This window comes from Pongo pygmaeus, chromosome 6 (genome assembly GCF_028885625.2).
Source record: "Pongo pygmaeus isolate AG05252 chromosome 6, NHGRI_mPonPyg2-v2.0_pri, whole genome shotgun sequence".
NCBI lineage: Eukaryota > Metazoa > Chordata > Mammalia > Primates > Hominidae > Pongo > Pongo pygmaeus.
The window spans coordinates 154668063-154739542 of NC_072379.2; the positions used below are offsets into that span (position 1 = coordinate 154668063).

A 71480-nucleotide genomic window follows, 5' to 3' on the forward strand; every position below is an offset into this window, starting at 1 on the left:
TGGGTGGTGGTTGGTCTTGGGCAGGGCAAACTGGTCACCAAGCTAATAATGGTCTCATTTTCCCTGAAAATTAACTTTTTGCCCAAGACAGACATCCTGGTGGTCCTTACCCAGGAGTCATCCCTCCAGGTGTGCAGGAAGGCGGCAGAGATCCTCTGGCCCACCCTCGACCATCACCCTTCTGTCCAGCACCCCGGCTGCATCCTTCAGCCCAGCGTGGGCCAGCTTCTCACCCCCTTAGTCCAGGCCCTCCCACCCTTGGTGCTCAGCTGCTGTTGACACCCATCCCTGCAGCCGGAGGGACACCCCACCCCAGGCCTGGACTCAGCTGAGCAATGCCGCATCCTCCCATTTTATTCTCTAAGCACTCTGAGGGTAAGCCCTTCATCTCATTCCTCCTGCAACCCTGAGAGGGACAAAAGGGCTGTCACCACCTCCCTGTGGGGGACACTGGCAGGGTGAGGGGACTGCCCAAGCCACGCCCTTTGGAAACGTCCTGCACAGCGAGCTCTTCTCTCTGCAGGGGTTCTGCCTTTGCTGCCTCCACAGCCATCTTCCAGCCCCAGTGCCGTCTGGGACCCTCTCACCACCCACAGATCCTTGCGTGTCACATTTGTTACTCGGCCCCTCCCTGCCACTTCCCATTTAGTCTCGTAAGAAACCTGGCTGCTTAAAATTTTACTCAGTCTATAAATACTCTTTGCTGAGCATTTTCTGTAACAATAGGAGCTGGAAACCCCCAAATCCGGCTGGCTCGTCTCATGTCTATTGCCTTGTCCACCCCTCTGCAACTTCTCAAGCAGCTCGCTTTGGGTGATAAGCTCCATGTGTGTCTTAGAACTGACACGGCTGCGTCCCATGTACCAGGTGTTGTGCTGTGTGCTTGAAGTTACAGCAACCCCTCACCACAGCTCTGCGAGACAGCTGTGACTTCCATCCTTCTTACGAGTGGAGACACTGAGGCTCCAGCCTCCATGGGGACTTCAGCGCTGAGTTTCCCTCGTGATAGGCAAGGCACTGCGCTGGGTGGGGCAGGTACAACTGACCTCCCAGAGTCAGGAGCACAGGGGTCTGGGAGCGAGACCCACCGCGCACACACTCGCCTGCTAGGAAGCTTTCAGGGAAACTGGGTGCCCGCCTCCCCGCTTCAGCCAGGTCTCCTCCCGGGGATGCTGTCGAGGCCGACCCTCGGGATGCCGCCCCGTCCTGCCCCTCCAGGGCAGGCCCCCATGAGCAGGGTCCTGGACTCCGTGGGTAGACAAGGCTTGTGTGGATTCGGACTGGGGCTGGTAAGGCCAGGAAGGGGCAACTGTAGGCACTGCCCGGGGAGGGGCAGAATCATGCTGTTGCCCAGTGATGCCAGGTACACAAAGGCAAAGCTGGAGGGACAGCGTGGAGGCCCAGACTCATTCGTGTGCATCGAGAGCCAGTGGAGGCGTGCAGGGCAATGTGATCGCAGGCCTGCTTCTAGAGACTTCTCTGGCAGCAGGTGGAAGGGCAGGTGGGAGGGAGGCCACCACTTTGAGGCTGGGACAGAAGGGTGAGGACCTGCACTGGGCATGAAGGAGACACAGGCAGAGCCATGGAAGCCAGAGCTGTGGAACAGATCTGTGCCCAGAGCCAGTGGGGCAGGCTGGCTCCTCCCGGGGTTCTGTGTCTGTTCTCTTTGGGCCCAGGCTGTGTGCAGCTTGCCAGGCAGTGGGAGAGAGGCAGCATCCAGGCACCCCATCCCATACCCCAGGGAGTGGCACCAGCTGGGACCACCAAGCTTCCCTGGCAGGACAGCAGAGCGTGGTCACTTTAACACCGCCGAGGGGAGGCTCCCTCAATCACAGCCTCCCATCACAGCAGGGAACCCGGGACGCAGAACTCGGGGGACAGGGGCCCAGCTCCCGGCCTCGCCCCGCCCAGGGAGGATTGTCCTGAGCACCGCTGCCCAGGCCTTCATGCTTCAGAAGCCACCAGAAGCAGAGGCTGAACGCGGCCGCCCCGGCCACTGCAGAGCCCGGGAAGGGCAGGGCGCTGAATGGCCCGCCCAGCTGCACGCATGGCTGCGTCTTCTGTGTGCCCTGCGTCTTTAAGAGTGGGAAGAGAAAAGGAGGGACCTCTCAGGAAGTGGCGGGGCATCTGCTCCCGCAGGAGAAACTCTTTTACATTTCTAATCAGGAGCCTGGGCTAGGGAGTGTCCTGCCCCCGTGCCTGCAGGGATGGGGGACAATGAGGCTCCTCAACTGTAGCCCTCTCAGGCAAATCCGAGAAGGCTACGGCTTCAGAAGGAAAAGGACCAGGGAAGAAGTTCTCACAGGAATAGACCGGGCCTCGGGCGAGGCTGAAATTCTTCCTCTACATCAGGACTGCTACAGGAGGTTGTTTGGTTTCTCTGCTGGTGCTGTCTTCACACACTTACAATTAATATTAGCAGCAAGTGTCACTAAGGAGCAAGGAGCGATTTCTCCAGGAACCGGAAACTCCCCTCTGCCCCCCTGCAGCACCCAGCAAGCTGGAGGTGCCTAAAGGCCTGCCACAGGGGCTGGGTTTCTGGAATGTTCTTTCATCCCCTGGGAGTCCTGGGCTGCTCCGTCCGGCCCTCCCTCCGTGAGAAGGGGAAGCCGAGGCTTGGATGAGCTGCCTTGGCCAGCTCCGGGCTCCACCCCCGCGCCCTTGCTGTTGCCATGGTTGGCCTCAGGCATCTGGCTCGGCCTACAGGAAACACGCTTGTAGGACTTGCTAGGGCAGGAGAGAACGGGGTAACGCGGAAGATGGATTTCTTTTTTTTGAAATGAGCAAACAGTTTAGAGAACCCCACAGAAACAAAAGTGAAAAAGGAGACGATCCAACAAAGGCCATTAGAGCGAAGAGCATCAGCGACAAGACACAGCTACCAGGCGACCAGGCGGAGGAAGGGTGCGGCCGCAGCAGCGGGTGTCGAGACTGCAGGAGGGCCAGGGCGGGGCGGCAGAGGGGCTCCTGGGACCAGGGTGCAGGAACCCGACAGGGAGGGAGACACGGGGTGGGAAACAGGTGGACAGACAGACCTCCAGGGCTGAGGCGGAGAAACAAGACCCAGGCTGGAGAGGGGAGGGGGAGACATGGCCACCGCCCCCGCACGTGGGAGTGGGTGCTGGGAGTTCATGGAATCGTGGAGTAATCAAAGGAACTCAGAAACCGCCCCATCAACCCTAGATTTTACCGGGTTTTTACAGAAACTGAAGCCAAGGGGTCCAGCACAAAGCCCAGGGCCATCCCTTCGGCCTGAAGCAGTGTCCTCACCACACCAGGTCTCCGTGGGCAGCTCCTTCCCTGGCCCCACCCGGCTTGCTTTGGGAGTACCCAGATGTACTTGAATACTGGGATAAAAAAAACCTGGAAGGAGAAAGGAAAATGCTGAGAGAGGGGGAAGAGTTAATCCAAGAGGGAAGAAACAAGCAGGGCAGGAAGCAGGAAGGAGGAGGAGGCTGGGGTCAGAGAGGAGAGGGACCTGGTGAAGTGGGGGGCTGAAGGCGTGGGGACCACCCTAGGCATTCTGGGTGCCATCTCTGTACGTGACAAATTTCCACACTCAAGCTCACACTGGCCTCTCTCAACCATCTCTGCGCAGCAGGGTTATCCATGGCTGAGACTCAGGGGGACAAGGGGGAGACAAAAAGAAACTTAGCCGAGATGAAAGTCAGGGGACGGAGAGAGGAAACCAGTCCGGAAATGGCAGAGAGGAAGAGTTTGCTTCCTCCTGGGAAGGTTCCCTGTGAATGGGTTAGGACGTCTTTATTATGGAAAGATGACTCCGTGGTATCATGCAATAAGCTTGGCAGTCATGGAAAAGAAATCTGTATGGGAAATTATACTTTTGATTTATGACAGAGTGAAGAGTCACATTGCCCATCCTTTCATTTAGATTATTAGTTAAATGAGGAAATAACCACAGACTGTTCCATTCTATTTGGTATACATTTCTAGAAGTCTATGAAATCAATCTGTATTTGGGAAGACCACTTCCTCCAGAGCACTTTATTTTGTGAACTATTTCAGCACCCGAGGATCCAACGGTCATGGTCTCCTTTGCCATCAAAATACAATAAGTGGAGCTTACAGCTAACTTATGTATAAATGTCCGTTTCTTTTAAGTGTGGATGTTGGTCTGAAGGATTTCTTCAAACAGTCTTGTCACTAATTTATCATGCGACCAAAAATGAGCACTGGACATTGGATTTTCAAGATTTTCCCTGATAAAAATGAATCTTCTAATCCTCCCCTAATTGAACAATTCTGCCTGTGATTTGGGTTTGAATTGTAAATTATAACCCTTTTCCTATTTTCTAAAATGCTCTTTTAAAAGTCTTGTAAATTCACCAGTAGTCTTCATCATTTGAGTAGTAAATGTAGTCAATTAATCTTTTTGGAAGCATTTCAGGATGAAACTTACAGATTAGTGTTCATTTTAAGACCAAGAGTTAATGAGGAAAAAAAGCCTTCCACCTCTGCAATTTTAGCTGATGGAAATGTTCTTGAATTTGCTAAATATTCACTTACAAAAAAGTTAATGAGGAAAAATGAGGACGGCACCGGCCAGGCAATGTATTCAACAGAAGCTCTAATTTGCTGTGTTGTCTTGGGCCAAACACTCAGCCTCTCTGTGCTTCGGGCTCCTCTAAACAGGATTACTTATTTCTGTTTACTTTAAAGCGGAGTTTTAAATCTGGATCCTGTGAACTTAGATGGGAAAAGTTCATCCTTGTTTTTGCTAGTCCATCTCTAACTGGAATCCACTTTTTCTTTTCATTATGAAGTAGACATCAAACCCTTGCACGGTTTAGCAGCGCCTGTGACATTGCGGCTGATTTAAACCACGGATATTTTCATGTCATGTTATACCTACAGATATCTCAGAATATCATTTCTGCTCGTCACTACTTTAAAATTTGCCAGTAGACCTGCTGCTAGATCTTGTTATTAAAGATATTTGTAAAGAAAGATGCATCACAATGAAAATACGTTTTGTAACTATTGAAATCGGACTGGTTCCCTTGAAATCCTGTGTATCTTATTGTATGCATTTAAATATATTCATCTCAGAAGGGTATGTCAATAGGCATCCCACGGCTGCCAAAAAGATCCGTGGCATTAAGAAAGGTGAAGAAGCTCTGGTTTACAGGAATATGGAAAGGCAAAATGAATATTTGCTAAAAGGATGTCAGCTCTCTAGAGAAAAAAAAAAAAAAAAAAAAAAAAAAGACAGAGGAAAGGTAAGGTCAACAAATCACTGCTACCATACTGAAGAATCCATACAATCAATAGCTGTGCCAGGTCAAGGGCTTGACCCTGTGGCCACACCCCAAAATTATTTGTATTCAAAGGAGTCAGTCCCCACAAGAAGGATTTCTGACGCACTTGGCCCTACGTTCCTCTCTGGGTCAGTGGTAACATGTGGGCGCCGTTTCTGTTCCCCACCACCAGGCCATGTGGGGCCTTGGGGACCCCAAATGCCTTGTGCTGCTGCGGAGGCCTTGGAGTGAGTGCTGGTTCCATGGTCTGCTCTGCCGCAGCCACGACGCTGGGCCCCCAGCACACCCGTGCGGTATGTGTTCCTCAGGGTGCTCTCCTGCCTCTTGTTGACATACATGTTCACACCATGATATTTAAGAGAGTTGTCACCACGGACAAGCCCATGTCCAGCCTGTCCTAATAAGCAGCCGCCGGGCTGCCCAGAAAGTCATGGTCTTCTCAAAGGAAATGCTTCAGTGCTGATGTGTGACCCCACCACATCCGAGTGCAGAGCCCTGCAGCCTGGATCTCCTGACACCCTGCTCCTGCGTCAGAGCCCAAGGCCGCAGGCACTGTGTGGTCCAACCACTGCATTTACAGGGTCTGGCCCACGAGAGCAGGGAGGGCAGGAAGTCCAGGTCTGGGGTCTTTCTCCGCCTGAGCAGTCCCTCAAGGGAGGCACGCGCGTGCTGCAGAGCCGGGAATCTGGCCTTTGACCTGTGCCACTTGTAAGTCTCCAGACCCTAGTCTGTTCTTCCCAAGGTGGAGATGAACATGGCATTTCTCCACAAAATTGTTGCAAGGATGAAATAAAATAGTGCCCTCGGGAGAGACATATAAACTGTAAAGGGCAGTGCTGAGCTCACCACCGTCGCCATGCTAGCAGGAGCCGTGGCGTCCTGGGCTCACCCGGCCGAGGCTCAGCAAACAGCCCTGCTGCGGAGTCTGGACGGGCGGGTTCGGGGCGGGGTTCGGGTCCGTCCAGGTTCCCTGTCCTGGAACTGAAGATGGGAATCCTGCTGCGGAGCCTGGGTGGGCTGGGTTTGGGTCTGGGCTCACCCGGCCGGCCGAGGCTCAGCAAACAGCCCTGCTGCCGAGCCTGGGCAGCAGGTTCGGGGCGGGTTTTGGGTCGGTGCCGGTTCCCTGTCCTGGAACTGAAGATGGGACTTTCCCGTGGGCAGGACTCTTCTCCTTCCTCACCTGCCCGGTGCCAGGTCTCCCTGGAGGACTCAGCGTCACTGGAAATGTGGCTCCAAGTCTCCCTAGACCTTCCTAGAGCAGCAAGAAACCTGGCACCACGGGTGGAAGCCTGGCCTGCCCTGAGCCAGCCTCTCCCACCGTCACCAGCTTCTCCCACCGTCACCAGCTTCCCAGCACTGACTTCCCCTGAGAGCCTTCCACCTCTGCAATTTTAGCTGACGGAAATGTTCTTGAATTTGCTAAATATTCACTTACAAAAATTAATCTCTGCATTGTTCTCAATAATAAACATGTGAAAATAATCGAAACGACCTAATACAGGAGATTTGTTAAATAAACGTGGTTTGCACGTGAAATAAACACTTTGCAGCCATTAAATGTTATGCTGTAGAAGAATCTGAGTGACATGAAGATTCACAATACATCAAGTGAAAAGGCCAGGTCATAATACGGTAGATAAGATATAATCTAATTTATAGATGTATGTATATACACACGTGTATTAACAGATATGCATGTGTATATATATGATGTAAACAATTCTCTGGGTGATGAAATTTGGAGACTTTTTATTTTCATATTTTTAAAATCTGTGTTTTCTAAATATTTGTATTTCTCTTATAAGAAAAAATATATATTTTTTCCAATTTTCATTTTGTTTTATCTGGTTTTAATTAAGAAACCCAAGCTAAAGAGGTTGGCAGCCCTTTTCTTCTGTAGTTTTCCTGCCTGAGCAGCCTGAATTGGTAGAGGCCGCCTGCCCCATCCAGGCTGGGCCTGCTCTGGTCTCAATATCCCTCCAGAGGAGCAGAGTCCCAAGGCTCCCCAGAGCAAGGCCCGCACAGGCCCACCCTGCTCCTCTGAAGGGTTGGGGAGGGCAACTGGGACAGTCCAGGTGCCTCTGCAGCAGGGGAGGAGGCTCAGATGACCAAGAGTTGGTCTCTGAAATGGATGCAGTAGAAAGAATCAGAAACGTCCCCTCGGTGGGCACAAGGCAGGAGACTGAGCCCGCTGATGAAGCAGGCCTCAGTGAGGAGCTCTACGCAGTGGCAGTGACATCTTGAAAGGAGAGAATCCCCTGATCCAGGACCGTCAGGTACCAGCCTGTGTTGGAGACACACTCCCTAGGCCTGGCTTTCAAAAGGAAGCTATCAGGATGCAAACTGGCTTCAGGCCCACCACCAAGTCCATGCGCACCGAGGCAGGTGCAGGGACCTTACAGTCAGAGTCTGTGTTTAGCTTGAAATTTCGCAGGACCTGTCCTCCAAGGCCTCCGGGTTATCAGACGGCACTTCCTGTGGACATCCTGTTCCAGGCACAGCCCCTGGGGTCTATGCAGTGGCGTGGGCAGGGGGCGGTGCCTGGAGATTCCCAACACTCTTAGTCCTCCTGCAAAACCAAGACCCCACCTGAGATCAGGAAAAGTTCTCTATCACACAGCCTGGGAACACTTGCCTTGGGTTTTGGCCTAGGACAAAGCCTGGCTGGGTGAGGCACTCTGGGCCGCATGGGGTGGGGGGAGGGGAGGAAGTCCCCTTCTGGATCTTCCCAGCTGGGTGAGGCATTGGCCGCCATCGAGGGTGTGGGGGAAGTCCCCTTCTGGGTCCTCCCAGCAGGTACTGAGTCATCCTGATCTTACTCCTTGGTTCTCAGGCGGGACACTCCAAGAGGCTCCCTTATCCCCGACATCACTGGAGCTCTTGGCCTGGCCTCCTTCCCTCATCGCTACCACAGGCCACCCAACCAAAGAACACATTTTTTGCCTTAAAGTTCTCCCATTTTGGTGTTTTGTGTCAGCGCTTCCAGACAGCCAGTGGCCTGGTCTTTCGTGGTCCCTGCTCTCCTCGCAGCTCAGGGTGGAGGCCCTGTCCAACTAAGCACAGCACCACCCTCCACACTAAATGTCCTCACCAGGCCGCACCACAGGCCGCCCTCCCGCCATGCTGGTCTGACCTCGGGGGCTCCTCTCCCCACGAGGACCTCTGTGCCCCGCCTGCACCACTCCTGTATCCTTCTCGGCGCCCAGCACGGGGCCTGAGGCGCACTAGCGCTTCCTATTTGCTTATTTGAGCACAAACCCAAAAAGGCCAAGGGCAAGGGTGCGTGTGTTCAGAACACTGAGCACGGCAGGTCTTAGGGGGCCGGGCGCTCAGAAGGGCTCGCCGGGCATCTGAGTTCTGCGCGGAAGATTAAACCAAGAGGAATCTCAAAGAGCAGCGGTGGTTACTTGGAAACCATCATCGGCTACCAAGCTCAGCTGCAAGACCCCACCCAACTGTTCCACAGTCCTGGAGGGGCTGAGGTGCACTGCCCCCAAGCCAGGGGTGCGGGATTGGATCACCGGGAGGCTCCCCCAGCCCTTTCTCAGGATTCTGCACCACAGGTTCCATTCCATTGCCCAGGGGGAAGCGCTTCTCCAGTGCGGACAGTGGTAACTCATAACTAACAGGAAGCGCGGACTCATTCTGCCAGCCGCAAGGAGGGACCTGAGCTGTGCTGGGGCCTTTCCCAGGTACAAATCAATGTGGGAATGAATGGGAAGGAAGCAGTGGGCTCACCCTCCTCCCTGATATAAAGCTTTGTTTGAGCCTGTGCTGTGGCGTCTGTTCCTTTGGGATCCACCTTGGCGGGGTGAGGATAGCCTACGCTCAAGGGCATGGGCTGCCCGGAGCAGGGATGCAGGACTGCCAGGGGCCCCGAGGCACAGATGCCGCAGCCGCCAGCCTGGGGTTTCTGCCCTCACTGCCTGTGCCCAGGGGCTCCGCCTGGGCCAGCCAGCCCTGGGCTAGGTCACCCGGTCGGCCTATGCAGGGCCCAGGCTGGGGCCTCTGCGCCTGCTGCCGCCTGGGCTGAGGTATGAGGCTAAAGGTACCTTACTTAACACTGTCAGTGCACAGGAGAAAACACCCCTGGTCTGTTAATAAATCACTAGTTACTAGAAGGGAAGCACAAGAACTAGAGATGCTATCGTTTTCCTGGACTTGAGACTCAGTTATCAGACACAAAGGAAAGCATTTCTTAACAACAACAAAAAACTCAAACGTGTTTCTTTCTGAAGCCCCCGTGCGTCCACCCATTAGTGAGGGGAACAGCATCTTTTTACTGGGCTTTGTTTCAGAAGGGGATTTGTTGCAATCAGCCCTCTCTTCTAACCTCGACACAGCCGTCTTTCTACAGTGGGATCTTGCCATAGGGCCAGTGCATGCTCACAAAAACGGTTGGGATTTTTGCGGTTTGGAAAGAGAGAGCCACACCACACCCACGGGCACACACGAGCTCCACCAGGCACAGGTGACCCAGATCCCTGGAACTGAGTGAGGATTTCCAGTGGGGTTTCCACTCTCGAAACTGGTCAAGGTGTCAGCATCCACAGCATATGCAAAAGTGAGCTAACCTGCAACATTTCCTGTTTATCATTTAGGGGCACTGCTTCAAAACACGCATGCACCCAAGACCCTTTAACCTTAGGGCATTAATATTTCATCATGGCTTTGATTGCATATAAAAGCAATTCAAGGGTGTATTTTTACCTAAAGGTCTAATAATTTAATAACACTTGTTGAAGCCACATTTGTATTAGATTTCACTCTGTTTTAATACCACATCGCTTTACATACGGTCCATTTTTAATAGGGACCAAATAGTCTATTTTTTGGTTCTCCACTTTCTTCTGTAAACCACAGGGCATGCAGGTGCTTCATCAGCGCCCTTTAATGAAGAACAACAGAACCATGAAGATTACTTCTATCAGACAATGAAAATCGCCTGATTGAAATCTTCTCTGTCTCTGTTGACAATGGTGTCACCTCGTGGATTACAGTCACCTTTTACTGGCCAATATCAGAGAATACACTGTAGAGAAATTCCCACTTGTTTAGAAAGCTGCTATGAGGCAAACCCTTAATATCAAACATCAGGAGTACGGTCTAACTTCTCAGGTGCCAACCTTGCTATTCATAAAGTTTGAGATAGCTATTCATATTTTTACTTACAGTATATCGGATCTTTCTGAGCCCTGGCCATGCTTAATCAGGGGACACTGGGCATCCGATGCTTCAGTACATAACTTGCCTTCCCTAGATGCTGGTGTGTGAACAATCCCGAAAGGAGAAGAAAGTTACTGGAGCCCTTATCAGCTCCACAGGAAGGCCATGCCCGTCTGGGTCACATCTTGGATTCACTAAGCTCGTGATTCGTGAATTTCCCCCTGCCCTGTGGCTTTGAGGGAACAGGACTATCTATCAATCTGCTCATCTTACTGTACTGGGCTTTTACTCTGTGCTATTATGCTTTAGAGGGAAATTACTTAATCCGTGGTTTACTGAAATCCATGTTCCATATAGTGACACATACTATAAGATTCTAAGCTAGTTCCAGTGCAGCCTCATGGCATTTTTGCTTCCCAGCAACTTCATAAGAGATTAAATATGTTTTACGAATTTCTTACCGTGGCCGGGTAGAATCTTTTTTATGTCCACTGTAATTTTTTATCTTTCATAAAAATCTTGAGATAATTCTCCAAGATAAGGAGCATAGGAATGTTTCTTTAATTAAGGAATTAAAAATAAAGACCCTATTTTTTCCCTGAGATCTCCACACTGGAAATTCAAAGCTCTAGCTGATCTCCCTGTGTCCTGTTATGTATGTCCGTGTCTGTGTATTTGTATGCATGTATCTACATTTCCATGTTTCTGTTTATCTATTTATCCATCCATCTATTTTTGGACTTCCCTGAAGAACCCAGAAGGGTAGAAAGCTGTACGTGACATCTAAGACTCCTCTTCCACAAACTGTCCTTCTGAAGCAAAGCCCCATGTTTCTGGTGATGACCCCACAAGTGAATGAGCCAATATTATATTAAATATCATCAGCACCTCCTGCCATTGGGGCAGATCGTGAAAAGTGGACTGCAAAAAGCAGAGCCTCTCTCCTCAGCAAACACACATTTAGGGGAAAGGGCAAGAAGTTAAACTTCGTGTGAGAGCAGTATCATTTACTGTTATCTTTCCCTAGGTCATTTAAGGGCAGTACATTTTTACAACTTCCATAATTCTATTTCATTTATTGTATTTGATCTTTTTATCCACTTGGTTTCTTGCTCTAAAAGCAACTAATCTGAGGAATTTAAGAAACGTATAAAGGGGAATTAAATTATAGCTAGGGAATCACAGTAAAAACATATCTCACAGGTGCATTCACATTGTGATGGTTTAGTATCATTGTTAATTGCATCTTGGTATCAAACTATACGATATCCTATTGTGTGAGCTTCAGCACATTTAACATCACCTCACAAATTTGTACCAAGCTTTAAAACAGACCACAAAATCACATCAAAGAATGACTTTTCTCATATTCCATGACAATCTGAATTTTAAGCTTGATATATAGTTTATCATCTTTTATTTAGATATAGTGATTACGTATGTGAATAAATATCAACCTAAGCTGAGAAACAGATATAAAAGCACAGCCAACTATTGACTCTATTTTTTTAGGGTTGTCTTAGTAAACAAAGTATTGATCTTTCCCGTTTGGGACTTAGCACAATCCCACTCTCCACTCCTCAGTAAAATGGATTCATTGTCCTTGGCTTGTTCTTAGCAAATAGTAATCCACATCACAAAAAATAAACTGGGCATCTCAGCCAATTTGGTCTTTTTTTTTTTTTTTTTTATGAGAACAGGTTCACATGTCTTCATGGAGACCCAAACCAACCATCTCATAAAAGAACAATTTGAAACCATGCAGCCTCAAACGAGTCTTCTCTCCTCATTATTTTAATAAGCATTACACACCCTACCCCGTGTTTTTCCAGGGATGTTTTTTGGACATAGAATTAGGTAGCTTTTCATCAACTCTGAGAAACTTTCCTCACACTATAATGTTGCCTTGTTTCTTTTATTTTGTTTTTGTTTTTGTTTCTTCCCCATGACTTGTTTTATTTTGGTTTTGGTCAACAAATGTGACTTACAAGGCACCAAGGTGGCTAGGAGGATGCTAAAGTGAGTAGCTACTCTATCTCATTGTTCATTAGCAAAAGCAGCGCAACCTAACAGTGACCCATAGGGAAACCTAAGACTTCCTGAAGCCAGAAGAAATCCAGTGGTTTGTGCGTTATCACTCAAATACGGGTTGAATCAGCAACTTCATAAGCTACAAATATTTACATGAGTTTAGCAAGTTTGATCTGGAAAAAATTCTGGAAAGAAAAATATACAAGTCATGACATATTAAAAATTTGCAAGATACAAGACTATTTTTAATGGGAAATCCAAGAAAAAAACTGAAATGCCATATTTAGCAAAACCTTAGATAGTCACTGTAAGTCAAGGTTCCTCGTCCTCTCCATTCAAAGCAAAGCATCACTGTCAATGAAAGGCACTCCTCAGTGACAGGAGGTGCACCTCCCCACGTCCATTTAGTTACAAACAGGAGCCCACATTTTCTTAATTTCTATAATTAGTGTTAGCATTGCCTACATTTGAGAATTTTTAATGATGATCAATGAGAGTATGAAAACAAATTTGGCAACACTTCTACAATTACAACTGTTAACATTTTTCACTGAAGCTTACTTAATGTCACAGGTCCCACCATGTTCCTGTGAAGGTCACTAGGTTTTCAGGAATAATTTTCCTGTTTAGTGCATTTCCCAAGAAAATCCAAGTTAGGAGAATGTTCCTGATTTACTACTTTAAATGCCAAATTAACCTTAACTAGATACGTTTAAATAAAGCTATATGGACTATGTTTTAAATAACAATTGTCCTACCCTACCGGAAAATAGTGTTAATTATTATTCAGTTCTATTTCCATCCTGTGTCAGCTCGAATGCGAGTTCGTTGGGTTATGTAGGAGCCATCAGACTTAAGCAGCCACAGACAAGACCAAAAAAAAGCACCCAAGTAATTAAGTGACATTAACTCACTAACTTTTAATCAGAGTTTAGGTGGGGAGGGGGCATGGAAAGCCCTTCCCCTTAGCTTTGGTAAATTTTCCTAAATTTAAGAATTGTTTCCTGCTGAAGAGTCAGGAGAATGATTTAAACACATAATGTGCTTTTTAAGCAACTAAGTAACAATATGGCAAAGAGTTTTGGGTCTTCCAGAGGGAATTGGTAGCATCCTACCCACTTGATTGTCACCAAAGACAATGAGAGTCTCTTTTTAGAAACTGGTGTAGACTATACCCTGACATTTTTAATCATTGAAGTCAGATTCCATTGAATGCAAATGTAACAGAGATAAAGAAATTTCCAGGAGTGATTGTTACTAGACTTTGTATATTAAGTGTGGCCAAAAGATAATTTCCCACCAGGTCCCAACTCTCTTTCCATTCCTGTAGAAGAATGGTAGATTATTTAGTAGTAAACTCAACACACTAAATGTGAGTCAAAAAAACCTTTAGAAGAAAAACAAACAAACCAGAAGAGTTTGGAGCAAAACAAAATGCAATTACTAGTGTCATCTTTTAACACATGATGCAATGATAAATCAACTTTCTAAACCACTTAAACTCAGAATGGTGTTTGAGGGGCCAATATAATTATTGTTTACTATAAATTAAAGCATTCATTAGTTTTTACACATTCCACTAAATTTTACAGATGGGTTTTTAAACTTGTGGTTTCTAAAAATTTAAATTTCATTTCTGATAAAAAGTGGGTTTGTTTCTTTTACCAATAGCCATATCTCACCCAGAAGACCACATTTTGAATTTGTTGCCATGTATTTCCTTAAATTTATAGGCAATCAAGTATTTGAGAATTCAAATCCAGTTCTTATCAGATAGCTACTGCATTTGTATATGTGCACATACACTGTTATAAAATAAACAGCATACATTATGAAATCCCTATTTTGTTTATGAAATGTCTTCACTTTTTTCCTCAATAAAGAATTAAATCCTTTATTGTCAAGCTTGATTTATCAAAATCTGCAAAGGTTAATTTAAGTTTCATGTACTCCTCAGCTTCACCTATAAAAAAATGCAGGGTTTGTCATGATGTCAAACAACAGATTTTCAAAATAAATCATAAACGGAGACAAACACGGTATAAACAAGAGACAAAATTTTTCTTATCATGAAAGACAACATGCAAACATAAAATGCAGACGTTGACCTTTGGGTGTGACTTTACTCCTCTCTACAACCAGCAGCACGGCACTCCTAGAGCTCAGTATGATTAGCAGAAGTTTCACACAAATCTGGAAAAAAAAATTAGATAGCATCATTATCATTTTAGACACCAGCCCATTAAGTCATTTACATTATGCAAAAACTATGTTCTGGTGGAAGCATATTTTAAAAACTTTTATTATGGAAATTTTCCCAAAATGTTATTATAGAAAATACCCAAAAGCAGAAAGAAGGGTGTAATCTATTCCCCTGCACCCCAAACCCAACTTCAACAAAGATCAACACTGCTGTTCTTGCCTCATATTCCAGTCTTTTTTGGCTTTAAGATTTAAAGTCAGGCCAAGGTATTGTGTCATTTCACCCATGGCTCCACTCAGAGATATTTCACAGCCTGTAATGGGCACAGGACATCTGGCATTTAACCCAAGGACCACAGAAGCAACTAGATACTTTGATAATACTACTTTTCCAGTCGGAAGCAATTAATGCAAACTCTATCGAAAAAGGCTATGGATTACTTTAGCTACATAACTTTTAAAAAATATGCTAGCCTTTGAAAGCAATTATTTTACATTTTAGAATTTAACATTCCCATTAGTGTTGAGAAGTCTACATAAAAAGGGAAAAATCTTTTACTTTAAATGTAGGCTAAACATTTCTAGATACTTGATCTCATCTTCATATGCTGTGTTCAAAATTGTTATGTGGCAAATTCATCAGTGATGATGCTTTTAAATGTTAAGGTTTGATGTGGAAGCAGAAGAGATACATACAGAATATACTTGTATATTTATTTATGCCTTCACATATTCTATTTAACAAATACTTCCATGAGTATTAGAAGATCCATTCATTTCTAAGTTACAGTGCTCTGTTCCATACCTTGAGTGGCACAGAGCTGCACTTTTCATCACGGCCCTATAGCACATTAAGATTTTAATCATTTTGCCTCCAAGACATCAAAATGACATTCTGGAGAAGTCTGGACTATATGCCCCAAGATATTCCACCAGGAACATCTAATGAACTTGCCTTTATTTCTTGCCTAGGAAAAACAGAGATTATCTGAGGAATAACCCCGTTACTCTGTCTCACACTCCAAAAACAGAGTACATTTGATGACTTTTATTCTATCCAGTATATAAACTGCAGCGGCAGCCACAGATTCATTTGTAATCCTATAACCTTTCATGGATTTTTTTTTACTCATCAAAAAAATGACATATAATGTTTATGAAAATCTCAGTGATGTGTTATATTTTCATCCAAACACAATCATCTTAAATCTGACATATATATTTTCTCCATTCTTCCCCACTTATTTTTGTGTATGGGTGAATGTTAGAACTTCAATATTTTGAAGAGTCTGTGAATGTGCCCTTACTTGCCAGCATGTGATTATTGTAAATAAAGTGAAATAATCTACATTAAGAAGAAAAAAAGCAAAACTCATATATAAACAAGGTGTATGTAAAGTGTAGAAAGGAACTAAACTTTCAATAAAACCTCTAATTCTCCCAATGTCTGTTTTCTAAATATTTATCTTCCTAAAAGCAGTGTGTGAATATTTTAACAGCATAGTGTGTTGCACGTAGTATACACTCAGTAAATAGTTATTGCTTAATGTGCAGTTTCATACCCCCCAACACACACACACACACACACACACACACATGCACACACACAGAGTCACATCTTTAAGACACTGTTTAAACTCTGGAGAGTCTATCACAGCAAAGCTGTTGGGCAAGATCACAAGGAAAAGTATCGCTTTCACAAAGCAGAGTGTGACTGTCATATTCTGGTTGTAAACTGGCTGTCCTTGTATTTTAGATTAGGCACCAGTGCATCTGGAGTCTTCTACAGTACGAACATCTGAAACCATCCCAATGTGTTAAGATGCATGAATTCTCTGTTGCTTCAGTCACTTATGAGAGTTTTTATCATTGTGTTGCTTGAGCTTTCTCTAGCAAAAATTGTTCAGTTTGAAGAAGCTCTCTTCCTTGTTATTGTGGTATTAACTCACTTCAACAGTAGGGCTTTTTGAGTGGGTGCGAGAAGTCTAGTTTGTCTCTAGGATTAATTTATTCTCGGTTTTTAACTTATGAGTGGTTTAGAACATCCATAAATATGTTTCATGAAGAAACATTACCTGAAAGGACTCACCCCGCTTCACTACATAGCAGCTCAATGGTGGCTTGCACCTTTGAGTATCTTTTACACCTTTTACTTCCCATACTGCTGTTCATAGTGGTAAGGACTTAATCAGTGTTTTAAAAATCAAATGCCAATTAAGAATTATCTAATCAGGTTTCATTGTATACTTGCAAAATTGCACCTATCTTAGGTTTATTCTTTCAGCTTGCATTTTCTCAAGGTTGGTGTTAATTTTTATTCCAAGTATAAATATGCAGAAGGAATGAAGAAAGGTAGTTAAGATTATTGAAATTAAGTCAAATTGACAAACTTGGGAGCAGTCTTTCCCCAGGATCTTATTATTCGGGGCGACTACTGCCGGGACTAGTTACTGGAACCCTCTCTAGTCCTCCTGGAGCATCTGAGAGAGGGCCCACGTAGCAGTGGATCTGCGTTTGTCATAGACCACGTCCTTTATGAGGAAAAAATAGGAAAATTAATATTTCAAATATTGTTCATCACATTTTTGCTTCTATCTGAATGCCTACATACATCTCTGAATTGTTTGAAACACTTTAAAAACATTTTCTGTGGGAAGTTGTGATCATGGACATCACACATTTCTACAGTATATCTCCAACATCAAAGGAAAATACCCCAAATGCCTGAATCATCCTGACTACGTCGTCTCACTGTATTCTTTTGCAAGCTTCATTAAAACTGGATTTTAAACAGAAACAACCCAATTATCTACTCAGAGTATAAGCAAAAAAACAAAAACAAAAACAAAAAACTTTACCTGTTCTGTTAATGGGAGATTTGTGTACTTCTTGTTTAATAACTTTTGATGACATGAATATTTATCTACAAATGTGCAGTAGCTGTTATTTTAAGGACTTTGGCACTACATTTGATATAATGGATATAGGTGTATTATATACTTTATTGTAAACAACTGCTGAATGCTAATTGTCTCAAACTTCCACATTGTTTAAAAGTACCCCACTGGCTTTAAATCGTCTTCATATCTACTCACTCATTTCTTCCCAAAGATATCCAAAAAGAATGCACAACTGTGTACTCCATTCTTATAAATGTATTAAGCAAGCATCCAAGATAGGGGACTAGAAGGTCTACATACAGCCAACAGAGCGGAGAGTCAGTGATCACCGCTTTCAACTTTGTATATGATAAATAAAATCCTGCTCATTTTTTCCAGCTTCTGAGTGTGTGTATATGCTTAAGAATTAACTATTATTTTCCACTCTCTGAGCCAGAAAAAAATTTTTTTAAAGAAGTAGATACAGGAATGGAACCTGGAAAAAAAAAAATCCAGCATCCCCCCAAACAAACAAGCAAAAAAAACTTTAGAAAGTTCTTACAAAATAAAAATCGCACCTTCTGCTGGTGTAGCAAATACTCAAGCCATGAAGTGAGGGTCTCCTTCCCTGGTCCAGGATGGAAAAATCCTATCTCTCAAAGTTTTTAAAAAGAAAGTGCTTTGGAGTCTTCTAATTCTGAACAAGAATTTTCTCCTTAACAACTGGAAATCAAGAATGTTTGAATTCACTTAACATGTAGAGGAAAGAAAGTACAAAGAGGAAGGCCACAAAGCCCTGTGGTTTCTGTTTATCTGTTTTCTCTCACATGCTGTCGTTTCTGATTCAGCAGAGACGGAGGATCCTGTGTCAGAGCCGTGGATCGCAGAGAGGCAGCGAGGCTCGGTCTGCAAACAAGACCCTGCAAGGCTGAGTGAGAGAGAGAGGGTGTGCGAGCAGCGAGCACATGTTACATCAGACACAGTACCTGATTTTTCACTGCACAGCTTGTCAGCTAGATAGTGTGCCTCCTGGGCGATAAGTGAGAATATTTCATCTTCATACTCTTCTATTATAGTTTCACACTGTAGAAACATAATAACAACATATGTGGATAGACGCACACTGGCGGGGCACTTTGTTAGGAAGGACTTTGCAACAATTTATTAGCTAAACATAGGAAATCATGTAACCAAGGTGGTCCATTTTTATTGGCCCTTTTGGTTTAATACATCATTGCATTGGATTAACCCTCTTCCCAGAATGTTAATTGCATCATTTTCCTGGGGCTTAAGTAAATGATGAGTTGTGTTGGAAGACGTGGGAGCCTGAGGAAGGAACATCTCTTCGCATGTTTCGCTTCCTTAAATTGGAATGGAAGTCATAGGAAGAAATGGGCCTCCCATCTAAGGAGCTGAAAAGTCTAACGGTTTTTAAATTTAAAAAAAAAAAAAAACAACAAGAACAACACAGCTCCTCGAAATGGTTAAACCAGTTTCCTTCTGATTTAACAATAATAATCCATTTTGTGGCTTGAAAGTGTGAAAACAATTAAGACTTCTCAACAATCAAAACAAACGCATCTTCAATTTCACTGTGGAGAACACACTTGACAGTTACTTCGGGAAGTGTCTTTTCATACTATTTAGAGATCCATCCAAAATTTCACTTCACTTAAAAAAAAATACCTGACCTTTCAGAGAAGAGGGTGCTCAAATACGCCCCTGCATTCAAAAATCTTAAATTCTAACTGAAGTATGTTTCTTTGTTAAAGAACTACCAGGTTATACTTTTAGGAGCTGTGAAGTTACCCAGTGGTATTCACTAGAGACTTGTAAATCATTTTCTGAGTTCATGAAGCAAGACTCTAAACATTTTGAATGGCATTTTAAAAGATTTAAATTCGACTCTAATGTGCCTATTTAAAACCTGTGAAATACAAACACACTTATTCATTGTCATTCTTATTCTGTGGTACTTTTAACCCTGATTATTGCCTTTACTTTCTAATTAAAATAAAATCTTTAAAAATCGGCCAAAGCCCTTATTTCAAGGTTTCAGCAGGCCTGATATTTTGGCCAATGTGTGAACTTAATACATTTTTTAAAACAGGACTGCCCATCACTTTGTCTGATTCAACAGCATTGACTAAAGTGAAATATATTGCAATGTATTTTGCCAAGCATATTCTAGCAAGCCAGAGACTAGCATTCACAAAAAATCAACATTATACTGGAAGGAAATTTGGCATCAGGCCAACTATCATACCTAAGCCTTTGTTTAACTTAGTTTGGGCTAGAATACTTGAATTAACTCAGGATACAGTTCTCCCTCCTCTGTGAAGCCTTAGAAAAAAAGAGATGGTTGCATCACTCTCCCTCTGTGATTTGGCTGTAGATATTTGAAAGCGACATTCGTTTTAATTTGGCTTTTAACCTAGAAACCACAGCCCCTGATTCCTTATGTGGAAACCTGTGAGACACCTTCCTTGCACCAGCACTGACTGAGACCACTCTGGAGTCCCCACATGAGCAAAATGGTTTAAGCAAAATATTGTGCAAAACTGTCTTAAAGTCCCCGGGACTTGTGAACACCACCTTCCGTAAAGTATCACTGAAACGTGTTCATTGATCACCACAAATTGCCACAACTCCTTAGGTGTCTCAAAAGTGAAGTTACTAAATGCATGGTGAGCACTTAAGCAGCAAGACAACAAAGTCAGCAGATGACATTTTAATGTGCATTTTGATGTTCCATGTCTTGAAACTCAACCACCACAAGAGTAGAAAACAACAAAAAAGAGTTCCAAAAACACGTTTCTGGATCATACGATTCATCTGCAAGGAAGAGAGCTTACCGCAAATTTCAAAGGTCTGTAAGCATCAGAATAAAAATATAATTTTTTAAATTCTTGGTATATTTTGTCTCCTTTCCTAGGAGCAAATCTCTTGAAAGTTCTCTCCTTCGTCACAGGGTCTTCCTCAAGCTTGTAGTCGTTCATTCGCTCACAGACTTTCTCCAAAAGGTCCGTTAGGAACGCCTCCGACTGGGCTAGGGGGATCTAAGAAGAAAGACAGGGCGAGGAAACTTGTCTTAATGTTAATGTTACTTCAAAGACCTTCCGGCGAGTCCACATGGAAACGCCACACTCTCCATGAATGCAAACGTGTGCCACTTCCCTAGCACAGGCACAGTAGACGGTACCGCAGATTGTTATTACAATGTAACAACGACCTGCTTTACATCATTACGGGGCTAGCGTAGATTCTAGTTTTTTAAAAGTGCATATATTTCAAAGTGGACAGAAAAAAAATACATTCAAACTAGAAACTATACCTCTACATAGAATCATGTTTAGCAATCACTGAGCATGTAGCAAAAAGCATGACGCATAGAAAATGGCAGTTATTATCCATCTACGTGTCAGACGGAGAGGAGAGAGAGAGGAGGGGGAGAGAGACAGAGAGAGGGAGAGAGAAGGAGGGAGAGACAGAGAGAGGGAGGGAGAGAGAGCGCGCGCTCAGCTGGCTTCAGACCCCCTTAGTCGGGGAGAAGTTGGGGAGGCCCAAAGTCTGGCCCTCCCCGGGGCTGCCCTTGGCTGCCCGTCCCCCGCACTGCAGCCGCGCGATGGCCCGGGCTGGGGTGGACGCGGGGCTGGGAGAGGAAGGGGCTCACGGACGGGCGCCCCATCTCCCAGGCGGGCTCCTCGGCTGCTTTCTTTGGGAACAGCTGGTGCACGTCCCCGCGCGCCCCTCTCCCTCCGGAATTCGGCGAGGATTCAGCTGGACCCTTTGGCCACCACCTCCGCCCCGGGCGCGGGTCAAAGAGCACCCCTCGCCCTTGGTAACGGAGACAAAACGTTCGGGGCCGTCTAGACAGGTCAAGGTGCAGGATGCGGCGTCCCCGCGGCTCCTTCCGGAAGGGGGCGTGGAGCCGCCAAGGGCGCCGGACCGCGCCGCAGCCCGCGGCCTTTGCGGGCTTTTTCCCTCTCCACCCTCTGCTGATCAAAGTAGGAAGTTTGCATGACAACCGCAGTGAAAGGGGCTGAATCACAAATGAACTCGATTTCTGCAGTGTTGATATATCCAGCCTCCATTGTCCCCTTTCAGGCGCAGTATGAACCCTTCCGGTGCCAGCGACCGCGCTACATTCACAGGCGCGCTCGGGGCGCACAAAGGGTCTCCGCGCTTCACCGCCATCTGGCCACAAATCTCATCAGCGGCGCGGCGGCGTCCCCTTGAAAGCGCGGGCGGAGGGTGCGCCTGTGTTCTTTAAACCCAAGTTCCATTACAAACCACCCAGCATCGCCACCGGCGCCCCCCCCGTTTCAATAAGGAAGCCACTTTGTCAAAACATTCTAAAAGAAACTTGGGAAGAGGACGCGTCAGAGAAATACCGCCGCCGATTAACTATCAGCTGCGCCTCCCCTGTGCACAGGTAACATCCCTGCTTCTCCCCCACGACTCGACTGGAGCTTGATTTTGAGCTGCTCTCAAGGCCCAGACACTCGAATCGGAAGTTAAATAGCTTATGGACTATTTAATAGAATATACCACCACATGTGTCTAATCACTCAAATACCACGCTTTTAAAACTCATGAATGTTTTAATCTCTAAAAATGTCTACAGTCAAAAACTGCAGCCTAAGTGGCTCAAAGTGCACATTTCAAACACAAGTAGCGTTCTACTTACGCTTTAATTATGCCGTTCATTAATTTTCATTGATTAACTTGTAAAACATGCAAAGAATACGTAGATTAACAAACAAAACTGAAAATCTGTTTTATTAATTTACAGAAACAAATAATTAAACACGTATTAATCACTGGAAAAACTATAAAATGCAGAGGCAGATTTTAAAATGTAATTTAATCAAGGCAGATCATTAGCGGAAAGATTATGGAGGTTTTCTTTTTCTGTGATGCATGTATTTTAGGTATTATTTCCTTAGCTGATACATATACAATATATTCATAGTAGTTTCTGGATGTCAACAGAGTAGCATTTTACTTGAAAGTGAAGAGTAGACGCTTTCATTTAAAAATATCTAACTGTAATCAAGAAATTCATTCTCTCTCTCCTTCCCTTCCTCCCTCCCCCACTCTCGTTTCCCATCTGAAAAGTAAACATACTTGATACTTGGGGGGATGGGGACAGAGCCAGGAGGAACAAGGGTCTGATCGCTGGGGGCTTTCAGAAACTTAGGCCTTCCTTCCATTAGAACACCAGATTCCATCCTAATACACCACTTAATTCATGTTGAGTAGAGGCCACCCTGAAAACTAATTTTTCAATTCACAGAACATTGTGAGCTATTTGCAAAAGTTGCTGAGCATATAAGTTTTGAGCAAAATTGTGATGTTTGTGTGTGGAAGGCCTTCCACAACTTACTTCTGTGGGCCATTTGATTTATTTCCTAGGTTGCACCTTTTGGAAACAGTTCCCCATGTTAAAACTTTCTACCTACCAGTGGATTGTTTTTATTTTGAAAGTGTAATTTGACATGTTTGAATATGCTACTGTTTTGCCTATTTTAACACAAATATGTTATGCCAAGGTACAAACGTGTGAATTTCTACAATTTTGTCAGTCTATGAAGGCTGACTGGCTTTTTGATGTGATTCGCTAGCCCTTTAGAGTAAACATTCTTTAAAAGTAGAAAATGTTTGCTGGCAGCTAGCTCGGAGATACTACCTTACGATGTTCGTTAAAAACAGGAAAGGGAAAACAGCCAGCATGAGACAAGTGGAGTTCATTTTTGCAGAAGATTAAGAAAAATTTTGATCCTGAAATCCCAAAGCGTCAATTTGTTTGAGAAAATATTTAAGAAAAAGATACTTATGCATTACAGCTCTTTATACATTTATTCAAATGTACATGATTAGAGTTTAAAATGATTCTAAGTAGCTGAACTACGTTCAGTACATTTAAAGACTGTTCACAGAATAACTGGGCTTTTTTTCCTCCCTCAAAGTGTTTTGATTATAAGAGGCCAATAAGTATTGGGACAAGTGGAATAAAACGAAGTCTTTCTATACTGTGAAGATTTTGAATAGTACTTGTCAATAAAGCACCTCCTATTGTAATCTTAGGGAGCCTTGCCTCTGCCCTCCAAGGACTGTCTCAGAGATACTAACCTCATTAAAATATGAATGAGAAGGCCTGTGTATCCAGAGAAAACCCACGCACTGGCACAGTTTTCTTATCTGCCATTGCTTTTACATATGGACTTGTTTGGTACAAGTTATAAGTAGAAAAATGATCCATGATAATTTCATTGCTATCTTAGAGTACCCAAGCACTCCAAGTAAATCCTAACTTTTCCCAGATTTTAACCCCCCTTATAACTCTTAATCATACTTCCTAAATGTAGTGCCTATTTCTCCCCCTTTACGTTTCTTCTGACCTTGGGCTTGTTGTGTGAGCAATGGAATGGGGGTGGGGGATACCCATAGCCCTACTTTAGAATGGAAAGAAGTACTTGAAAGTTCTGGCTTTGGCTTCTCTAGAAAACCGGAGCTAGGGAGTTTATTACAGACCGCTATGATAACGCTTTAATAACGGCCAATTACAGCATGCCTCCATGTTTGTTCATTACTGTGTCTCTGTTAATCTTGTAGTAAATTTCTTGCTTGATAGCTGTCACAATCAGCAGGAATACAATTATGTTACAGTAGAAACTGTCGTTGTGGTATATCTGTCTCTCCCATTACAGTCTGACAACCTCCAGTAAATTTCACTCATCTTTATCGTTATTTTGGAGTGTCCCTCAGATATGAAACCAGTACTTAACCTGTTTAGTGACTGATAATTAATTTCACATTGTAGCAAAGATTTTCTTTCTAGAGGTTTAATGTAAAATTTTAATTGCATTGTAGCAATATTGCATCTAGTTTAATCACTAACTTTTCATCCATAAAAATTGAAATCACTGCTGATGTTAGTTAAAAGTCAATATTTAGAAGTGAAAATTCAAAGCTCCTTTACTCTAGGCTACAACAGGGGAAGCATGAATTCAGAAACTCTTGTAAGCTGATGAGATATATAATTAGCTTTTATGTTAATTGACTGCTATGAGTTTGTTGTATGACACTTCTTCATATAATATGCAAATAGCATTGACTGTTTAGTTTTATTAGACAATATAATTAGAAATCTAAAGACTCTCATTTCGATGAGGAATAATAAAGGCTGATACATTTCCAATGTTCTGTATATCAGAATTTAATTGCATCTGGACGTAATAAGAGACGTTTTAGCTAGACATTATTTAGGGAGCCCAAACCACATATAACAGAATTAATAGGAGTGTTTCCAGCCACCGTAAATTCCATATTTAAACAGGTGAATTTGTGGTGTCCACAAGACCTTGGGGGGAAAACACAAATGTTTCAGTACAATTTACCACAAATAATAGTATACTTAATGAAAATAATACCTAAATGTTGCCTGCTATAATTAAAGTGAAATAAGTCATTCTTATTTAAAACAAAATAGTTTGCAAGTAAGTGTTCCTGTTCTTGTTACTCACAGACATTACCAATAACATATATGCTTAGGTTGTTCAAAAAAAAAAAGGTAATGAAATAAGAGCAATGTGATTTTGGGGGGATAATTTTCCAGAATTCATTTTTTTTTAAATGTCTGGAGCTTATTTTCAACTTAACAGTGATCAAACAGAAAAAAAAAGGCATAATGAATCAACATTAATGATCTTTCCAAATGGGGGTCATCTAACAATTTGGTTCTTTATGAAGTTAAAAAACACACTTTCCTTTTATTATTAAATGCAAAATTGGTACTAGCATTTGCTTTCCTATTTTAAAACGTATTCTGCCAGTTTGAAAAATAAACCCTTTAATTTTTGAACATTTTAGGTAGAATGAAAAGAAATAAAATCTGTCACATGAAAAATACCATAAGCTCAACCTCTGTTAAAAAATCTTCTAAGCAAGGACTTTGGGTGCCCAATTCACGCTGCACCTCTCGGCTGTGCCCTCCGGTGGGCACAGCTCAGAGGGCTCCTACTGGTTTCGAAAAACTCCTAAGAGGAGAAAGTGAGAGTACCTAAAAGGGCAGAGGCAACAATATTGCAGCATAAACGGAGCATGATGCGAATTTGTTCATTCGTTCAACAAATATTTACTGAACTCCATCTAATGTCAGACAAATACACTTCTCTAATTCCGACGTTTAAAAAGAGGACCCTTCCGTGATTCTGCATAAAAATTAAAATAAAATTTTTGGGAAGGAACATGTGCCCAGTGGAAGTCCAACAAACATGAATTAGTGATAATATAACCCTTTGTCATCAATTGAGCTAAACACTTCAATGCAATATCTGTTTCCTTATTTTACAGTTTTCTGCCCAACAAAGATCTGCATGTTTCACCGTCTTGTTACTGAGAACATAATGCTTGATGAGTGATGATCTGTTTGGAACCACCTCTGCAAAACGTTTCCCCAGCCTAGAAAACGGGAAAAGTCCTATTTTTGGAATCTGTTGGGGCATTTCCCAACTTGGTCTTCTGAATACTTGCGGGCATACGGCAAGACTTCCTTATAAAATGTTAGACGTCTGGCTGGGTGCAGTGGCTCACACCTGTAATCCCAGCACTTTGGAAGGCCGAGACAGGTGGATCACCTGAAGTTGGGAGTTCGAGACCAGCCTGACCAACATGGAGAGACCCCGTCTCTACTAAAAATACAAAATTAGCCAGGTGTGGTGGCGCATACCTGTCATCCCAGCTACTCAGGAGGCTAAGGCGGGAGAATCGCTTGAACCCGGGAGGTGGAGGTTGTGGTGAGCCGAGATCGTGCCATTGCACTCCAGCCTGGGCAACAAGAGCAAAACTCTGTCTCAAAAAATAAAGTAAATTAAAATAAAATAAAATTAAATAAAAAATGTTAGATATCTAAGAGGAAAAGGGACAAATGAACTGGATGATGAGTCAGGAAATTCTGCGTGCTTCATCTCACAGATGTGAAAGCAGCACACACATACTGCACACACGCACACACCACGCCATGCATACAGGCACACAGATGCATGCACACACATGGATTATGCAGAAGGGGCCAGCTGGCTTCTGGAAAGCAAACCAGAAAACATTGTATGGCTTCCGGGGAGGCAGAGACCGCTGCAAACAGAGGGGCTTTGAGGTTTCCTGACCCTCTGCTCTCCCTGACTTGTGGTCCGTGCACAGGGCCACACCTCAGGAGAGTCCCTGCTCATCTGGCCTCCACACCCTGGTCCCGGTCTCAAGCCCCACACCCCAGGAACTCTTTCACATCCTAAGAACAGGCCTCAGTGATTAGAACAAGAGGCTGTTCCACCTCCCAGACCACCAGGCCATGTCTGAAGCCACACCTGGAGAGCTGCTGCAGGGTGCTGGGCTCCCGCCACGGGAGACGCCTCACCCACTGAAATAGACACGGTTCACCTCCCCCACCCTAGGGACCCGGGGACCACAGGGTGTCTGTGCATCCCAGATGCCCGACGTGACCCCCTGATGTCCAGTCACAAATCGAGAGGTGTGGAGGGTGGAGGGAGAGACCAGGCTGCCTGGGGAGTCGACTGGGGGAAACGAGGGGATTCGGGGATTTCTCGGAGGTGAGTCTCTCGGCAGGTTTATGCTACTGACTAGGAATGCTGGGGAAAGGGAGAAGTCGTCTGGAACTGGGTTGAAGTGAGGCTTCTCTGCAGCAGGGAGGGCAGAGCCTCTTTTCAATGAGCATTCATTTTCTGGTTCCCAGGGGCTAGGAAGACAGCTCTTTCTTTAAAAACATTTGTTAATGGAAAAAAGTAATACATCAATTTGATTTCTTAAAAACAAGAACAGAAGGGTAGAGTAAAAACTAAGGCTCATCCCTCCCCCAGACCCCTCAGGCCCCCAGATCTCCTCCCGCGAGAAACATTCCAGGTATGTGTCTACATGTGTGAGCAAATGGATGTGCACGCGTGTGTGTGTGTCCCCTCCTCTTTTACACAGATTAAAGCACGACACGCACCCTGCTCAGCTATTACTCTGTCTTTGTCCCTTGACAGACCTCAGGGCTAAGAGGACTCATTTTGTGTCCAGGATTCGAAGGGAATGGTCCACTGACCATCCACCCAGAGGGCAGTTTCAGGAGGGGTGCTCCCAGGAGTTCTGAACAATGGCAGAATATGGCTAGAACATTTGTGAAAAATCAGTTATGTTGTTTCAGTAACAGTGTTCGAGAAGTTTTTGGATAAAATTTACCTTAACCTATGCCAAAACAACAGTCTCAGTGAGAGAGAATGAGAGTTTTTAACCCCATTTCCCAAGTGAGGACCCCAGGGTTTCGGGGCTGGCCAGCGAGGAGTGGGCTGGCACAGGATGACAGCCAGAGTGGAACCACGGGGACCTCAATAGGAACTCTCAGATGAGGAGACTGAGGTATGACCAGGAGAGGCGGTGTCCCCAAGGAGTCATAAGCTAAGCTGGATGGAAACCCACACAGAAGACTCCGACCCCAGCCTGGGGCACACCCAGTGCCTCCAGAATGCTCGGTCACCCAGTAGGAGCAAGGGTTACCTCAGCTGACCGGGAAGCTGGTGATGGCCCAGCAGGAGTCTACTTCTTAGAGTCACAATGCCTCAGACCCAGTGTGCCATCCCCAGGAATATCCTGGGCCCAGGGTGACACTCGGGCCATTCCCTTGGTCCCGCCTGGCCACCTTCTGTTCCCTCCTGGTGACTCCTCGGCCTCCTAGAACCTCACCAGCCCTCCTGGAAGCCCTTAGGTTGGGCTGAGCTGTCGCGGGCGTTGCCTCTGCTGGCCTAGCAGATGGACTGAAACTGCTGTGATTGGGGTCTCCACCACCCTGGCCTTTAGCTGACACATGGCCGCTGGTCCTTGGGGCATTCTATTTCCTAATCAACTTCTGCAGCAGCTGCTGCATGTGCCATGCCCTCCACAAACGACCAACTAGGGCCATAGCTGTGGGCTGAATCATGTCCCTAAAATCCATATGTTGAAGCCCTAAACCCCGGGACCTCAGAATGAGACTGTATCTGGAGATAGGGCCTTTGAAGAGGGGATTAAGATCAGATCGGGTCATTGGGGTGGTCCCTTTTCAAATCTGGCCAGTGTCCTTGTAGGAAGAGGACATTAGGAAACCGACACACACAGAGGGACGGCCATGTGAGGATGCAGAGGGAAGATGCCGTCTACAAGCCAAGGAGAGGCCTCAGGAAAAACCAGCCCTGAGACACCTTGATCCTAGGCTTCCAGCCTCCAGAGCCGTGCAAGAATGAATTTCCATTGTTAGTGGCTCCTGTCTGTGGGACTTGTTACGCAGCTGCAGCTGTATCCACAGTCACAGCGTGACATCCTCCTGCCTCAAGCTCTGCTAGGTGTAGCCCAAGCCCATGGATCTGAGCATTCACCAAGAACAGGTGACTCCACCTCCAGGAAGCCCGGACACCATGCAGAGGCGGCCAGCGGGTCCATCCCACACGCCAAGCAACACAAAGGTCCCTGCAGGGCTGCACCTGCATGTGCAAAAAACGGTTCATCATCTGAATTTCTCCTGCAACACAGCAAAGTGGGGGCACTGGGCTCGGGGTCTGCCCAAACACCTGAATGCTAGCCTGGCTTCACTTTTATCCACTGGCCATGGGCAGGGACAGCCACACATCTTCTTGTCTTCTAGCATCCTCCTCTGTAGAACCAGGGCGATGATATCCGCCTTAATCAAGTAATTGGTTGGAAAATCCTTCAAAGCATTTGATGCGATACAGAAAGGTGCAGTGTTTTTATTTTATCTCTGATAGCCATCATCGTCTTAGATCTTAAACACCTTTAAAGTGGCACGCATTTAAGCAGCACAGTGATTTCTGTCCTCTCCCCTCAGGTGAGGAGCAGGAGGAGGGACACTGTCCTGCATATGACCCAGAACCAAGGCCCACTGGTCCCTTTATGCCAGTGGGCATTGAAGAGCTTTCCCGTGAAGCTCTCTCTGCTGAAACCGTTCTCCTCCCATCCTCTCAGGATCTGGGAGCTGCCAGGAGGGGTGGCCAGATCCCCAGTGCTCAAAGTGTAGTCCTTGGACCAGCAGCATGGCTTCCGTGGGAGCTCATCAGTCATGCAGAGTCCCAGGTGATTTGTGTGCACAGCCAAGTGTGGGCAGTGCTGGTTTAGGAAGATGAGGAGGAGGAAGAGGAAGATGGTGGCTCCCTGCTGACTGTTTTATATTCTGCTTTTGTGCTTTATCTGGAAAGCATGCAGCAGAGATCAGAGGAAGGGCCATTTGGTCCAGCGAGACCCTGATTCACAGGCTTGTCCTGCTACACACAATGTTGGGATGAGCTGAAGAAGATGCCTCTGTTCTCAGACCCAAAAGGCACAAAGACGGCACCCTTGGGAGAGCCAGGCACTACCAGTGTCTTGAGTGCTGAATTTAGTAAGACACCATATTGTGCATTCGAAAGCAATTAGAGCTCTAGAATGGACCTTTCACTGCACTCAAAGAGAACCAAGGAAGCAGAGAAGGATGATAAATGGCATCTTAGCGGTTCCTGGCACCTGTCTTAAGAGTAAGAACTTTTACTGTATTACAGGGCTGGACATTTTCTCAAAATGGTTTAGATCCTTCGTGTCATTATTTTCTCTGCTGCATTTCTGGTCTTCTGCAGCACACTCCCCAGGTGGGTGAGTGGTGTCCGGGGTCTCACCCTGCAGGTCTGGGTTCCAGTACTCAGGAACGGGCAGCCTGTGTGGTGGAAGGCTCCCTCACGCAGGCACATGCCAGCCGGACTATCCAGGAAGAAATGCCGGGAAGAAAAAGGGGTCATGTTTTCTCTGATCCACCAAATTCAGGTCATTCTAGAGCCAAATCCAATTCCAGTTTAGAAGCGGGTTTCAACGCTTAACACACCACATCTTCTCCTGGCTCCAAAATTTTTTGTCTTAAGAAATACCAAGTTTTGAATAGGCTGTGACCAGACATGTCATCACTTCAGGTGGAGAGAGGGCAAGTCATCAGCGAACACCTGCAGTGTTTGAAGAGGCCACCACAACCCAGGGGCCGGGGAAGGGGTGACCTGTGTCTTTCTGCTTGCCTAGCACTTCCTGGATCCCAGGTCCATACCACCTTTGCCAGACTGGAAAGAACGGATGCAGGCTGGGGGTGGTGGCTCATGCCTGTAATCCTTCACTAGAGAGGGCAAGACAGGAGGATCCCTTGATCTCTTGTTTGAGACCAGCCTAAGCAACACAGTGAGAGCTCGTCTCTACAAAAAATAAACAAAATTAGCTGGGCATGGTGGCAAGCACCTTTGGTCCCAGCTACTTGGGAGGCTGAAGTGGGAGAATCACCTGAACCCAGGAGGTCAAGGCTGTAGTGGACCAACATCGCACCACTGCACTCCAGCCTGGGTGATGGAGCAAGACCCTGTCTCAAAAATAAATAAATAAATAAATAAATAAATAAGAAAGAAAGACAAAAAATGGGTGCAAAGTGTAAAGAACAGATTGAATCCAAATCTGACCTGTTATCAGTGGCAAAAAAAAGACTATTAATAAGTTAATATTGTTCTGGTTAAATAAAATCTTTTGTCTTGTTTGCGTATTTACTCAAGTAATGAAATTCAAACCTGAAGGGAAACAATGAACTCACAATCTTAGCATCCTGACAAATCAAAGTGTCTCTTTCCAGCCTTCATCCACATGTAGCTCTAATTCTCTATCCTCCACCCCACATATTCACACTGAATTCAGACATTTCCGTGGTATTACACAGCCTCCATATCCACAGTTAGTGGTAACAGAGTGCTCAATAAGAATTCATAGCTCCTGTCATAGTTCCTTGACTTTGGGACATTTGGGGTATTGACAACCTTTTAAAAATGATCAATAACTCTGCTGTGAGGATTTCTGTATCACTTTTTCCTGTAGAATTATTTTTGCGGAACATATTCCTAAGTTTGGGGTAACTAGGTCGCCATAGGTATACATTCCCATATGCTCACATTTCTGGTCGAGGAACGGAAGAGTGATCAGCTAAGACAGAGACACCTATAAAATAGGCTGCAAGCCGAATCACACTGTGAATTTCTGTAATGGTCTCCCCTCTCGAAAGAGGAACAGGCAGCTCATTGCTTGGGATTCCTCTGAAACCTCTGGCTCTTGTTTATCCTCTCCACTTGGAGGCGAGAGCCCATGGTAGAAGGACAGATAGTGTGAGCTTCATTGCGCCGGCCAAGAGGACCCACATGCGGTCCCAGGGCATTTCTTAGTGCCTGCTGGGAGTGGCCACCAGTTGTCTCTTTTTCTTTTTCTTTTTCCTTCTTTCTTTTTTTTTTTTTTGAGACAGAGTTTCACTCTTGTCACCCAGGCTGGAATGTAATGGCACGATCTTGGCTCACTGCAACCTCTGCCTCCCCAGTTCAAGTGTTTCTCATGCCTCAGCCTCCCGAGTAGCTGGGATTACAGCAGTTGTCTCTTTTAAGTCCTTCATGTCATTTGTTTCCATTTTGGCCCCTGCTTATTTTTTAAAAAGTAGATAGATGTGAGATAATTTTGTTCCATTTGAACAAAACTTTTTCACTATTTAAAAATTAATAATCTCGATATTACCTTAAATCTCTTCCCTCTTGACACTGTGCATTTGGCTAAAGGTTATCTTTATGTTAGTTAATACCCAGATCTTGAAAGAGGGTTATGTTTCTAAATTTGGGGTATGAAACATTCCCCTTTGACCGGGCGCGGGGGCTCATGCCTATAATCCCAGCACTTGGGGAGGCCGAGGTAGGCGGATCACTTGAGGTCAGGAGTTCAATATGAGCCTGGCCAACATGGCAAAACCCCATCTCCATTAAAAATATAAAAATTAGCCCGGCATGGTGGCACACGTCTGTAATCCCAGCTACTCACAAGGCTGAGGCATGAGAATGAAAAAAGAAGGAAGGAAAGAAGGAAGGAAGGAAGGCAGGCAGGCAGGCAGGCAGGCTCGCTCCCCTCCCCTCGGAAGCTCCTGAAGAGAAGAAATCTTAGTCCCATATTCTTCCAGGCCCAAGAATCCTTGGCTGTGGGTGGAGCGAGACTTCCAGGAAAGTCGCCGATGAGGCTCTGTGATTGCAGAGATCACATGCATTCCGTAAACTCCACCCAGGAGCTCTGTGCGAAGGACTGACATGAACAAAAACAAGTGGTGTTTCTAATGGGCAGGACCAGGTTTCTTTACATGCAGGGGACCCAAGAATGACAGACAAAGAACATCCCCAGAGTAGAAAGTCTAGTGCATGCCATGAAGCCAAACGCTGAGATCCCCTTGCTTGCTCATGGCCCCTGAGCATCCCCTCTGCACAAGGGCCCTGCTGGACGTGAAGATACAGCAGTGGACAAAGTGAAGGGGTCCCTGTCCTCCTAGCACTTGTGGTCTGGGTCTGAAATCAACAGGCGGCAGCCTCCCTCTTATACAGAGTCCCTGGGCCGCTGCCTTGTTTATGTACAGCCCATGAGCTGAGATTGGTTTTTACATTTATAAAGGATTGAAAAAAGGTCAAAAGAATAATATTTAATGACACAGGAAAATGATGTAAAATTCAAATTTCAGTGTCCATACATAAAGTTTCGTAGGACACAGCTGCGCCCACATTTGCATACTGTCCCCAGCTGAGCAGAGTGGTGGCAGGGGCCTGGCACCCGGCACCCTGAGCTATGGACTGTGTTTACAGAAGATGCTTGCCAGCTTCCAGCATGCCAGCCTCACATCAGGGGCCTTGCACCTGCAGTTTGCAACCTGTGCCCTGCCCTGTGGCTGACGTCATCCTACCTCTGCAAAGGCAGGTCCCCAACCAAATCATCTTCCTTTCTCTGGAGGCCAACAGCACTTTCCTCCTAGTGGGTACAACCGAGGTTCCTCTAGACGTGTTGAACACACACGTGCACACATGTGCCCACGTGCATCCACACACACAGCTGCAGCACAAAGTGGAGAGTCGGGCTGTGCTCACCCAGGTGCTGCATCTTCTACCTGTTGGCATTGACTGAGGATGCCTTCTGGGCCAGGAGCCATGAATGGGGCTTTGCACATATAGAGGTGCAGTCCTCTGACAGCCTGGCGGGGTGGGTATCGCTACCGCATGTTGTAGGCCAAGAAACCGAGGCCCTGAGACACACTTCAAAGTGGGGGAGGCCCAGGGTGTGACTGACACGTCAGGACATGTCTCTGCCCATGCCACCATGTGGTGCACACTCTGTAAGTGCCTGTTGACCTGGTTTCTTCCTGGCCTAAGGTGGGTGGGCGGTAGCCATGTCAGGGTGTCCCTGCTGGGGGCTTCCATCCCTGCTCCAGTTCCGACCCTGAGGTTGGCGGCCCACCCCACTTCACAGAGGAGGAAATGCAGCCTTCGAGAGGGTGAGTCTCTTGCTCAAGGTCACAAAACCAGGTTAGATGCTGAAGCCGGAAGATAAACCACGTCTATTTGGAGCCGAAGCCTTTCTCTGAGTGTCAGGGCCACAGGGGGTGAGCACCTCGTCTTCACGGAGGTGCTGGGATACCTCCGCAGTCCTCGTAAGAGCCACTGTACCTGTCTACACCACCATGCACACTCCTCTGGTTGCTTCTTACAGCACACCAGTCATGCATAGCACCAGGCAGGTGCCCCCAAATGGGTTCTAGAACAATCAGTGTCACGGAACTCAGCCTCCCCTCTCTTTTTCCAAGACAACCAATGCATCACTTTCCTGCCGAACATTCTATGGAAAGAACCATTCGAAAACAGCCAGACTCAAAGCCGAAGCACATTAAATCCAGCCTCCCTCTATGGGAGCCGCACAGTGCCCACTGTGTCTTCTGGCTCCTTTTGTCCTGGGGGAAAAACACTGCAATCCTCTAAACACATCCCATTATCCTCCATTCTTTACCCGATTTGTGGATTCAAACAATTCTTATTCAGTGGAATAAGGAGCAATTAACAGGACTAGGGATTTATTAAGGATAAGTCATGCCAGACAGTTTTGACAGCTTGTTTTGAGTGTGACAGAATTACAAAATCCGAGGCTAGATGCATTATGTATTTAGACTTTTGTGCAGCATCTAATACCAGGCTTGTGAAATTATTCTTGCCAAATGGTCTGAACCCGCCTGGATGAGAACAGTCTCATGTACCGGAAACTGACTCAAAGATCAGAGACAAAGGATAAATGACATTCAGCCATGCACCCAGATGGGGGTCGGCGTGGCAGAGGTAGGGAGTGGTGTTTCACGAGGGGCTGCAAAGGTCAATGTTAGGGTTTGTTTCCTGTAACATCTTCATTATTATCTGGAGGGAAGGGCACACTGCCGGCCACCAGGGCTGTGTGGGACGGTGGGAAGCTCCAGCCTCTGGGAGCTGATGCTCACCCTGCAGCTGCTCAGCAGTGACCGAACACGAAGAGGCCACAGAGGCACTGGAGCAACACGGAGGCTGGGTCGGTGCCCCCAACACCCCCGCCACCCAAGAACAACCCACAGAAGGCAGGCAGGGACAAAGCCCATCAGCCTCATGGACTTGGATAGTGGGGAGGGCCCCAGGGTCCCCCAGTCATAAAGCGTCAGTGGGTTGGGCTGTGTCCCCCAAAGACACACTCAAGTCCTAACCCCAGTACCTGTGAATGTGACCTTATTCAGAAAAAGGGTCTTCGCAGATAGACTCAGTTAGGATGAGATCATATTAGGATAGGATGGGTACTAATCCCATGTGACCGATTCCTTACAAGAAGAGACCCAGACCACATGGGGGAGAAAGGCCGTGGGACTACAGAGGCAGAGGCTGGGGTGATAGGTCTCTAATCCTAGGAGCACCAAGGGTTGCCACCACCACCAGAAGCTAGAAAGAGCCATGGACTAGATTTTCCCTCTGAGCCTCCAAGAAAAATATGAGCCTACCAACACCATGGTCCTGGACTTCTGGCCTTTGACCTGTGAGGGAATCATTTCTGCGTAAGACACCTGGATTGTAGTGCTTAGTTATGGAAGCCGGAGGTGCTAATGGAAGTCTGATTTCAGAAGTGAAGAATTAATAATGGAGTCCAATGGCCCCCGCTTCTGCCTCGAGGCTGGAGGTGGGGTGGTAAACTCAGGCACTGCGCAAGCCACACCTGCCAAAGGGTAGCTTCATTTTCCCTCCAAGATACGAATGACAAAAGAAGAACTTTCCTCTAAGGCGGGGGTCCTCAACCCCCAGGACTTGGACCAGTACCAGTCTGCAGGCTGTCAGGAACCAGGCCGCACAGCAGGAGGTGAACAGCAGGCCGGTGAGCGAAGCTTCATCTGTATTTATAGCTGCTCCCCATTGTTCACATTACTGCCTGAGCTCCACCTGCTGTCAGATCAGCAGCGGCATTAGATTCTCATACGAGCACAAACCCTATTGTGAACGGCATATGCAAGGGATCTAGGTTGTGGGCTCCCTATGAGAATCTAATGCCTGATGATCTGTCACTGTCTCCAATCACCCCTGAGATGGGACCATCTAGTTGTAGGAAAACAAGCTCAGGGCTCCCACTGATTCTACATTACAGTGAGTTGTATAATTATTTCTTTATATATTACAATGTAATAATAGAAATAAAATGCACAATAAATATAATGTGCTTGAATCATCCCCAAACCATCTCCCCCTCCCTCCCTGGTCATTGGAAAAATTGTCATCCATGAAACCGATCCCTGGTGCCATAAATGTTGGGGACTGCTGCTCTAAGGGGCCTGAGGGAAGACTCATAAAGGTTAGGGACCACTGTTCTAAGGGGCCCGAGGGAAGATTCAGGTCTATTAGGTGGTGGCTAGCACAACCCTCAGCACCTGGCAGCACAGCTGCACCTGTTGTTTGTATTTATGAAATGGAACACACATGCCATCAGCACCTGGTGAATTACCCCTAACGCCATGCTATGCTACTATCATCTTTCTCTCTCTCTCAGTACTTCACACCCTCAGATGATGGCTATTTTTGTCTGTTCAGGAATATTGAATCACCTGTTTATTTCTTCTCCCTGAGGATAGTATAGCATTTCATCTTTCTTTCTTTCTTTTTTTTATTTTTTGAAACAGAGTTTCACTCTTTGTTGCCCAGACTGGAGTGCAATGGTACAATCTCGGCTCACTGCAACCTCCGCCTCCTGGGTTCAAGCGATTCTCCTGCCTCAGCCTCCCGAGTAGCTGGGATTACAGGCATGCGCCATCACACCCGGTTAATTTTGTATTTTTAGTTTCTCCATGTCGGTCAGGCTGGTCTCAAACTCCCGACCTCAGGTGATCCACCTGCCTCGGCCTCCCAAAGTGCTGGGATTACAGGCGTGAGCCACCACACCCGGCTCATCTTTCTTTATTTCCAAATTCTAAATGCAATGTTTCCCCATCTTAAACAGAATATTTGGTTGATCAGAACATTGCGCTTCTGCTCATGTAATATATTCTGCTACAGATTTTCAAATTTGTTCCAGCCAGTACCGGTAGGACCACAGACTCCATCTCAGGCCCACACCCAACAGGGCTTAGTATACTGCAAAACTACTGTCTGGATAAACAGGGCTTCCTAGACCCCAAAGCCACACTATTTGTGTCTTATCTATGAAACACCAATTCTGATCTTGTGGACTCTTTTTATATCATGCTAGTCTTGATCAGCTAAAACCTGACATCCCAGACACAACGTCATTAAATTAAATACCCAGTAGGTGAACAGGTGCCTAACATCAAATTAAATACCCAGTATGTGAGCAGGTGCCTAACTCCACTGTTTTTCTTGATATTGTATCACTTTCCTAGAGTCTTCACAAAATATCAGAAATAGTCCCCAACTCCTCATAGAATTAACATGACATAGCTATTATCAATTACTTATTCTTTCATTTTCCAGACATTGAAAACCTATTATGAGCAAAATCTCATGCTAGGGAATGGGGGTACAAGATTAAAAATGTAATTAAGGATAGAAATGTGTTACAGTACATACACAGCTAGAATAAAATGCAGAATTTAACAAATATCCTAAAAAATGCTATAAAAATACTTTTGATGTTCAGAAGGTGTGAGAGAATATCTGATATCTTAATTTTCCACAAATTCATCTTTGTAAAAAAGTGACAAAGTGTCATTCCAACTCAGTGTCGGGGGAGCAAGGCTTATTTGATACACGGCACTGGTAAACGCCATGATGTTCACCCAGAAAACACCCTCCATATCGACTCCACAAGTAGACAGAAAAGAAAAGCATGCAGTAATGGAAGAAAATTCAGAAAGCGATTTGTGTAACAAAGGGCTGGCAGGGGACATTCTCAAACAAGACGGGGTGCCCAATGCCTTCGTGGACGGGGAGGTGTCCATGGGGGAGAGGAGCTACCGCACACAGATCACAGCCAGAGGAGGCACGCATCAGGCGGGACAGGGAGAGTTACTAGCCCCACATTCACAATGGCATAAAAGACAAACCACCCAGTAGAATACTGGGCAAAGGCTACAAATACACACCTCGAAATAAGAAATCCAAATAGCATGCTGGTGGAAAGATGCTTAACTGCACTGGTAGTCAATGAAAGGGGAATGAAGGCAATAGCGAAATACCATCTTTCACTGGTTAGATTACCAAAATTAAAAGAATGCTATTATCCAGCACTGGCAAAATGCAAGAAAGCAGCCTCTGTCATCCACTGCTGGCTGGAATATCCATACTGCAGCCTTCAGAGAAGCAGTCCAACAACATGGGTTCGGGTTAAAATGTTCCTACCTTTTGACCCCTGCCTTTCAAGAATCTGTCCTGGAGAAATCCAATCAACAATACCTAAGGATGCATCACCATGAAGGCTGCAGTGTCGCTGTGTGGTGGCAAAACACCAAGAACAATATGTGTCCATCTGTAGAATGGTCTTCTTAACTGGAAAACATCCATATCCTAGGCAGCCATGCTTTTCTTTTCTTTTTTCTTTCTTTTTTTTTTTTTTGAGACGGAGTCTTGCTCTGCTGCCCAGGCTGGAGTGCATTGGCATGATCTCAGCTCACTGCAACCTCTACCTCACGGGTTCAAGTGATGCTCCTGCCTCAGCCTCCCAAATAGCTGGGACTACAGGCACCTGTCACCATGCCCAGCTAATTTTTGTATTTTTAGTAGGGACGGGGTTTCACTATTATTTTAAAATGTCGAAGCCAAAAACCTGCACAGCTGCTGCCTGGTGTCTGAGCAAGTGTAGTGTTGGCAAGGGCAAGGCTCTTGACTTCGATGGGAATGGAATGGGGTCGGGAGGTAGACATGCGTCTTTTCTCTTATCTCTTGCTAAAATCATCATGTGTTACTTTGATAATTAATTTTTTTTTTCTTTTGAGGCAAGGTCTCACTGTCACCCAGGCTGGAGTACAGTGGTGCAATCACACAGCTCATTGCAGCCTCGTCCTCTTGGGCTTAGATGATCCTCCCTCCTCAGCCTCCTGAGTAGCTGGGACCACAAGTACACGCCACCACACCCTGCTAATATATTTTTTTTTTTTTTGTATTTTTTGTAGAGACAGGATCTCCCTGTGTTGCCCAGGCTGGTCTCAAAATCCTGAGTTCTAGCCATCCTCCCATCTTGGTCCCCCAAAGTGCTAGGATTACAGGGGTGAGCCACGGCAGCTGGCCTTAACATTTTTCACAAAGAAATATTTGAAAACGCACATAGAGTCATGAGACATGTGAGTATTTGGCCTACCTGATTTGCACAGGGCCTGGAGAGCCACACACAGGGGTCCCGGCCACTGCTGGGCCAGTGCAGGGGTCTCCAGGAGCCTCTCCTGAGGCGTGGCCCTGGTGGCCCCGAAGGAGTTCAGGCTCCTTCCCCAAACCTTCAGGCAGCTTGAGAGCTCCTTTGCTAAATAGATGAGCTTACTAGTGGGCCTCAGAAATGCCCTCAAATATTAGAAATGACCATTAGTCCTGCATTTTCTTAGAGAAGGGACAGCAGAGCTCTCCAGAACACACACGCCCAGTCTCCATGTGGCTGGAGAGGGCTCCTTTCCTCTGATGTTTTCAGAAAGTTCAGGAAAAAGGACATGAGAAGGGCCCAAAGAGCCTAATTAACTTTGACTTGACTTCAACAATGGACAGGAGAATAAGACCCCTTTTAATATAAAATTAAAATCTCTCCACCGGAGCCTTATGCTCGCCAGCGCTTTCTTTCATTGCTTTAAATTGGTCTTCTCGGCCGTGTAGGACTCTGGCGGGCAGGCCCAGGAGCCCAGACTCGCCCGTTCTTGGGCAAGTGTGTTCACATAGCTCTGACAATGCCAGCTCTCGGTCATTGTCACTCTTCCTTCTCTGTCCCAGGTTAAGCTACGCCATGGGGGGATCAGCTGCTGCCAACGTGGAGGCCAAGCTGGGATCACTTCTTCATTCTAACTGGAGAGAAGGGAAGTTAAGAGTCCAGCAGAGGGTGGGTGGGTAGACAGTGGCACTCAGAAATGTCAGCTGGACCCCTGGCCCCGCATAGGCAGGACAGCAAGGCTGTGGCTCTCCAGGGCCAGCTGAAGAACAGGACACTGTCTCTGCTGCCACAAAGCGTCAGAGACTCCCATCTTATTTGAAGCACGGCCGTCTTGGTCTTCCTGAACTTCCCTGTTCTGTTAGAGACCTGGTTATAGACAAGGCTTCTCTACCTAAGAAAAAACAACTTTGGGCCGGGTGTGGTGGCTCATGCCTGTAATCCCAGCACTTTGGGAGGCCAAGGTGGGCAGATCACAAGGTCAGGAGATCAAGACCATCCTGGCTAAGATGGTGAAACCCTGTCTCTACTAAAAATACAAAAAAATTGCCAGGCATGGTGGCGGGCACCTGTGGTCCCAGCTTCTCAGGAGGCTGAGGCAGGAGAATGGAGTGAATGCAGGAGGCGGAGCTTGCAGTGAGCAGAGATAGCACCACTGCACTCCAGCCTGGCCGACAGAGTGAGACTCCGTATCAAAAAAAAAAAAAAAAAAGAAAAAGAAAAAACAACTTTGTCCCACACATGAGTATTCTGGGCTTCAGCACCTGGAGGTTCCGAAGACCCCAGGAGGGGGAACTGGACAGTTGGCTCCCGGCGAGTAGCCAGAGGCTAGGAGTGGCTGTTTCCCAGTCTTTCATGGGAAACCAGGAGTCCGATGTTCTATGTGAAATCTTGATCCACATTATGTGGGCTGGATTTGGACCCTGAGCCTCCAACCATCCACGTGGCTCGGGTCTTCGGCCATCACCCTCACCCATCACAGCTTCAGATGCCTCTGGCCTGTGTTTGTTTCCTAACCTGCTATAACAAAGTGTCCCAAGCTAGGGCCTTGAAACAACAAAAATTCACTCTCTCACAGCTCTGGAGGCCAGGCGGCCAACACTGAGGAACCAGCAGGGCCATGATCTCTCTGTGGGCTCAGGGAAGGTCCTTCCTTCCCTCTTCTTGGTTCCGGTGGCTGCTGGCAACCCTCGGCATTCTTTGGCTTGTGGATGCATCACTGCACCCCTGCCTCCCAGGGCCCTTGGCATTCTCCCTGGTGTATGTCTTTGTGTCTCCATCTTATCTTCTTATAAGGATGCTGGCCACTGGGTTAGGCCCCGCCCCACCCCACCCTGCTCCAGTATGACCTCATCTTAACTGACAACATCTACAAAGTTTCTATTTCCAAATAAGGTTACCCTTCAAGTTTCTTTTCTTTCTTTTTTTTTTTTTAATTTTTTGAGACAGAGTCTCACTCTGTCACGCAGGCTGGAGTGCAGTGGCGTGATCTCAGGTCACTGCAACCTCTGCCTCCCTGGCTCAAGCCATTCTCCTGCCTCAACCTCCCGAGTAGCTGGGATTATGGGCACCTGCCACCACGCCCAGCTAATTTATTGTATTTTTAGTAGAGATGGGTTTTACCATGTTGGCCAGGCTGGTCTCGAACTCCTAACCTCAAGTGATCCACCAGCCTCAGCCTCCCAAATTATGGTATTATAGGCATGAGGCACTGTGCCCAGCCCACACTGGATGCAAATTTGGGGGGCACTGTTCAATCCAGTGCACTGCTTCACCGGATTTGGGGCACGGTTCCACAACCACCTTAGCCTCTTCCTGTCCTGCCGACGTGTCTCTCTCCACATTGGCCCTAACTATAGTCAGAGGTCCACAACTGGCAGCAAAGGTTTTTAAATGGAAATAAACACACATCACCAGCAGGGTCTTTTTTTTTCTTTTTTTTTTTTTTTTTTTTTTTTGAGACAGAGACTCACTCTGTTACCCAGGCTGGAGTATAGTGGCACAGTTATAGCTCACTATAGCCTTAAACTCCTGGGCTTAAGCAATCTTCCTCCCTCAGCCCCTCTCCCCTCCACAACCCCTGCACCTGCCCAGGTAGCTGGAACTACGGATGTGGACCACCATGCCCAGCTATATTTTTTAAGACAGTTTTTTACAAATGGGATCTTGCTATGTTGCCCAGGGGTCTTGAAATCCTGGCCTCAGGTGATCCTCCTACCTTAGCCTCCCAAAGTGCTGGGATTATAGGTGTGAACCACTGCCTAAGGCCAGGCAGCCTTAGATCATTCTTTATATGGTTACAGCCACAACTTCCTCTAAACACTGGCATGCTGGATTTGAGTGAAGAAAATTCCTGACTTTTATAGAACAGGGTTTCTCCACCCTCAGCACTACTGCCGTGGGAGACCCAGTGATCCTGTGTTGTGGGGCCGCCCTGTGCACTGTGGTGCTGAGCAGCGTCCCTGGCCTCCACCCACTGCATACCAGGAGCCTCTCCTCCCCTCCAGTTGTGAAAACCAGGAATGTCTCCAGCCACTGCCAAATGTCCCTTGGGGAACAAAACCATCCTCAGTTGAGAACCACTGGCATAGAACCTAGCTCCAAAAGTAGAAACTTGGGCTCAGTCATTCTACTGGGACGAAGGCTCTCTGCTTTCCAGTCTGATGGCCTCCCCGCCTTGGCCTTCCACATAGTTTTGTTCAGGTGGAGCCCTTTGTGCAGTTTGTCTTGACATCCTTGGCTATAAACTGAGCCCAGAACCAATCTGACTGTCCCCAGACACAACCCGCCTAGTTCCTACAGGCATGCGTGCCCTGTGTCCTCAGGCCTCAACAGAGATCCGGTGCTGCAAACTGTGTGATCACTCACTCTTTCCTCTAGGTGTTAACAGGCTTCTCATTCCAGAAAGCCTTTTTTAAAAGGAAAATTTGGGCTTATACTATGCCAAAATTCTTGACAAGTAATTGCCTTCCGTGCTAAATGTTCATGTTTTTAGAAACAGAGATTCAAGAAATAGAATCTAAATAACATGTAGGTAATTAGGCTAGCCATGACATTTAAGTTCGAGAGGCTTCGATGACCAATTTAGAAGTTTTAAAACAGTGTCTGGACTGCGCAGTCTGGTGTTGGACACCGCCAAGCCTTCAACCGGCCGGTCCTGACTTACAGGCTGCTCAAAGTACGTCCTTCTCTTCCTCTCTCTGCAGTGTAGGATATCGGCACTTCCTTGTCAGATGGGGTTGTGCCCACAGAGACACGGCCAGCGTTCAGAGAGGGGATAATTCCTTATTTGTACTTCTGTTTCCTAAGAGCAGCCCGGTTGACCCTCTGGGAGCATTCTCTGCATTCAGCTTCACACAATCACACCAGGCAGACAGCAAATAGGGAATCCCAGCAAGAATGTCAGGCCCAATGGGTGCTGGCCTAAGAGAGAGCCTGGGCAGAGCTCCAGGGCAGTGCCTCAGAAGTGGAGAAAAGGCTTTTTTTGCTTCACCAGTTCCCTAGAGCCACCTAAGCCCTGAGCCTCTGGCCACTGTCAGCCCAGAAGCAACAGCAAGAAGCCCTAAGCAAGACGAGCGGCCCTCGCTGTGTGCACTGTCACTTCCCCTGCGTGGATCAGGTTAAAGTGTGAGAACCAGATCAACCTGGATTCCAGACTGACAGCTTGAGCAAATAAAGCAAGATATGCATCAGCATCTGCTCAAACTAATACATAAGATTTTGCAGAGATCGATGTCTAGGAGGATACTTCATAAGTTAAAATGATACTAACATTTAGAGAGGAAAAATTCGTTCTGAAAATTCAGCATGATTGGTTTTATAGCTGATTGATGACAAAGCTAGCTTCGTGGGTTCTGCTCACAGAAGAGAGCTGTGTCTCTGTGTGTCCCTGCAGGCTCTGTGTCTTCCTGTAGGTCACTGCCTTTCTCAACTGTTCTTAAACAGCCTTCTCCAGCTCTTTAGAAGGAGGACCCCAGATGGGCCGGGCGCGGTGGCTCACGCCTGTACTCCCAGCACTTTGGGAGGCCGAGGCGGGCAGATCACAAGGTCAGGAGATCCAGACCATCCTGGCTAACACGGTGAAACCCCGTCTCTACTAAAAATACAAAAAATTAGCCGGGCGTGGTGGTGGGTGCCTGTAGTCCCAGCTACTACTCGGGAGGCTGAGGCAGGAGAATGGCATGAACCTGGGAGGCGGAGCTTGCAGTGAGCCGAGATGGCGCCACTGCACTCCAGCCTGGGCGAGAGTGCGAGACTCCGTCTCAAAAATAGAAGGAGGACCCCAGATGATCCACTGCTATATTTTATGGTTCCTACCACCTCCTCCTAAAATAGGTTGCTGAGAATCTTTTTTTCCAATCAAATCCAACTGAAAAGAATTTTAATTTTAAAATCCCATAATACCTCTACAATATCTTCCCATATTATTACAATGGAAAAACTGCCTCGCTCATGGAGTTCGGTCTGCAACACACATGTGCTTGTGCCTCGCCGTCTCCTGGCTATGCGTGTTGGGAGTCCCTGGGAAACATGACGGATAAAGTTCAACTCATCAATCAGGAAAATTCATGCCCTCACACTCCACCTGTCTGAGTCTACAGTCAGAAAACAAAACGTGCTCATTTCTCCTTTACCGCGATTAACAACCAAAAGAATCCCAAATCGATACCCACTCAATGTCCTCCTAACAGGTACAAGCTCTGCACATCACTAGAGGATCTTCTATTGCAGTCAGAGTAACCAAGCATAAGCCGTAGAGTGACAACATCTGTGTGGCTCACACCACACAGGCAGCCGCAGAAACAGCGCCTCCCAAACGGCGCGGCCTCGCTCACCCTCAAAACCCACTCCGCGCCCGACAGGAACGGCTGGAGGGAGGAAAGAGCCAGGCACCTCTCATTCAGGGTCTGACATTTTCACTTGGCAGATAAGTGAATCTGCTCGGATATTCCGGCTCGGAACATGCCCGTTCGTCAAAGAGGGAGGGGAACCAAAACGAGCTTGTGCCTCATTCTCGATGGCTCTCCACGCAGAGTTAATGTGTGTTTACTCTAAGCGATGCCCAAGTGAGGCCTGCACAGCCACCTCGCCGCGGGTGCAGGGCGCGCGTCAGAATGACAGCGAGGTGCACGCTCCGGCCCGCGCAGAGCGGGGCCAGCTCCGCCACCCAGCGCGTGGGAAGTCCCGCAGCACCAGCAGGGTCCATCGCTTCGCTCCGTCCTGGTCCGGCGTGAAACCCCCAAGGGGAAAAGTGGGTATCAAATGTGAATTCCACTCGTCCACAGCGCCGGGCATTATGAAAATCTGAGCACCTTTGACCGGAGAAGCAATAGCTATGGGATTAAGGCGAATTTCTTACGGAGACGAGAAAGATGTGCAGTTTGTAATTACCTGCTCCCTGTGGTATAGAGTCCGGCCTTCTTGCCTGGATCTAACGGGACAAACTCTCAGCGGCTTTGCTCTCCCGGCATTGTTTCAGCACCCACCAAGAGGATTAAAAATAATCTCTTTCCCTTTTAATTTTGTGTCCCCCACATCCCCTCCTCCTCCCCACATCCCCTGGGGACAGCATGAATTTTTAATCCCTGAGGTTCGGGAGGGGGAGGGGGTGTTAACCCCTTGTTGAGGTGGCGACCGGAGGACTCGAAGCCTGGGGGGAAAGGTCCCCCTGCTGGCCCCGCCGGGAAGAGCACTGCGTCCCCCGAGGACACTGACATGCCTGCCTTGTATGTGCACTGCAGCGGGTCAGGGGCCCCAAAACAGGTAAGCAGGAGAAGCCGCCTTTCCTTTTCCCTGACCCAGGCACAATCCCCTGATGGCCTCAGGTGCCTCCTCTGGTGCCCAGATAGGCTGCCAGCCCACACAGCTGCTCCACGCCTTCACTTTCTCTGCTCTGAGATAGGTGACTTTGAGCTCAAACACACACACACGCACACATGCATGCACACACACACACATACATGCACACACGTGCACAGAGACACACATGCACACACATGTGCACACAGGCACACACACGCATGCATAGACACATGCACGCGTACACACGTGCACAGACACAAATGCACATGTGCACTTGCATGTGTGCACACAGACACACACACACTCGATGCAAACACTTGCTCCTGTTCCCCCAGGTTTGAGTTTCCACCCTGGCCTTTCTGATGACGTCGGGCCTTAGCATGTGGGGCTGATCGGGAAGGCGGATCAGCTGCAGGGGCTGATGTCTCAGCCTGCTCCACTCACAGCATCGGGGGGTGGCCCACTGCACTGAGCAAGGCAACCCTGGTGGCAGGTCCGGGCAATTCATAGAATTGGGTCCTGAACCTCCCCTACTGCCCCCACAGCAGCAAGGGGCTGGCGTGGAGACTAGAACGTAATGGGACTCCAGCCTCTGGTGAAGACCACAGTCAGGCCACAACTAACACGCAAAGCACAGGGCTTTCTGGGCACTGAGGGAGCAGACGCTGGGCAGCTCCTGGGCAGGAAAGACCAGGCTGGGGAGTCAGAGCTCAGCCTCTGCTCGGTGTCTGTGGACAAGAGATGCTGGAGGGCATCACCTATCTTCCTGGGAGGATGTGACTGAGGAGGTCGGCGGTTCTCTGGCTTTGGTGGGCACAGGACCTCAGCTTGGGGAAAGGGAGGTTGAGACAGCCCAGTGGTGACCTGGCTGATGTGAGAGCAGGACTGTGTTCAGCAGAAAAGGCGGCTGGATGCGCAACACATTGCAAAGTGCACGGAGAAGGCTCCGCTCAAAAACAAACAAGTGGCAAAACACTCCTGCATCCCCAATTCCCTAATGCCAAATCCAACATTTGTGGGGTTCCTGTCTTTGTGCCCGGTCAGCATGCAAGCACTTTGGGATGGACCCAGCATTGGTGCCAGGGCTCCAATCATCATGGAGTATTAATGCCGGCTGTTCCCATGTGCCCTGCCTCCAGGAAGGCCCTGAGCTGTGCGGGAGTAACAGCAGAAGCTTCAGGGGAGAGCCTTCTCTCTGCTAATGTTTGAACACTTGGGAGAGGAGGAAGGGAGAATTTCAACTGCAGATGAATCATGATCCAGAGATGGGAGAAGCCAAGAGCTTACAGGTGCACACACTCAGGCACAATGGCAGCCGAACACACACAAGGCATAAGGATACACTCAAGAAATGTACAGAATCCACAGGAGTAAGACAGAAAAGCTTTACCAAAGGACATGAAGGAAGCTGGGAATGAACAGAGCACATATCATGAGACAGGTCCAACCAACTGCCTCCCCAAAACCCCTTCTCCCTTCCTTGCCTACAAATGGGGCCTGATTTAATCCTAGAAGGCTTCAAATAGGGAGGTGACACTCAGGGCCCATCCTACCTTCCACGGGGCTGCAGAGGCTGGAAAGCAAAGCCCTACACTTCCAAGAATCATTTGCATCTGGAGGGCTCTATGGGATCAGGGTCGTGTCATTGGATGCATTCATCTGTGATTTGGAAGGCGGTGGACGGAGAGCCCAACTTCTCACCGATTCTGCTGTTCTCTGGTAAGCACCATCTGCTGTCATCGGGATTTTCTGGAGAAGACTACAACATCTTCTCATGGGAATCAGGTATGGGGAGGGTATTGTGGTATGAAGAGGCAGGTAAATTCCTTTCCATTTAAAAGAGCCCAAGTGTTTCTGAGATTTGCAACTGGAGGCTGGCAAGTATTTTATTTGGTGCAAGATTTGGCTGTAGGTAGTAAACCCTCCAGGATGATATTCTGGGCTGGGCTGTCCTCACCTGGCGGGGTCAGAGGCAGTGGGGATCCAGGTGCCATTTGAAATGGGATGCTGTAAATCCATGGCATGCAGTGGCGAAACAGGGACTTGCAGCATTACCTGTGGTCACCTGGAGTGAAGTCCCCAGGGAAGGGGAGGCTATGGATGACTGATCATCCACTGCAGCAGACAGGTCCTGGGTGGGGCTGGTTATTTCTGCAGTACTGGGAGGTTAGCAAGCCTACGGGCTGCTCTGTGCTTGAGACCTATAGTCATAGGTTTCAGGAAACTTCTCAGGTCACCAAATGCATCCAGGGCCATATTGAGTTGCCTTTCATTGTCCCATGCTACCAGGCTTCTCTCCAGTGATCAGTGACCTGCTATATGGTCACCACACTCCACTTCTTCCTCCTCCTGGACACACAGCTCGACTGTTTGCAGCCCCTCTTCCAACTAGGTGAGGACATGTGCTGGAGTCCCAGCCGTGGAACGTAGGCAGAAGCAAGGCCCCTCACTGTTAGCCCTGCCTGTAAACATTCCCCACAGAATCCTCCATGCTCTCTCTCCCAATCCACCTGCTGGATGAACGGGACTCAGGCTTGGAGGAGGAGCCACAAGACAGAAGAGCCTGGGTCCCTGAATGACCAAGTGGAGCAGAGCCCCATGCCAACCCACACTAGACTACAACATGAGCAAGAAGTCAACTCTCAATGCTCGTGGTGATCCACACTGACACCAGGCGGTGTATGGTACTTAAACTATCCTGAGAAACACCATCAGTAAAGAATCATGCCAGCAATTTAAATAAAAATCAGTGATGGTGTTTCTCTTTTTAAATAAGATAAAAAAGAAATAAAATAGAAGATGGTACACAATAAAAGCCACCAAACAAATGAAAAATGTATACAACCCTGAGTCCTAGGGATGCAAGGGCCAGGGCATCCATCTGTTGATGCTTCTTGCTCTTCTTTGAGAGGAAAGGAACATGAGGAGTGTAAGTAAAGGAGCCGGGGCTATTTATTACTCAGCATACTAACATCTGCTCATGTCCTCTAGATGGCTGAGAGATGAGACCCACGTGTCTCAGAAGAGCAGGTCCTCGGCCAATGAGAGTTATGGAAAGAAGAGAGAGTAGCAGCAGAGATAAAGGGGGAAGCTACCTCCCCTCCAGCCCCTCCTTCCGAGGACTCTTAAAGCACCAAAGGACACATGCATGGAGCAAAAATAGAGGATTGCATCAGCTCCTGAGGCTGCTCCAGGGCCAGTGACACCACCAGGAATGAAGCTGGACAAATCAAGGGAGGGCCACATCACAGCTTTCTGTGGAATTTTTTTTCTTTTTTTTTTTTTTGAGATGGAGTTTTACTTTTGTTGTCCAGGCTGGGGTGCAATGGCACAATCTTGGCTCACTGCAACCTCCGCCTACCGGATTCAAGTGATTCTCCTGCCTCAGCCTCCTGAGTAGCTGGGGCTACAGGAATGCGCCATCATGCCCGGCTAATTTTTTGTATTTTTAGTAGAGATGGGGTTTCACCATGTTGCCCAGGCTGGTCTCAAACTCCTGACCTCAGATGATCCACCTGCCTTGGCCTCCCAAAGTGCTGGGATTACAAGCGTGAGCCACCGCGTCCAGCCTCTGTTGAATATTTTATACGAAACAAAATCACGTGTCTGTGCATAGCGTTCCATCTTATTAAGAACGATGCTACTTTTTAGAATAGGAATTTCTACATTATCATGGAATTCTTTTGATTTCTAAAAAAAAACTTCAAAACTTTATGTTTTAAAATTTAACAAGTAATATGTTTATTATAGAAAAAAATTTAACAGATAAACAAAAAAAGAAAGGAGCTCAGCAGTAATACCCAGACACAAGAACTGTGACTATTGTCTCAGTGTATTTCCTGAGGCTCCCTCCTGCAGCGAACAGATACAGACATGTAAAAGGGCATCTGTATGTGCAGGTTGATAACCTCTTTTTTGCATTTAATAATAGGAAAATACGCTTCTGATTTTTTCACATGGCAATTTACAGGTTCCTGTGAACGTCATTTTCTTGCACCATCATCTTTCTCAATTGTTGCTGAAGTAATTTACTTATTAAGGTGGCATCCATGGGCCAACAACCCTTGCAAAACAATTTAGGGGTGGTCCCTGAAACTCCTGGCTGCGAAGTGTGGCCTCCAGCCCTGCAGTCCATCTGCACACCATCCCTTTCTCTTGTGCTTGCAAGAAAATGCAAGTAAGTACTAGGGACTGTTGCCACCAACCTCATTTTCAGACACTGGGGACCCTGCAGGCTGGTCTCACTGTCTCCTGGGCTCTCCGCCTTCGCCCGTGTGTGTCCCTGAACTGTGGCAGATCTGGGGACCATCTACCAAAGAGCCCTCCCACCCCACTCCTGCTAACCCCAGACTCTGCCCCTCCTCACATGCCCAGGACAGGCTGCGCCCCCACAAAGCCCTGAGCTTGGGTCTGGATTGATCTGAGGGATGTCTGTGAATGCCCCACTTGCCCTGCAGTTGGTCTAGCCACAGGCGTTAGAGGCCCTCCTGACCCATGAGATATGAGCGGGAGTTCTGGGGGCTGGGAGTGGGAGATCCTGGACAAATAAATGTCCTCCTTGTTAAAAAAGAGACCCCATGCAAAGCTGTTCACTTTTCTGCTCTGAGCACCGCCATGGGCTGACTCGCGCCCCCTCCTATTCGCTTCTTGCCCACCCCACACAACTCACCCTTCACTCTCTGAGACGTGGCGTTCACACTGGCGGCTGCTGAGGTCTCTGGGTCAGAGTGTGAGCTCCTATCAGGGAAGAATTCCTCCCCTAGTCCACACCACATGTAGACCCGGAGTGCTGATCCAAAGGAGACCAGTGCCAGGGCACATCAGCAGGAATCTGAGCCCCAAGGCTGCTGCCACCAGGGGCCAGGAGCCGGCTGCTGGGCCCTTTCTTTGTCTCCCTCCCCAGCCCACCCCGCCCGGCTGTGGTCCCTTGGTCCATAGAAAGCGTAGGCCGCTAAGCCAAAGCTGTCACTGCTGTAATATGAGGATTCAGAAGAGACGTGCTGATTTTCTTTCTGCAGAAGGAGTCAGGAATTGTTGCGGCATTGTTTGGGTATTAATAATCTTCCCAAATGAAATATCTTTAGGCTACTGTCTCATGCTGAGGACAGCCATCTGCTATAGTGGCTTCCAATTTTTTGGACATGACCCACTTCTTACACCAAAACCCATTATATAAAGTGTCACAAAACATACTTTCCTTTTCTATAAGATGTACTCTGATATTTAATATATATTTCTACATTCTTGAATGCCACTACACAGATTTCATGGCCCTCTAGTGAGTAGGAAAATTGCTGATGGACTGAATCCCCCTGCACCTCCTGGCTGGCCTGTTAGAATAGCCTGCCCTCTCATTTTGTCCATGTACAGTTGTGCAGGTTGCACACTGCACAGCTCCAGGATGTTATAGTGCCCTGTTATTTCATAGTACATAATGGGATGGGGCAGCTCTGTCAATAGTGTGGGGGCAGAGGGAAAGCTTCCCTTCTGCTCCCTGTGAAGGCTTGCTGAAATGACTGAGAAACAGATTAATGGGAGAAAAAAGCAGACAAACATTAATGTGTGTTAGCATGGGAGCCATATGAAATATGAGACTCCAACAAGGGCAAGATGGTTGAGACTTAAATACCCTTTTCATGGAGGAGAGGGAAGTGGGGGGCCGTGGGCCATTTTAGAGGTATAGTCAGTGATTCTTAGGAGAAATGAATGGATGCAGGAGGCAGACATTATCTTGTCAATGATTCTCTTAGGAAACTGAATAGGACCAGCAAGTTATGGGAAGGTGAGGGGTAGAACTGCACCGTGAACAAAGATTTTCTTCTTATGTGACAAAGCCTCCCAGGTCATCACTTTGAGCTGCCCTCAGAAGAACAGACGAAAAGTCCGGGGGTGGTGGCGACCTTTAGGCTTTTCTCTCCTCTGGTGGCTAAATCTTTCCTGGTTATTTGATCAGATTCCTCGGGAAGAGATCTTAAGACAATTGTATTTCTTTTGGAAAGAAGTTTCCTAAGTCGGATAAAGAAATTCCAGGGAGAGGCTCTCTGCACTTGGGGGCCGGAGGAGGAAACAAGGTTAGAAAGTCCAGGATTCTGAGACAGCTTCGAAGGACTTCCAACGTCCTTTAATTCAAGTGCTCGGCTTGCCAAAGCACCGTGCACTGGGGTCTCATTCTCCTCATCCTAGCGCTAGCAAATGGTATTGGAATTTGTCTAAATTAACTTATGAGTGAATTAAATTAATACTAATTTGTCAAAATTAAGTGAGTCACTAAAGCTTTCTGGGCCTCATCTGCATTTCTAAAATGAAGCTAATTACAGTGGCCCTGTTTACCTCCCAGAGTTGTTTTTTAAAACTTTTAAAGAAGCATGAGGTGTTGGTGCAAACCGGATATTGGCCTCGTCCTCACTGTTGCTGTTGGTGCTTTCTGTTTGAACTTTCCGAGTTTCATAGAGAGCGAGGCCTTGCTCTCACACTCAGCTGAGGCAGAGGACGCCCCTGAGCTCTGCTGCATCATTTACGTTCCCTCAGTGAACACACGTTTCCTGGGTCCCTGTGGGTAACACACGCCTTGCCCTGGTGATCCTGTATCCAGTGACTGGAGCTCGGAGGTTCAAAATCTAAAAGCAAATGTGAGCCCCTCGACTCCAGCTCCCTGACCCTGGGTGCCCCGCTGAGAGCAGCAGTGTGTGTGTACCCTCATTCGGGAGGCCAGCCTTTCGTCACTGGGAGAGGAGACAGGTAAGCAAATGTCAAGTAACTGCCTCCAAATTGTCTTGTGCTGTGTTGCTCTGTTTTAGGAAAAGTGCCATTAATCCAATTGGTTTAAAAAATAAATAAATAATAGGGAAATAACCACAGTGCTGAGATGCCGGCTGCATTTTGCTGAACAGACGAGGCTTTGTGCCAGTGCTGAGGAGCTATCAAGTGAAGACATCCCACCTACTGTGGCAGCGGGGGTGGTCTCCCACCTGTCACCAACAGCCCCGGGCCGAGGAGGCAGCTCTCTGAACTCTAGACTTTAGTGAGTGCTCCCCTGCAGAGCCTCCCCATTCCCGCTGTTCTGAAGACAGAGACCTCTGCGAGCGGAGCACAAGCTCCCTGCATAACATGAACATCGAGCAAGATGTGGCGCGTGAATTTCATTTCTCAAGGAGAACAGCACTAAAATCCTTGGCTAGGGAGAATGTTTCCAACAGAGCAAGGTAGTCAGTCCCCGGGAGCTGAGGTCCGTGTACATCGTGTATTACTAAACAGCTGCCCCTTCCATTCTCTCTGCTTCTACAGGCTGTCCCATAAAGTTGATAACATTGAAGGCTTCTGAGTTAGCTTGAGAATGATGTTGATTAGAATAATGAGCCTTATTTTCTAATCATTCCCCACACCACACGACCCACACCTTCCTCCCTTCTAGCCTGCTTGGAGGGTCAGCCTCAGATGATGGGGAGGGAGGCCAACCGGGCCTGGCTTTGAGGCTCCCCAGAGCCCCTGCAGTCTGCTGAGTGTGGGGCGACTATCCATGGGTCTTGCTCTAATTCAAGGGAAGCTGGGGCACCCTTCCTCGAGGGTCTTGCTGCCTGGCTGGCCAGGAGGACAGTGTGGATGGAGCCACACACCCTGAGGTCCTTCCCAGGAAGGGAAGTCTTCCAGCCTCACACCAGCCTCTATAACCATCACTCAAAGGCGGGTAAGCAGCCCTGGTACTCAGAAACCATGGCAGCCCTATAGAAGGGATGCTTTGCTTGAAGGGGCCTTTTAATACTGTCTTTGCTGGGATTCTCCCAGGGCTGTTTATCTGGAAGGTTCTGGAAACACTGGAGTGGAGGGGAAGTTTTACCGGAAGGCAGCCAATGAACGCTGTGTTTGCAAGCCGGCTGCCATGATGGGGGCAGGGTCGGGGGGGCCAGAAGTCTGCTGGGAAAATCCTAGAAGCTGGCGCAGAACACGTGCAGTGGGACGCTCGCTGTGGAGTATTCGCAACCCCTGCTCTAGGGCCTGAGAGCTGATTCCCTCCCTGCCAGGCTGAGTGCTGTCAGGCGGGGAAGGCGGAGCTGGGCAGGGGAGACAGGGGAGCCAGAGGGAAAGCAAGTCCTGCTTGGTCCTGCCAGCTGCTCCCCGGACCTACGGGTCTGGGAGTCACCAGGCTCCAGGGAGTGACCCCCCAACCATGGTCAGAGCACCCCTTGCTCATGGACGGGCGTAGGAAACCAAGGAAGGAAGGTCCTGGGTGTGGGCGTGGAAACGCTCTTCATGGAGACCTCTGCTTGCCCTTCGGGGCTCACCCGAGCCTCCTGACCGATGCTGGGGCCTCACTGCTGGGCCTCACGTGGTAAGAGCCACTGCACACCCCTGGGGCTGGGGGATTTCTGTCTGAGCCACAATGCTGCTAGTGACAAAGTATGCACAGTAGAAAAAAAAGCAGGGTCCCCACACATCCCGGGGTTCCTGCGGCGCAGCTAGATCCCAAGACCCGCCCACTGCTGAGAGGACATGTAGGCCGTCGTGGGCACCTGGCCCTCGTCTGTGTCTGTCCAAGCCCCACATCCACACCGGGGACTGAGCCAGTGCAGGCAGAGGCCCGCCTGCCGCCACAGCCCTTTCACTGGCCGCTCTCTGGGGGCCTCCTTTGACTCTTCTTCTAAGCAAGGGAGGCCTGGCCTGAGGGAAGCTGGTTTGCACATCTCCCCCGCCCACACTGCCCTCCCCAGACCCACCCCAGCCCAAGGCTAGACGGAGAGAAGAGCCCGGTATGGACACAGGCCACTTTGCACACATTGGGTCCGCACAGTGCCGAGAGGCCACTCACTCACTTTGCTTCTTCCCCTGACTCCCCTTAGGAACTCGGATTCTCAGGGGAACCAGCCTCACCCCTCCCACGGAGGAACAGCCTCTCCAAGGACCCGGTGGCATCAGCACCCTCAGCTCTGAGGACAAGGCCTGTGTTTCTTTCCACCCTGACTGAAGTCCAGAAAGGAGAAAAAAGCAGGCAGGGTGTCCTGCCACCCTGTGGCCAGCCGGGCCGGGCTGGGAACACCTCTGGCTTTGAGGCTCCTCCAGACAGGACAATGGGGGCCCAAGACCCCTCTCATTTGGCAGCTGTGTGCCTTCTTTTGTTCTTTGCTGAAGGCCAAGCTGAGCACGTGCTCTGTGAGCTGCTGGGTGGAAGGAAGAGAGTAGCCCCCGCAGTAACACCAGCCTGGCCCCCATCCAAGTCCAAGCGAGGCAAGGGCAGAGCTGACTTCACACTGCCAGATCCCCTACTTTCGAGTTTGGCCAAGTAGCCTGCTGAAGGAAGAAAACAATGCCACAGGAATGTGAATCACAGCAAGGAAGAGTTTTCTAAGTGGGAAGGATGAGAGACCTTCTAGAAGTCTCCTGGGGAAGACAGTGGAGCTCTTTGAAGCATGGGAGTGGTGGGACGTGAGGGGGTCACTCTGCTGTGAGTTAGCCAGAGGCAGGAACTGCTGAGCCACACCCCCACCACCAGGCCATGCTGTTTTCCAACACAAGGGCTTTAAAGACGAGTTCTCCAACACAAGGAACACACCTGCACGCCTACAGGGTGCACTATGTTTGCAGAGAGAAGTCTCCGTGTGATGCTGGCCTGGTCTACTTCTGGCTGAGCAGGAGCCCCGGGCAGAAGATCACCTGAGATCAGCACCAGCTCCTTGTAGCTGCGACTCTGAGATTGCCCTAGGCATACTGGTGAATGTAGCCGTCTAGCTGCTTTCAGTTGCTTTGCAGACTAAGAATTCCTGGCAAAATCGGAAAAGTTATTTCAACTTGATCGCCTTGAAGTGGAACATCCTCCAAGACAACAGAAAGCAGGGGAGGGTGTAGCCCATTTTCTCCAGGCAAATTTAATTCCATTCTGGGATTAGACACACTGGAAAGGCTCAGGACTCCCAAACGTGGACTCCTGGGTCACATCACTCAAGGATGCAGTGTGAATTCGAGGAGGGTGGAAGGTACAAGGTGGTGCCATCCCAATCCCCTCACGGCCCTCCATCTGCTGTGGGAGCTGCGGCCACTCGGCCTGACTCCCCCTGCTCTCATCAGTAATGCAGAGATGCTATTCTTTCTGCAGGGTCATTGTCAGGACTAGAAAATCACTTAAAGGCTGTTGCCCAGCAGCTGTCAATAAAGAAGGGCCATCCGGCTCCTCCCCTTCCAGCCCCTTCCTCAGAGCTCTGCGGTCATTTCTTTGGCTCTCCTTTGTCGGCCCTGTAGAGAAAGACTTCCTTTCTGCTGGCACAGGAACACTAATGATGGGTCTGATAGCCCAGATTGAAGTTATCAAAATATTAAGACTCAACTTATCTTCAAAGCTATGCTGGCTGGCACACACCCCCACACTTATACACATGGACACAATGCACACATAGACATGCACTCACATCTTCCCTGGCCCTGCTTGACAGTGGGAATCAGCTCCCGGCCGGGTGTCGGGACCAGGACTGTTCTGGATTTTGTGGAGTCACATGTCCTGCATTCAGGTGACCACAAATGACTTTGAGATTCCTGGGTGCAGGCGTCAGACCTGCAGCAGAGCAGCCAGTGGGCCTGCACGGGGTCCCTCCGGTGGACTTGCCAGACACGCCTCTTGAAGGATCCATCCTTGAGTGTGCCTTTGGGGAGGCAACCAATCCAAAAGGGATCCCTGAGAGCCCAGCCCTCTCCTGTGGGAGGTACTGACCTGTGGATGGAAATTCCTCCCTCATTCATAACTGAGGCGCATTAGAAGACTGAGGTACTTTCTGTAAGGGCTGCCTGTCAGAGCCCCATAGTTCAACCACGGCACCCGTCTGTGACTCTCCTTTCCTGCCCTGTCCTCTTTGGATGGGCACACAGCTCCAGGAATACACGGACCCCACACAGACAGCCTAGTTTGCATTATTTAAGACAGGTGCAGTGCATCAGAACAAAAGCTGCAAGAAATCCAGACCCACTTCTGTTTAGCTTTGAGTGAGTTGGATGATATTGGGGAACACCTTTCTAATAATATTTCTCTTAGAATGATGCTGAAATTGGCTTATGTGTTCTGGGCACCTAGTACCTGAGGGCTCAGAGGGGAAGGTGTCCCCTAATGGGTCTCTCTTGGTATCTTAGACTCCATCCTTCCAGCGCCCCACTCACCACCTCTGATCCTCAGGGGGAGCCCCTCTCTAGGTTGTGCAAGAACATTTCTTCTTTCTCCATAGCCAACTGTCCGGTCTGTTCCAGAAAGTGCGTCTTACAACCTGCACCCCCAACTAGAAATCTGCAGATCTTGCAGAGGGGAGGGAGTGTGGTACCCAGGAGAGCACTATTCTGCTTTGAGTGTCTCTAGGCCGCCCCTTTAGCCTCTCCTGGGCCCCCTGCTGGCCTCACCAAGAACCATGGACGCGCTATTTTTCTTCTGATGAAGAACAGTGCCGAAATGTCTTTCGACTTGACGAGACACAAAATTTAGGTACTGAGAGAGATACTTCAATTTCAAGCTTAAAGATTACTTTGGGTCCCCCAGGACTCAGAAGCAATTTAGAGCTGATACCCTGAACTAGAGAAAGGTTAGAAGATTAAGACCAACTGCTGTTTGGATAAATGGTTGGTAATTGCCCATATCCGCAATTATACACTGGCACATAATATCTTTTCCACTACCTTTCTCCTCTCCTGCGTCCCATCAGGATTGATTCGGAAGGATCCCACCTTAGTCTTCTTCTGCCGAGCCTTGGTGATGTCGTGCTCTATCTCGTCCATCAGCGCCCTGCACGCTAAACAAGACACAAAACAGCTGTGATCAGAGGAGGAGGACAGCTGGAGCCCGGCCTGTGGAGGTGGCCTCTCTGGGAGGGGCAGAGTGGCTTCCTCTGTGCCACCCTCTAGCTAGAACAGGGACAGTGCCGACGTGCCCAGGACCTGGGGAGGACTATTGTCCTCTGCAGAGTTTTCAAAGACAGTGAGACACAGACTACTTTTTTTGTGTTCCCTTTTGTACTTTGTGTTTTCAAAACCATATACAATTTACTTTTACATTTAAAATGTGCTTTTTTTTTTTTTTTTTTTTTTTTTTGAGACAGGGTCTCACTCTGTTGCCCAGGCTGGAGTGCAGTGGCACTATCTCAGCTCACTGTAGCCTCAACTTCCCACACTCAAGCCATCCTCCCATTTCTACCTCCAAGTAGCCTGGACTACAGGCACACGTCACCACACCCAGCTTTTTTTTTTTTTTAGAGACGGGGGTCTCACTATGTTGCCCAGGTAGGTCTTGAACTCAAGCCCTCCTCCTACCTCGGCCTCCTAAAGTGCTGGGATTACAAGTATGAGTCACCATGTCCAGCCTTAAAATGTGCTTTCGTATTTATTCATTTATTTATTTTTTGAGACAGAGTCTTGCTCTGTCGCCCAGGCTGGAGTGCAGTGGTGCGATCTCAGCTCACTGCAACCTCTGCCTCCCAGGTTCAAGCAATTCTCCTGCCTCAACCTCCTGAGTCACTGGGACTACAGGTGCTTTCCTTAAATACTGCAGATGCTCATCCTCTGAGTCCACAGGACTCTGGAAGCCCCTCTGGGTTGCAATAATTACACCCAAGTAGCTTCTGCACTGTAGGAAAAGTTGGTCAAAACTGGGCCCTCCTCCAAAAGATACATTTTTGCTGGATTTGAAGTCAAAGGGGACTCTCTGAAATTTATTTTTATGTGAAATGTAGCTGGTTTTGTCCCCTAAAATCCCTTCTCCCCAGGCTTTGGCTGCCCAGTGGAGGCGGCTGAGCTGTGCCTTGGGGTCTGAACTCTCACAAATAAAAGATAAATGAGGTGATGCCTCCAACATCAGCCTCATTTGCTGAACTGAAAACTGATTCTGGCTTTCCTGTCTGTGGATGGAAGTCAGCATGTCAGGGCCAGCCCAAAGGGATGTGGGAGAAAAGAGACAGCGATGTCAGTGTCCTGAACGGCCATGGAGCAGAGGCTGCCTGCCCATGTGGACCATTCCCCTGGCTGTGAAATGAGACCCAAAGCTTCCATCTGAGTCACTCTCCCTCTGTCTGTGTTTTGGTCCCTGTTAGAACAGCATAGCCTTTCTCTGCCCAGGACATGACTTTGGCACAGGTGACACTGCGTTTAGTGCTCCCTTCTCATCCTGTGTCCAAATGCAGGCACTGAGGGCACAGGCTGTGTGGATGAGGACGAAGGCCGGTTGTGGGCGTGAAGCTGGAACACCAGCATGTTCACTGCCTTTAGGTGTTGCTGGGTGTTGCATTCCACGTGTCGTGCCCTTGTGGACTCCAGGACCCTGTGGTGGTGATTCCAGCACTACCCCCATCTCGTGGACGTGGGTGGAGAGATGGAGAGACTTTCCCAGGTGTCTCCCTTACCCAAGGTGCTACAGAAATCAGCAGCCAAGCCACTGTTTGAGGAGACAGATGGCATTCAGTCCTCGGAGGCACACAGCCCGCGCTCCCTCCCAACCCTGCTCTTAGGGGTCAGTGACCTTCAATCAATGTGCGAGATCATTGATCACTATGATTACCTGTTACTGAGCAGTATGTACTGGGCTCCTCTGGGGCCTGGAGGTCTCTGACAGAGTAGCCTGTCTCTCTGAGGCTTCCAGGAGGAGAAGGAAGTTTTCATGGCAGAAGCATGAAAACCTGTGTCTCGGGTGTCCCCATCAGCACTTACTGTTTGGACTTGACACAGTGCACAGGGGCTCAAAGCTACTGACCACAGCCAAGCCCCTCTTTTCTAGGAGCAGGACTTACAGCTCCAAGAACAAACACTTCCTTTCTGGCTCCCTTGCAGCTAGGCCAGGGCCTGTAACTTGGTTCTACAACCATGTGTTCTGGAATCTTCCTGAAGAGCCAGTCCTCGCCCTCTGCCCTCTCTGACCCACTATAGGTCGGAGCTCAGCTCAGGCCCCAGGACCAGGGTGCCCTGGGAGATGTCAGGGTGAGGAACTCAAAGGCAGGCCCTGGGGCCTGCAAGGGGAGACCTCTGTGCTGACTGGGACAGCACCCTCCACCATTACGAGAGGGAGACGAGTGTCCAGGTTGTCTAAGCCACTGCTATTTTGAGTTCACTACACTCACTCACCTTCCACCTCTGGGATGGAATAAGAAAGGACCCTCCGTGGCCAGTGCTCCCCAGTGGGGGATCTCGGCCAGTGCAGGGCCAGGGCTGCCAGGGGAGCATGGGCCCAGAATCCTGGGCCCGCAGGTGGTGAACAGCCCAGTAGGCTCAGATGAGGAGTCCTCTAGGAAGAGCCGGCAGTGACCATGTTACTGCTGAGAATGGGGCCGCCTGGGACCCCTGAGGACAGCAGGAGCCCAGCTCCCAGATGAGAGTAGGAGGAGGAGGGATGGGATTGTCTGATGTCCTTTACCCTGGCTCCTGGGAGAGGGAAGATGGTGGGAAATGGTGTCTTGGAAGCAGAGGCCAAAGCTGTCAGCACAAAGGAGGGGTGGCCTCTGGCCTCCAGGCCAACTTCAGAGGAGCCATGCACAGCCCGAGAGGGTGGCCGCCAGCCAGGTGTGAAGGTTCCCCGAGAACCAGGGTGGGCCCAGCCCGGCATCTCCAGGGGCCCAGGTGGCCTCTGCCCTGACAGCCTCCTCCAGCCCTTCCTGGTGGACCCAGGAGCTGGAGATGGTGTGTCCTCACCTCCTGGCTGGCAGAGGACAGTGCTGGCCAACAGAAAGAATGTGGTCTTGCCGTCAAGTGCCCAGCGTCAAACCCTGCTGGGCCATGGGTGAGCATCACCCGGCTCTAGCCAGAGTCTCTCCCATCGTAGGGAGCGGGTTGCACGAGTCTGTAAGTGCCTGCCACACGTGGCCACTCCATGCCTGCTGTCCCCTTCCTGGCCCCACTGACTGCTTGGAATCCCTGACTTGGGCCCAGTGACTAGCTTGGGACCCCGTCTCTCCTCGGCATCTCTCTGCTTTCTGCGCCTGCAGATCCGTGCCCAGGCGCCTGCCCGGCCGCCCCGCCCTGAGCCCGGATGCTCCCTGTGCTGTGGTCACTGTGGATGTCCTTGGCTCCCGGGATCCCTCAAGGCTGGACTTGCCGGCAGAAGTGGAAAGGGGCCAGCGAGTGGGCTCAGCTCACAGGGCTCTCTGGGTCAGTATTTTAATGTTCTGCTCCCTTCATTTCAGGCCCACATTTCACAAGCACCAAGACAGGCCGTGTAAAGGCAGAGCCCCTTGTAGTGCACGCCTGTCATCGAGCATCCCCAAATGCCCTGAGCATCGGGATGGCAGTAGCAGGACCAGGGCACAGCACCCCGCCCCCCACGGCCACGCAGGGCTTCTTGGGGTCAGGGTGGCCCCGTCAGCAAGGAAAGGTGCTGGGCTTCCAACAGGACAGGAGGCCCCCAGGCCTGCCATCCCTGACCTCCCCTTGGAGGGGCCGCTCCACAAGAAAAGATCATTTTAAATTTCCGCCCCAGGTCACAGAACAAGTTAACAGAGTCACATCAGCGACCTGGGCTCCAGATTTCTAGTCCGGCATTAATTTAAATGTTAATCTGAAACCTTCACTTAAATCACAGGAGTTTAGAGTTTATTAGAGCAGGCGGCGGGAGTGGGGCCTCATGGGGGGATTGGTGGGTCACATTGCCTGCCAGAGGGCAAGCCCCCCTCCTGCTGGGCCCACCAGCCCCTGCCATTCTGGCTGCCTCCTTCCCTCTCCCTCCCTTTCTCTCTTAGAGGAAGATTTGGAAATGGGAAAGAGATGGAGGTAGATGTCACGACAGATTCAGATGAGCCTCCGGTGGCTCAGGTGCTGGAGCCATCTCAAGGGACTTGTAAGAGCAGATGGCGTGTGTGCTGCTTCCCAACTCCACAGTTAGTGACATCACACAGGTAGCCCGGATCAACAGAGGCGGGAGTATTTACACAACAGGAATAGGCAGATGCTACAAATCAGGGCCCCATCACCACAACCCTCCTGCCCACACTCTCTGCACATGCCCACAGGAGGCTGCATCTCCCTAGAGGTGAAGGGATCAATGAATGTCTGAGCATTTGCCATTTTCAAGGTTATGAGCAAGGCGCAAGGAAGTCACCGAGGTCTGAGTCCCAGCCCGTGCCCTCCAAGGAGTTTGCATGTGATGGATGCTGTGCCTCCATTCCTCCAGGGATGTCTGGGCCACTCTCCCCACCAGCAGGAGTGGCTATGGGAACCAAGCCGTCCAAAGCTGCGGGCAATGTGGATTTTCCTCCAGTGGCCTTTAGGCCACAAGCAGAGGTGACATCAGAACCACGTGGGGAGTTGCTAGAAGTACAGACCCAGGTCCCAGCCTTGGAGACTCTGAGTCGGGTCTGGGTTGGGCCTGAGATCTGCAAACATCTTTGACATGCAGGAGGTCATTGTGCTCTGCAATGGGGGCCCTCCCTGTCCCGATGTGCACTGGCTAGTGGCAGCTCTCCTGCACCCTGCGCCTCTCTGGAGCAGGTGCTGCTGACCAGTAAAGAAGGGTACAGGGGCCATTTTTTCTGGTACCTCAGAGAACATGGCTCAATTCTAGAACAAACCATTTTCTAGCAGTTTCTATAAGCAAGGCTGGAGCCCTGGTATTACGATGGTGGTGATTAGTGCCCACGCAACTCCCACCACCCACATTGCATCTCCTGCATGGCCGTGCCCCCAACGCTCCTTTGAGGGAAGACGAAGCCCCGACTCCCACGGCTGCAGGAGGCCAGCAAGGCAAACGTGCCGGAGGGGTGGCTCCCCCCAACCAACACTCCTGCTCCCCAAAGTGGAAATGGCTGATGCCACAGTCTTTCTTCAAGCCTGGTCTCTAGACATCCCAAAGCGTGGCGGGCCCCACGCTGTGCTACGAGGAGGCCGAGAGAAGAGGCTGAAACCCAGTGATGTGCTGCGCCTGCGCAGAGGCCGGGGTGAGCTGGATGCTGCTGTGCATGGCCTCCTGGGCACCCCAGGCCTGGCTAACTCAGGAGCATCTCCCACTGCCCACAGGATATCAGGGCCCATGATGGACTCACAGCATCCACCAGGCCCGCCGCAGTGCCTGTGGTTCAGGCAGGTGTGGGAAGGAGTGGGGCTTTGGAATCCAATCTCAGCTTCACCACACCCAAAAGTAGCTTCCTTGCTTCCTTCCTTCCTCCTCTCCTTACTTGCCCTGTTGGCTGCTTCTGTCCCCCAAAAAGATATGCTGACATCCCAACCCCTAGTACCTGTGAATGTGGACTTATTTGGAAATAGGGTCTTTGCAGATGGGATTGATTCAGATGAAGTCATACTGGAGTAGGGAGGGCCTTGATCCAAGGACGGGACCTTCTAGAAGAGGAGAGACGCAGGGAGGTGACCTCACAACACGGGAGAAGGCCACGTGATGACAGAGGTGGAGACTGCGTTGGTGTCTACAAGCCAAGGAAGGCCAGGACCACCAGCAACACTAGGGCTGGAAGAGTCAGGTACAGATCCACCCCTCCAGGTTTCAGAGGAGACACAGCCCTGCCCATGCCTTGATGATAGACTTCAGGCCCCCAGAACAGGGAGGCTCCGCTTCTGCTATTGAAGCCAATAACAATGGGGGTTGTGTGTGGGGACAGCGCAGCAAGCTCAGGACACACATACTCTCTGAACCTTGTGCTGCTCCGGGTCAGTTGTGGGAGGCGCAGCAGCGAGGGAGGCTGCAGCCCCATCCTCGAGGGTCCCAACCCAGCCGCAAAGACCCCATGAACAAGCTCGGCAAGCTGAGTGTTGCTGCAGAGAAAGAGAAAGTTACAGGAATGCACAGTCACTCAGGTCCTGGGGAAGGCCTCCAAGGACAAGCAGGAGTTGCCAGGAAGAAAACCAGAGAGCACAGCTCCCAGGACAAAAAGTGTGCACTCCTGGGAGGGCCTGGCCGGAGCACAGGGGGTCTGAGCTAGGGGAAGGCATTCTTTATGCACCGTCTTCCTCATTACTTCTTATTCATTTTTCTGTCATAAGGATTTTCCCAACTTGAGCGTGGTTGTTGCCATTTTAAAACTGTTACGTAATATCCAATCAAGCAGAGACACTATCATTTCTTTAACTTTTCCATCTGTGCGTGTTAGGTTGCTTCAAAGGCTTAAAAGATGGATAATTTAGGCTTGTAAACAATCCTCATTTGAAACATAGCTGTCTTTTCAAGTTAACCTAGAGCATGGTTGCATTTCATTTGGTCATTCAACAAACTTTAAGCACTTTTCTTCCGAGTACTGTGTCCCAGGGTGCTGGAGATGTAACGATGAGTAGGAGGAGCCACCATCACTCATGGAGTTTGCAGATGAAAGAGCAGCATCTACAAGTTCCAGAAAGGAGAAATGCAATGTGCTAAGCAAACCCACATGGATAGGGTGGCAGGTTAGAAAAGAAGACCAAAAGAAGACCACAGCATTTAGCCATCTTTCATGAAGAGGTGGTGTGTATTGCCCCACCCAGGTCTGGGCTGGACCTGAGACCTGCTTTGGCCAGTACCTGTGGCAGAAGTGACAAGCCAGCCTCCAGAGGCATCACCAGCCCACTCTCAGCCTTGGAGAAACAGTCAGCTGATATCTTCAGCCTCTAGCCTGGGGTGAGTTACCCAGCACAAGTGGGCTGGACCTTGTCAAAGAACACGGGAGGTTTCCCTAAGAGCATGACAAGTAAGACCTGAAAGATGATCAGGCATTTACCAGGTGAAGAGCAGATGAAGGTGTATTTGCAAAAACACCCTGGTGGCAAGGTGAATTTGATGCACAAGAAAAAATAGTAGCCCACAGTGGCTCACTCCTGTAATCTCAGAACTTTGGGAGGTCGAGGTGGGCAGATCACTAGAGATCAGGAGTTTGAGACCAGCCTGGCCAACATGGTGAAACCCTGCTTCTACTAAAAATACAAAAATTAGCTGGGCATGGTGTTGGGTGCTTGTAATCCCAACTACTTGGGAGGCTAAAGCAGGAGACCCGCTTGAACCCAGGAGGTGGAGGTTGCAGTAAGTCAAGATCATGCCACTGCACTCCAACCTGGGTGACAGAGCAAGACTCCATCTCAAAACAAAAACAAACAAACAAACAAACAAAAAACCAGTAGCTCAGATACCTGGGAAGAAAGGAGAGGGAAAAGTGTGCTCTGTGCTGAGGCTACAGAGGTTGGGGGCCAGGCCAGGTAGAGCCCTGCAGATACAGGTAGGGAATTGTGTATCTGTTCTCAGCCAAATGGAACTACTGCAGTATTTTGAGTAAGGTGAGATTTGATGAGATTGCGTTTTTCTTTCTTTTTTTTTTTTTGAGAGGGTCTTGCTCTGTTTCCCAGGCTGGAGTGCAGTGGTATGATGTCGGCTTACTGCAGCCTCGACTTCCTGGGCTCAAGTGATCCTCCCACCTCAGCCTCCCAAGTAGTTGGGACTCCCAGCATGCACCACCAAGCCTAGCTAATTTTTGTATTTTTTGTAGAGACAGGGTTTTGCTATATTGCCCAGGCTGCTCTCAACTCCTAGGCTCAAGCAATCTGCCCACCTCGGCCTCCCAAAGTGCTCGAATTATAGGCATAAGCCACCTCACCCAGCCCTAAGGTGTGCATTTTTCAAAGATCATTTAGGCTGCAAGCCAGGACAGCAGACTAGAGAGGACCAGGGCGCATGCTGGTAAGCCAGTTATTGAGCTACTGCAATGATCCAGGCAAGAGATTACTGCACAGTGGAGGAGATGCAGAGATGTGGATGAATTCAAAGCTTTTGGGGAGGTAAAAGCAATAAGATTAGTGATGGGTTGGATGTAAAGGTTTGGGCGGACACTGCTGGTTGCTTCCTAACCAACATCCCCCTCCCACTCTCTTCTCAATTAATAAAGTACCCTCCCTATCCAGTCATTGTCATCCATATGTATCAGAGAAACAGGTTCATTCCAAGTTCAATTCAATCACAGCAATTCCATGCATCTTGCCAACTACTGGTTTGGGATGGGTGTGTGTCATAATTGTGGAGATGGGATGTGAGAAGGGGTGGTTGGCAGGCTTCTAGACAGGGATCATTCTTCTCCTTTACAAAGCAGAGACATGTAGGAACATCCTCACACTTCGTTCCTGCCTCTGGATGACATCATCTGCAGGTGATCACTGGAAACGTGGCAGCCATTCTGGCACCATGAGGGAGTCGGCCTGAGGTTCACAGCAACAGGCTGAGTGGGGCAGGGTAGAAATGCAGATGACACTTGGGCTCTGGTGACACTGCTGAGCCTCCATGGGCTGCTTGACCCCCTGGCTTCATACATGTACTTTCGTCCGTTTTCTCCTAATTGTCGAAGCCATTTTGAGTTAGGGACTATGTTCCTTACTCCCTAAGCCTATGTTCCTTACTCCCTAAGCCTATGTTCCTTACTCCCTAAGCCTATGTTCCTTACTCCCTAAGCCTATGTTGGCTCCAGCGTGGTATTGGCCTCCTCAGGTCACCATAACAAAGTACCAGAGCTGAGGGGCTTAAACCACGGAGACTTATTACTCACCGTTCTGCAGCTGGAGTCCAAGTTCAAGGGGTCGGGAGGGTTGGTTCCTTCTGAGGCCCCTCCTTGACTTGCAGATGGCTGTCTTCTCCCTGTGTCCTCATTTGGCCATCCCTCTGTGTGTGTCTGTGTCCTAATCTTCTCTTCTTACAAGGACACCAGTCATAAGTTTACTATGGGCCTTGTCTAAAGGGCCCACCCCAAGATCTCATGTTACCTCAATGACTTCTTTAGAGGTCACTGGGCCCATCTTCACACACAGTCACATTAGGGGTTAGGACTTTCACATGAATTTTGGGGGACACAATTAAGCCATAACCAGCAGTAAGGGGAAATCTCATGTCCACAGGGCAAGACGTCCACAGGTTGGCCCGTCAGCGTTGGTGGCCTCAGCCCCTCAGGGACCTCCTGACTCTGGCTCCACCTCTCTGCAACGTTCTTGGTCTTCCCACAGGGATGTCAGATGGTGTCTGCGGTTCTAAGCTTCAAACCCTCAGAGCCCTACATCTGGAGGTGTGGAGGATCACTACTGCCCTGTCAACTTCCATTTGTAAGGAAAACGTTGCCTGACACCCCTGCAAGCCCCTTGCCGCTCCCATTGGCCAAAGCTGTCCCGCAGCCTGGCCGAGCCCCCATCCTGGCGTGGAGACACAATGATGGTGTTTGGCTGAGGCCAATGGAGCCGCACCCTCGGGGGCTGGGAAGGGCCAGCCAGTCCTCTACAGCTCTTGGCAAAGCTGAACAAAATCAGGGTTCTCTCAGCAAAGCTACTCCTGGCCCAGAGACCCCAGGACATGCCACGATGCTCAGAGCGCTGGGCAGCGATTCAGGGCGGCAGCCGGCAGGAGGGTGCTGGGCAGGGGCGCGCGGCCAGCTGGCGCGGAGGCAGATCGAGCCCCGAGGCTCCTCGGGCCGCGCGCCCCAACACAATCTCCACGGCAACCCGTCTGCAGGAGGGACTCCCCATTGAGTTTTAACCCAAATTATATTTTCCAGGTCTAAAATCAGAGCCACTGTGGAAGGAAGTACTCATGTTAACAGCTTCGAGATGCTCTGCATGTGAGGACCGGCGGGGAAGCAAGAGCTGGGAAACAGGATTTTAAATAGAACAGCAAACCCCGGCCGCTCAGGGCCCAAACTGCACTGCGCTGCTATGTTCTTTTAGAAAAAAAAGGCAACGCAGGAGGTTGTGGTGTTGGTGTTTGTTTTCGGGGAATATTCTAGTTTCAGTATAATTCTATTTACCTCCGGACTTACTCAGTTACCTTTGACGTGCAGGAGAATGGCCTTTAATCATATGATCAGCAAACACTATTTCCTCTGGGGGAAATGAGGACAAATCCACAGTTGGGAGATTTTTTTATCCTAACAGAAAAGGGTCTTTGGTTAGCCTCCAGGTAACCAGAAATCCAATCCATGTCTTTCTTATTTATTTATTTATTTATTTATTTGAGACAGAGTCTTGCTCTGTCAACCAGAAATCCAATCCACATCTTATTGATTGATTGATTGATTGATTGACTGACTGAGACAGAGTCTTGCTCTGTCGCCCAGGCTGGAATGCAGTGGTGTGATCTCGGCTCACTGCAACTTCTGCCTCCTGAGTTCAAGCAATTCTCCTGCCCCAGCCTCCCAAATAGCTGGGGACTACAGGCACGTACCACCACACCCAGCTAATTTGTGTGTGTGTGTGTATTTTTAGTAGAGACGGGGCTTCACCATGTTGGCCAGGCTGGTCTCGAACTCCTGACCTCAGGTGATCCACCTGCCTCGGCCTCCCAAAGCGCTGGGATTACAGATGTGACCCATCGCACCTGGCCAAATCCACATCGTTTAAGTCTCATTTTTTATCTTTCTTTTATTCCAATAAATTTTTTTTTTTTTTTTTGAGACAGAGTCTCTCTCACTCTGTTGCCCTGACTGGAGTTCAGTGGAACCATCTCCACTCACTGCAACCTCCACCTCTGGGGTGCAAATGACTCTCCTGTCTCACCCTCCTGAGTAGCTGGAACTATAGGCATGAGCCACTATGCCAGGCTAAATTTTTGTATTTTTAGTAGAGACAGGGTTTTGCCATTTTGGCCAGGCCGGTCTCGAACTCCTGACCTCAACTGATCCACCCGCCCCAGCCTTCCAAAGTACTGGGATTAACAGGCGAGAGCCACTGTGCCTGGCCTGATTACTCTTTTAAAGTTTTTTATGCCAAGTTTCTTGAGTACTAAATTTATCTTCTGTATAATATTTGATAATGTCAAGAAAAGTCTAGAAAAAACGCAAACCAGGTTGCTTATTGTTACCTATTTTCCCAAGGCACCCAGCAGAGCTATTTTTGTGTTGGCTCCTGTCCCCTGGGTTCTTGCCAGTGAAAGTTACCCATTATGTGATTAAAGAGGCTCGGGGCAGTCACCTCTACAGTGAGCCGGGGGAGCAGAGGCCCTGAAGCAATGACCACAGCTTTCCTGGGCACAGCGCTTCCCACACGCACGACAGACACCCGCTGAGAATGCCACGGGTGCCTTCGTGAAGTCAGGGATAGACTCTCTGGGGCAGATACTGTTCTTATCAAGCCCATTTAACGGACAGGGGAAACTGAGGCTTACAGCAGATAAGCACAATGCTTCAGGTTGTCCCTGGCTGCACAGCCAAGATTCAAAAGCAAGTCTGTCTCCAGAACTCAGCCACCCATCACCCAGGTGCCATCTGTGCAATAGAGAGGCCCTCAAGCAAGCGCTGATGGGGAGAGAGCTGGCAGGACAGTGTGATCTGAGAGCAGTGTGAAGACGTGTTTCTAAAGCTGGAGCACCCCGCGCCAGGCTCCGTGCACATCACAGGGACCCTCATTACCAACGAGGAAAGTTTTGTTATAGAAAGAACCTTAACGTACGACTTGTGTGAGTTCTGATAAACTGATAAAGAATGATGAGGTTGACCTCATCTCTCATACGGCGAGCCCAGCCCCGTCTAAAGGAATCCCACCTTTCCCAGCAGACTCAGGCACTTGCTCGCCTAGGAAGAAAATAATTTCCCAAGAAAGCATCTAAAGACAACAGAGTGAGTTCCAGCTAAACTCACAGCTGTCTGGCCTGAGGGAGGGTGGTCGGGTCTGGCTGAGGAAGCAGGGGGGCAGGTGTGTAGACAGCCAGTCCCACTCGGGATGAGGTCACACAGTTACTGTCACTTCATTAGGAAGCCACATTTTGAGAGCTGTGGCATAAACTCCTCTTAAAAAGGGCAGCTTGGTACCTCCGTGGAAAGGGCCCCACCCGTAGAAGGATGATGGGAGAAGCCCCCTCCCAGCCCCCGTGCCCATCACTGCTCTGTGTCGCCGCCGGCTCTAACAAGCGCTGTGCCTCTGACAACGTCCTGGTGCAGAACCCAGGCGAGGCCGGCGAGGCACATGGTGTCTGCTGCCTGTTCAGGCAAATCACTAATTTCCAGGTCAGCTCCAGGTCAAAGGCCACCATGTACTCCAAGACAGTCCAAAGCCTCCCTCATCCACTGTGGACAAATTGGTCAATCTTGAGAACTCGGAGCTGAAAGAGGGATTCAGGGAGTGAAAGACGACAGGGACACACAGGCCGAGAGCCAAGAACCGACCAAGCCAGCCCCTCCCAGGACATCCCCTTACACAGGAGCCTGGGGAACGGCCCAGTCCCCCAACAACCCCCGTCTCAGAGGACAAAAGAAACCCGAAGCTGAGCCATGGCATTCTTTTTAAGCAGGCTAAATAACCATTATCCTGTCTCCATGCTTTAAATGCCATCTTTATGCATCTGAGTATAGATTTGAGTCTCAGAGAAAAAATACTTGAAAAGCAGGCACTGTGTGCATCAAGTGCAGAGGACTCGGGGAAAGGCCCACCCGAACCATGGTCGTCACCATCCACGGCACCGTTGGAGTGGGGACCTGCAGTGACGATTCCCAGAACACAAAGCCAGCCCTTGCCTTTACCAAAGGGTGCAGAAGGTACACGTAAACCAGGATCTTGTTTTACGTAGAGAGGGACTGAGCCAGGGTTCCAAGGAGAGAGGCCATCCCTGAGGAAGAGACCACAGGGAAGATGCCACCCTTGCTTGCAGAGCCTGGCTTAACTGTCAGAGGCAGAGAGGGCTGAAGGGTAGGCTCAGAGAAGAGATTTCAGCTCCAATTATGAAGGCTATTTAAAGAAAAGGGGTGAGTCACGTGGCCTATTGGGTTATCATACAATTGTCCCCAATTTTTTTACTCCTCCATCTCAAGCCCTTTGCTGTGTGACTTTGCAGTTCTTCCCAACTTGCCACTGACGTTGGGCTCGGCCACGTGGCCTGCCCGGGGAACATGGTAGAAGGGACAATGAGGTACATAACTTCACCTGTTGCATGAAAAAATCATGGTGAGAACCATCAACCCAAGAGGCAGAAACAAACCAGCAATCATGTGACTCGGGGTTCACTGTGACGTGGAGCTGACAGGCGGCCTTTGGGTCTGATTTTCAGCTTGGCCAATTGAAGGGACCCATCCATGGGAGGCAGAGAGAGTCCCCAGAACCAGGGCCTCCAGGTGTGGCTGGGCAAACGGCACATGTCAGGGTCCTGCAAAGCACCATGTGGTTCCGGCATTGGGACAGGAGACACTCATAAGTCCAAGCACACAGACTGTCTGCGTCCATGACCAGGCTCCTGGGAGAGACTTGCGAGGGGCGGCTTCATGACCAGTGACCTGTGCCCAGAGCCCACTCTCAGAAGCACCCTGTGCCCGGGGCAGCACTCTGCTGTCGCCATCATGAAATTCTTACTGATGTTTCATACCATTTTCATTTTGCACTGGGCCCAAAAAATTATACAGCCAGTCTGGTCACGGGGGACTAAGTAACTAAGAGCTGACCAGCGGCTCAGAACACAGCGGCATCTCAGTCCATTCTGGCCGCCATAACAAAATACCATAGACTGGGCGGCTCAGAAATAACAGAAATGTGCTTCTCACCGTTCCAGAGGCTGGAAGCCCAACATCCAGGTGCTGGCAGATTCAGTGTCTGGGGAGGGCCCATTTCCTGGCTCACAGAAATCTCACTGTGTCCTCCCGTGGTCAGAGGGGCAAGGAGCCTCTTTGGAGGCTCTTTTCTAAGGGCGCTAGCCCCGTTCATGAGGCTCCACCCTCCTGGTCTAATCACCTCCCAAAGGCCCCGCCTCCCAACACCATCCCCTAGGACTTCAACATCTGAATATGAGGGGACATGAACATTCGGACCATAGCAGTCAGCCCCCTGCACGAGGCCAGGCATGCGGGGAACCCGGGGAAAGGGGGTGCCAAGGCTGAGGTGCAGGTGACCCGGCTCGGTCAGAGCAGCCTGGCTCCGTCAGAGCAGCAGCGGGCAACCCACAGCCCCACAGCTGGCAGGTGCAGGGCTTCCCACACAGTGCCTGGGTGCTTCCCCTGTGCCAGTCACACTGCTTCATGTGTATTAT

The 71480-nt window shown here is 48.6% G+C and overlaps 1 protein-coding gene across 9 annotated transcripts; it reads right to left on the reverse strand.

Annotated features, from left to right (window-relative positions):
• Positions 1-12009: 12009 nt before the first annotated feature.
• Positions 12010-57351, reverse strand: CNPY1 (canopy FGF signaling regulator 1). Of its 9 annotated transcripts, none has more exons than XM_054494155.2 (5): positions 57239-57337; positions 20413-20616; positions 18544-18640; positions 14585-14669; positions 12010-14439 (listed from the first exon to the last, which is right to left on the reverse strand). In XM_054494155.2, the coding sequence occupies exons 1-4, from the start codon at positions 57335-57337 to the stop codon at positions 14632-14634; spliced, it is 438 nt and encodes a 145-aa protein (XP_054350130.1). In that variant the 3' UTR covers positions 12010-14439; positions 14585-14631. The 9 variants fall into 9 exon arrangements, with proteins under 9 accessions (XP_054350130.1, XP_063524102.1, XP_054350131.1 ...); XM_063668032.1 differs by lacking the exon at positions 57239-57337 and adding an exon at positions 21586-21779; XM_054494156.2 differs by lacking the exon at positions 57239-57337 and adding an exon at positions 21231-21457.
• Between the last annotated feature and the right edge of the window lie 14129 nt (positions 57352-71480).

Coding starts and splice junctions, on each gene's coding strand:
- CNPY1 (XM_054494154.2), bottom strand. CDS start 57,337: ATGGACGAGATAGAGCACGACATCACCAAGGCTCGGCAGAAGAAGACT. Junction 18,641..20,412: donor ACAGACCTTTGAAATTTGCG/GTAAGCTCTCTT, acceptor ATGTTTCTACAG/TGTGAAACTATAATAGAAGA. Junction 14,670..18,543: donor GCTGTGCAGTGAAAAATCAG/GTACTGTGTCTG, acceptor TTTTTTTTCCAG/ATTTGTGTGAAACTTCTGCT.